At 41.2% G+C, this 72,089-nt stretch overlaps 2 protein-coding genes, 1 long non-coding RNA gene and 2 pseudogenes across 3 annotated transcripts in view; 3 read left to right on the plus strand and 2 right to left on the minus strand.

The window, feature by feature from the left end:
- Positions 1 to 3,372, plus strand: part of LOC115669849 (wall-associated receptor kinase 3-like) — a 3,569-nt gene extending 197 nt beyond the window's left edge. Inside the window, exons 1-3 of the mRNA XM_030590991.2 lie at positions 1 to 809; positions 978 to 1,127; positions 2,071 to 3,372. The exon at positions 1 to 809 is cut by the window's left edge and continues 197 nt beyond it. Of these exons, the coding sequence (XP_030446851.1) occupies positions 1 to 809; positions 978 to 1,127; positions 2,071 to 3,260 (2,149 nt within the window). The 3' untranslated portion in view covers positions 3,261 to 3,372. The remainder of the gene's footprint in view (positions 810 to 977; positions 1,128 to 2,070) is intronic.
- Positions 3,373 to 4,453: 1,081 nt separating this feature from the next.
- Positions 4,454 to 8,200, plus strand: LOC115669952 (wall-associated receptor kinase-like 1; annotated as a pseudogene).
- A 14,205-nt stretch (positions 8,201 to 22,405) lies between these two features.
- Positions 22,406 to 36,323, minus strand: LOC130140779 (wall-associated receptor kinase 3-like; annotated as a pseudogene).
- Positions 36,324 to 38,569: 2,246 nt separating this feature from the next.
- LOC115662128 (uncharacterized) lies at positions 38,570 to 41,485 on the plus strand. Its single transcript, XR_008818775.1, has 4 exons — positions 38,570 to 39,094; positions 39,363 to 39,612; positions 40,163 to 40,439; positions 41,178 to 41,485. It is a non-coding gene; the product is annotated as an uncharacterized LOC115662128 (long non-coding RNA).
- A 27,907-nt stretch (positions 41,486 to 69,392) lies between these two features.
- LOC115669846 (wall-associated receptor kinase 2-like) overlaps positions 69,393 to 72,089 on the minus strand; it is a 7,009-nt gene continuing 4,312 nt past the window's right edge. Inside the window, exon 3 of the mRNA XM_030590989.2 lies at positions 69,393 to 70,718. Coding sequence (XP_030446849.1) covers positions 69,559 to 70,718 — 1,160 coding nt within the window. The 3' untranslated portion in view covers positions 69,393 to 69,558. The remainder of the gene's footprint in view (positions 70,719 to 72,089) is intronic.

The following is a 72,089-nucleotide window of genomic DNA, read 5'->3' on the forward strand; positions in this document are numbered from 1 at the left end:
GAAGGACAACTGCGTCCGAAGGTGCGGCAGCATGAACGTGCCTTTCCCATTCGGGCTCGACGAAAGTTGCGCGCGGAACTCCAAACTTGTCCTCGACTGCACAACGGGGAACTTGCACAACGGCAACATCGCGTTGTCCGACATATCCCTGGAGAATGGGACAGTGACCATTAGCCTCCACAGAGCTTTAGACTGCTATAACGAGAGTGAGGTTCGGCTTGACGACTCTGACCCTCGTCGAGGGATCAGCCTGGGCGACGACGGGCACTATACATTTTCAGACGACCGGAACAAGCTCACTGTCTTCGGTTGCAACACCTTGGCTCTTATCTCAGACACCCACGCGACTTTCGAGAGTGGATGCTTCTCCTATTGCCCCGAGGACGTCAATTTCACGAACGAGAGCGCTTGTTCTGGGGTCGGGTGCTGTCAGACGTCGATCCCCAAGAGCCTCAGGAGCCTCAAAATATCCATGTCCCGAGTGACGAAATACGCCTCTATTCAGGACTTCCGCTCTTGCGGATCAGCATTCATAGTGGACCAGGAGTCGTTTAATGTCTCCAATTACAAGCTTCCTGTCCCGGCCGATATGCACAAAGACTTTTTATCAAGGGTTGTCGTGGATTGGGTAGTTGAACGGAATTTGACCTGCGAGGAAGCGCAATCCAACCGATCGAGCTATGCCTGCGGCGCCAATAGTCACTGCTCTTACTTCCCGCGCGGGCAGGGTTATCGTTGCTTCTGTGAGGCTGGGTACGAAGGGAATCCCTATGCCTTCCCAGTGTACCCACAGTTCCGAGGATGTCAAGGTATTCTTCTGTTCTCTTTGCGAGCCAAAAATTATTTTGTTTGGATTTGGCCATAATTTCGTCATCCAACCTCCTCAAGCCAGTTTTTCATTGAGTTAAGATGTTTCAAGACAATCAATACGTAATTTTTAAAAAACACATAAACACCGTTGATTCTACTTGATATAGACATCGATGAGTGCAAGGATCCACGACAGCATCCATGTCACGGGAATTGCAAAAATACGCCTGGGAACTACACGTGTGACTGCCCATTTGGCATGACTGGTGACGGCAAAATTGGTTGCCAAACTTCTCGTCTTGTTATAATTACTTCAGGTAATTTTACATCCCTTGCGATGGTCGCTCAATAATCTAAGCTATTCTTGCTTTAGACTACGAAGTGGCTTGTGTTATGATGTTCTGAAATTATATCCGATTCTACTTTGCAATTGAGAGGTCATTGGTCACCATTCGATGACCATCGGATTAAAAAAAAGGCAAGTCTCCCCTGTTGATTGCAAAGGCCATAAAATTTTGTTTCTTAGTATAATTTGTATAGGAATTACAAATACTTGTGAGGAGTTACGATTGATTACAATCCGATAATCTGTTGCTGGTAGTCGGGTACCACAGAACTGCCCCTCATCTGAGGATTTTTTTTCCTTTTCTGTATTCACCGAGAGATCCACGCGGCCACACTTTCTTTCTTTTGGTCGTATATTCACTGCACACACCAAACTTCTTTTTTCTTTTACTTCAAAAACACCCCAATCCCTTTTGGCTAAAAGGCTAGAAGGTCCAACCTCTACCTAAAAATTGTAAGTTTACCCACATGACAAATATCAGTAACCGTGAAACGTGATTTGAACAAAAAATCACAAGGTCGTCGACCCTGAAAAGTGACCGCTGGAGAGAGAGAGAGAGAGGTTTGTGTTTGTGGGCGCTTCGATGACCGCAGTGGCACTCATCATGATTGTGGCTTCGACGGGCATTTGATTGGCCAATGGTTAACGTGGAGTTGGGCTACAAGAAATTTGATTGGTGTGTACGCGCACGCGCTCGTGCGTATGTGGTTTTGCGGAAAATGCGAGTCTATTTCACCAAAGTTGGGGCATTTTTGTGGTGTAGCTTAATCTGGATCCTCCATTTGGTTAAGAGGGTCAAGTTAAGATTAAAATTTAGTTCTTAAATTTAGAAGGTCCGAATTCATTTTGTATAAAGTAAATCAATTTTTTTGGGAGAGAGACTAATCCATTCATTCCTCAATTTTGTGTGGCAGTCATTGTAGCGGTAACATCATGCATACTTGTTAGTGGCCTAGTCTTGTTTATATGCAAGAGGAAAGCCAAAGAGAGATACTTTAGGCAAAATGGAGGAGAGATCTTGAAGCACCAGAGAGTGAAAATCTTCACCGAGGCAGAGTTGGCTAAAGCCACCAACAACTACGATGCCAGCAACAAGCTCGGTGAGGGTGGTTTTGCTTCAGTTTACAGAGGAAAAATCGACGGCGATGTTTTAGTCGCGGTCAAGAAGCCTAGAGATGTCCCTGTCAAGAAGCCGAAAGACATGAACAAGGATGGCTTTCTGAGCACTCACGATGAATTCCTGCACGAAATCGGCATTATTTCACAAGTGAATCACAAGAACTTGGTCAAGCTTCTGGGCATATGTTTGGAGACAAAAGTGCCATTGTTGGTCTATGAATTTATTCCCAATGGGACTCTCTATCACCATATTCATGACAAGAGATCAACGTTTTTGCGATCGTGGAAGAATCGTCTCAGGATTGCCTCGGAAGCCGCCTTGGCCCTCGAGTACTTGCATTCCTTGGCAGATCCGCCAGTCATTCACAGCGATGTCAAGTCTTTGAATATACTTTTGGATAAGAAGTACTCCGTAAAAGTATCCGATTTTGGAGCCTCAGTTTTGATTTCACCTGGAAAGACTCATATAGCTGAAAGAATACAAGGCACAATAGGTTATCTTGACCCCGAGTATCTCAGCACTGGTGAATTAACCACAAAGAGCGATGTTTATAGCTTCGGGGTCGTCCTTGTGGAGCTCCTCACCGGAGAGACGCCAACTCAGCGAGCAAAATCTGGGGAAAAAATCAACATCATCCGATCTTTTATCTCTGCTGTGGAGAACCGGACACTCCTCCATATGATAAATTTTGAGGCATCCAATGAAGGTGAAGTGCGGGAGATTGAGGTGATTGGTTTGCTCATTAGAAGGTGCTTGAACTATAATGGTGTGAATAGGCCAACAATGAGGGAAGTTGCCGAGCAACTGGCTAGGATCAACAAGAACTTGTGGGGCGATCAACGGAATGACGAAGAGACTCAAAGTTTACTCGACGAGACGAGATGTGATTCTCTCTGGACTTCAATTAGTGAAATGAACAAACCGGAGTCAACCGATCTTTTAGTATTTGACATCGAAGCAGCCACTACTAGTTCCAGCATTTGATTCATGGTTTCTAGTGCGGGGCTATGTACAAGAAACAAGTCCAATGTTCGTATGTTTGTCCTTGATCTTTTGATTAAGGTTCTGTTTTTTCCTACAGCTGATTAATTTTCGATTTTGAAGTTTTAATAAGGGATGATTCTAGGGGATTATACGTGATTGTACTCGCTTCAGTTCTAGCTATACTTCACAAAGCTCCGAATGAGTACCCAACTACGGAATGATTGCTCCGTAAAATCTCTTTTCGAACAATTCCATTGGATATTACTTTTAAGAATTGAAGTTTTGACACAGACCTTCTTTCCCAAATAAAGCACGAAGGGAATTTCCTACTATTTGTCAAGCATCGGACTTTTTTTACTTTTTTGTCTCTATAGCGAAACAGTGCCGCTTCATTGAAAGCAAGAGCTTCGGGAGTGCGAGAATGACAAACTCTACTCACAAAATAAAATATCCGCTTTTGAGAAATTCCATCTCGACCAATTGCATGATAACGTCACAACTTTTGGAGGTCGTTTGATTCCATGACAAGAAATTCAAGGAGATTCTCACTTTATATGTAATATAATCTCATTCCTTGGAAAGATATCTTCAACTATATAAATTGCAAAAAGTTTTGGTCATAATAATAAGGGTTAACACCACGAAAAATCCAAAATTGATACATTTATGACAATTTTACCCCGAACTTTTTTTTACCAAAAAATCTCCAAACTGGTATACCTGTGATAATTTTACCCCATATTGGTACACTTGTGACAATTTTACCCGAACTTATCACAAAAAACCCCAAACTGGTACACCTATGACAAATTTACCCCAAATTATTTTTTTTTACTATAAAAAACCTCAAACTTGTATACCTGTGACCATTTTACCCCGAATTAATTTTTAATATTATTTATTTATTTTTTTGAATTATTTATTTATTTATTTTCTTTTCTTTTCCTTCATCTTCAACCTTTAGCCGGTCGCCGAACCAGCGACCAACCAGAGACAGAAGCCGGTGAGGTCGGCCCCATCGGCCTCTGGCGAGGCTCGACCTCGTCGTTGCAAGGCGAGGCCGACCTCGCCAGTTGCCAGCAAGTTCGAGCCTCGCCAAATCTGGCGAGGGGTCGACCCCGCCGACCGTTGGCGAGGCTTGACTTCGTCGGCGTTGGGCGAGACCGACTTCACCGACGAAGATCTTGCGGTGAATGGGGTCCGATTTTCGCCGATTTGATGAGCACGGAGAGCAGAGAAGGTCATTCGCGGAGGCTTCCTTGAGGATGGCGATGAGCTGGTCTTTGGTGAATGGCTCGAGGAGTTGCTTGATGGTTTCTCGCTTCGACGCCTCGTCTTCGTCCTCAGAGGATTCTGACTTCGACGCTTCTTCGTCTTCTTGCTCTTCGGAGGACGATTCGCTCCCTTCTTCTTCTTCTTCTTCTTCTTCTTCTTCTTCTTCCTTCAGAGGAGGTGGTTGGGGGTTGGGTTCTACGGTTTTCCTCATCTTTGCCATGAAATTCCACAAATCGGCTTAATGGGTCTTAGGGTTTTGCTCCGGCCGAGGAGACGCCGAACTGAGTTCTTCGTGTACTTCCGAATAGCGAGAGCAGAAGTGGGACTGCGAGACACGAGCAAAGGAGGAAGTCAAGCGTGAAGCAACGCTGGCAAGGCCGACCTCGCCCAATGCTAGCGAGGTTAAGCCTCGTCAGCGGCTGGGGCCGACCTTGCCGGCTTCCACCTCTGGCTGGCCGCCAGACCGGCAACCGGCTAGAGGTTGAAGATGAAGGAAAAAAAAAACAGAAAAGAAAAGAAAAGAAAAAAGAAAAAAATTCGAAAAAATAAAAAAATAATAATATTAAAAAATTATTTCAGGGTAAAATTATCACAAGTGTATTAGTTTGAGATATTTAGTGGTAAAAAAAATAGTTCGGGGTAAATTTATCACAAGTGTACAAATTTGGAGTTTTTTTTTGTAAATTTGAGGTAAATTTGTCACAAGTGTATCGGTTTGGAGTTTTTTGTGGTAAAAAAAAAAGTTCGAGGTAAAATTGTCACAAGCGTACCGATTTGGGATTTTTTGTGATAAAAAAAAGTTCGAGGTAAAATTATAACAGGTGTACCAATTTGGGGTTTTTCGTGGTATTAATTTTAATAATAAAGATTTCTTCTCACCTGCGGCAGTGGAGATGGATGTCAGTGGCGACAGTGGCCGAGGGCGGCAGGTGGCGATGACCAGTGGTGGCGGTAATATTGATTGAGTTAAGTTTTTGATAATCTTGTGGTGTCACAAATGTGGAATGGCAATCTAAATACTAACTATTGCTAGGTAATCCAATTCCACACTTTTCGAGAAACCTATTCCATATGGAATCTAATTCCACTTCTTTTTTCTTTTTTGCTAGAAAAGGATGAGAAAGGGTGATCAACATTGATAACCCCGTTGGGATTTAACATATGATATTCACATATGTAACGGAATGTTCGTTTTGAGAACTATTGATAATTTTGAACAAGCCCGTCACCGCCGTCTACCACAGTACTAGTGGGAGTAAACCTTACTCTGTTAGGTTGCGATTGACTAATCAAAGAAAAGTAAAATATTAAAAAAAATTAAAGAATAGCAATTCCGAAAAGTGTTTTCACTTTCTTAAATTTAGAGATTCACTTTTTTAATTTTCTGCATGAATATTTTCCTTGACTGAAAAATGCTTTTGATTGACTAATTATTTTTAGAGAACCAAATGGGTGAAAGTTAAGAAAACTAATTCCGAGAAAACACTCTCTCTTAAACAAATGCACCATAAAAGAGAAAAGAAAAGATATAGAGAAAGAAGGATGGAGAATGGGTAGGTCACGTTGCCTGGAAAATGGTGATGAGAGACGAAGGTCGTAAGCGGTGACTCACGCAACAAATGTTGCTCATCTTTTCGCCAACCGCGAGTTCAATCCAATCGGATAAAACTCTCCAATTTGCAACATTGGCTTAGCGTTCAAGTAAATTTACCCGACTTTTTATTAGCTGGTATCTGGGTCACATGCGTTGCGCATGGTTTGGTGATATTAACAATTTCATACAAAAACGGTAATATGGACGGCAACCATGCTTTTAACTTTTGGATTATCGTTAAGTTTACGGGTAATCTCGTATTGAATAAATAATCTCCATGGTAACAAAAAAGAAATACTTTAATAACTACAAAGTAACTAACAGTTATTATAACTTAGACATTGAAGGGTATAACTTACAAATACACAGAATGACATACATAAAACGTCTGCTCGGCAAATAAAAAGGTCATGAAAACATAGATTTGTCTTTGGAGTCAGTGTCGACAAAAAATGGAAGGAATAAAAGCATTTGGTATGCGTCCGCCTTCCTTATAAAACTCCTTGCGCCACTATTCTTCACATCTCGCAACTATCATCGTTGCCTATGTCGATTCTTTGTGATTACTTTAGAGGATACCTGTGGAGAGGGTTCTTTGACAATTACAACAAGTTTGAAACACTTCAAATATTAGAGGCACTTAAAAGTATTGGAAACACTGCTAAAAAATTTGACAGCAGGCGACGGGAAAAAGCCGTCCAAAAAGCCCAAAAGCCCGTTGCTAATCAATTAGCGAAGGCATGGTGCCCATCAACCGTTGTCGACTGTACACTCGCCGCCAAAAACAATTGGGGACAACGGTTTACAGAGGAAGAATTGACGGCGACGTTTCAGTAGCGGTCACATCCCTACCAAGAAGCTGAAATACATTAACAATAACGGGTCTCTAGCACTCACAATGAATTCCGGCACAAATCAGCATTATTTCACAGGTGAATCACAAGAACTTGGTCCAGGTCCTGGGCATATTGCTTGGAGACAAAAGTGCCATTGTTGGTCTATGAATTCATCCGAAATGGGACTCTCCATCACCGCATTAATGACAAGAGATCCACGGTCTTACGATCGTTGAAGAATCGCCTCAAAAGCTGCCTTGGCCCTCGAGTACTTGCATTCAATGGCTGACTCGCCAATCATTCACAGCGATGTCAAGACCCCGAATATACTTTTGGATGATAAATACTCCGCGAAAATATTTGATTTCGATGCCTCGGTGTTGATTTCGCTCGAACAGATTCACATAGCCGAAAGAGTACAAGGCACCATAGGTTACCTTGACCCTGAGTATCTCAGCACCGGTGAATTAACCATGAAGAGCAACGTTTACAGCTTTGGGTTGTCTTGGTGGAGCTCCTCACCGGAGAGACACCAATCTAGCGGACAAAATCTGGGGAAACTATCAACATTGTCCAATCTTTCATCTCTGCCGTGGGGAACCAGACACTCGTCCATATAATAAATACCGAGGTGTCCAATGAAGGTGAAATGCGGGAGATCAAGGCGGTTGGTTTGCTCACTAGAAGGTGCTTAAACTATAATGGTGTGAATAGGCCAACAATGAGGGAAGTGGCCGAGCAACTTGCTAGGATCAGCAAGAACTTGTGGCCCGATCAACACAATGATGAAGAGACTCAAAGTTTACTCGACAATATGAGATCTAATTCTCTATGGACTTCAATTAGTGAAACAAACAAATCGGGCTTGACCTACCGGTCCGTACTTGACATTGAAGCAGCCACTACTAGTTCCGGCGTCTGATTAGTGGTTTCTAGTGCGTGACTATATACAAGAAACAAGTTCAATGGTCGTATCCTTTTATCCTAATCTTTTGATAGAGGCTTTGTTTTTCTTACAGCTGATTGATTATCGATTTGGAAGTCCTATAAGAGGATGACTCAATTTAAATTAAGTACGGGGAATTATACATGATTGTACTCACTTGTGTTCTAGGAATAGTTAGCAAAGCTCTGACGAATGCCCAATTTATCTAATAAATGAATAACCGTGGAAAGATTGCTGTGTTGAATATCTATTCGAACAATTCTATTGGAAATTACTTTTTGGAAATGCAGTTTCGGTTTCTTTCCCAAATAAAGCAAGAAGGCAATTTCCTACCTTTTGGCATTGCGTTGCACTTTTTTTTGTCACTATAGCGAGAAGTGCCGCTTCATAGAAAAGCAAGAGCTGCAAGAGTGCATGAATGACAAACTCTACTCAACGAAATAAGATATCCCGGTTAGTTTGGCTCCGTGACCTAGCTATGAGGAAGAACACCAGAGCTTTTAAGAATTGTACGATATATGTGTAAGAAAACAGTGTCTTCAAGACTGAATGAAATGCCATTGATGGTGATAAGCTCATAGGAGTTTTGTTTCGTATTTGGTTACGTTGTTTGTTGAAGCATTCTCGGGAAGCGACAAAAGATTCAGGAATTTGTTGCAACCCTTTCATTTTCGAGGGGAAAAGATCCATGAGATAGAAATTGCCGCTTCCCTTTTCTTTCCGTAATATTTCATTCCCCATAAAAAAAACTTCATATCTAGACATAGGGTAAAAGTTTCTGCAGTAAATAGAGACCCATCCGTCGGTTCTCATGCCTAGCTTGGGCTTCGTAACTAGCAGAATAGTAAAATCAACTATCTCTTTCTTGGATTTGTCGTCCATAGAGGTCACAATCTCTAGCGAGTCGCTCGTAAGGGAGGGATGGCAATTTAACCTTCCCTAGCAAGTACCGACAGTGCCCCACCCCACCCTTCATTTTTAGCTGCTTTAAATATCAACATTAGGGTTTTATACCATATGTTTTACATGTAAAGGGTATTTTTTTAATCATTTGATTGTTTGGATAGTACTCAAACAATCAATTTTTTTTTGTAAATTTTCAATGTTTAGAATAACTATACAATATTAAATTTAATGAATTTTTTGAACTATAGTTAAGTTTAACATAAATGTTAGGCTATACAACAGAATGTGAAATCAGCTTGCCCCATTCAAGTGGGGATAAGACCTATAAACTTGCCTCGCGTGGAGCACGGGTCTGATATAAGATCTCCTTAACTATCATCGATAGCAAGGGTGGGGATGTCACTCTTGCTCCCAACCCACCTCATCCCACACCACATCATACCACACTATTACCAATCTTATCGGAAGAAAGTCACCGATTTTGTGCAATTGGACATTTTTAGAATCTCCATTCCCAAAATCTGCTTAGTTATTCTAAAAAAATATGAAAATTGAAAGTAGAACTTTGATTATTATCTACGACGTATATAAAAGCGTCTAGCAAATTTATTGCTTTTGTTTATAACCTCAATTAAGGAAATTTTTGTAATTTCATGTGATAACAAGATAGAAGTGCTCATGGCTCCCACTCATGTAGGCTCTGTTTATATACCTTTTGTGGGGTCATCTTTACAATTTACATTCCCTCTTTTCCCGTCTGAATTTGTTCATGACACGTGGAGCCTACTTGTATGCAACTTGTGGAACCCATGCCTCCCCTCTCCCTCGGAAAAAAGATAAAAGAAGAGATAAACAAGTAACGCTTTTTCCTGCTACCAAAAACAAAAGTAACGCCTTTTCCTTGATTAGAATGAAAACAATATAATTTAGTGTAAGAAATTAAAACCCATTCTTAAAACCTCAACAACAAAATACTACAAAATATCTGAAAAGACATAATAAAAAAATAGATTTTAATCTAGGAGATACATAGTAGACTTATGTAACATAAACTTACAAAACAATAGTCGTTAGATTCATGATGCTCTTAGTAAAATCATTCACAAGTATTGCCATTATGATTATGATTATGATTATGATTATGGAGTTGTACCACCATGTCTAATGTAAAACACGTGACACACAACAGCCTGATAGTAATTTGCATTAGGAAGTAGACTAGATACGTAATATGTATTTGGCTCTTTCATCCCCACATTTTGGAGAGTCTTTGTCTGCAACTAGATATCGCTTAGGTGAAGTTACGCTTTGGATTAGGAGGCAATGAGTCGATGGGAAGGGTGTATACTCGAATCATTGAAATTACAAAGGTAGAGATCTCAAATGTTGGAACGAACAGTATTTTGCTCATAATCAATTAAAGATTGTTGCAACCTAATCCTCGAGGCCCATCTCGGGGAAATAGATTTAGAGGTATTTTATGGAACCCTCCCTCAGTCCATATCTCGTGTGACATTGGTTGTTTAAATCTATGTGTTCGATAGGAGTCACCACTAGTCATGATTAAGGGTCGGCTAGAAACCCTAATCGAGATGCGAGAGTGTCATCTCGAAAACATATGCAACCAAAGATTCTTAAGGATCGGGGATTTGATTACACTAACTTTTCAACTAATGCCATTTCGGTACCTAAAATTTATTATTTGCTAACCAACATGTCACGACAGTCTTTTACCAATCGAGAATTTTGAATTTTCATCCTAAACATTCTAAAAGGGGAAAACAACAATTAATGAATTTAAAGTGCGCAATCAAATGAAATCAAAATGAATGTACACAAACAACGACCTAGCATCGTTTCTAAAAAAAACAATAAAAAATCTGATAAAGCCCTAAAGGCTTATTCAATTTTGGGATCAAATTTTATTCAAACCTAAAGTATTTATTAAAATCCCTAAGCCAAGAGAATTCTACATTTTTTAGCTTTTCTCACATTTTTTATTTTTCTGAATTTTCTGATTTATTTATTTATTAAATTTCGGGAAAAAGGACTTCGGTCCGGGTCAGAGAACCCGGTCCGACTCACTGGTCTGACCCAGACCCAGATGATCCGGGTTGGGTCAACTCGGGCAATCTCTTGGGCTCAATATGAATAAGGCCCAAACTATTAAATTTCAGTTTTTTATCCATCGAGGCCCAATTCGAATTCAGCCCATTCACTTGGCTTGACCTACGGCCCATTACACCTCTGTTCCACTCAAATCAGAATGTGACCGGTCTCCATTATATTCGACTCTTTTTATTTCTTTCTTTTTTATTCCTTTTTTTATGGTCTTCTTTCCCGATGGTTTTCTTTCTTACCTTTCTCACTGAAGCTTCGCCGAGGGCTCACCTTTCTCACGCCTTTACTGAGGTTCGCCAAAAATCTCAAACCGGCACTTCAATCACCACCAAAATATTCTCCGACGCTAAGCCACCGCCGGCGAATCACCACCGGCCACTAATTGGCCGACGATTTCTACGTTGTCGGACTAACTCTGGCGAGAAATTCTCAAACTCAAAAATTACGCAAACTGAAACTCAATCGCACATAGAAAACATAAATGCAAACCAAATCGTGAGAGATGGACTAACTCAAGCGGCCTCTAACCGCGAGCATCGCTCCAGCAAAAGTGGAATGGATCTCCGTCGAAGGTTCCATCAATGGCCGACTCGGACAAAGGACGAATATGCCACAAAAATCAAAGAAACGATAGAGAAAAACACAAAGTCAGACATAGTTCGACGATTATTAGAACAAAATACAAGTCGATTCTAAGTTTAATTACAAACCTAGATTCAACCATCTCTTTGGCATTTCATCAAACATGTAATATGCAGGTTAAAATAAAAGCTTCCGATTCTGATTTTAGTCCATTCTCGGTCTAGATACCGTATATTAGACTGCAAATCAGCATTACTAATCATGAAATAGCCTTGGATTCACGCGATAAAGCCACAAATCAATCGGCTGAACTCGCTATCCTCAACTTCGGTAAGGCAAGAGAAAACAACCTAGGGAAGAAGGAGACTCACCTGATTCATGAGGTGAGTTGAAATCGCAGAAAATTAGTGTCGATGAAGATCAATAATATTGCAGAAAATCGCCGTTCTTCTTTCTTCACGATAATGAACAACTCTCGCCGATATTTCCTCTGTTTGGCCGTGAAGACGTAGCGACCAGCAATATGAAAGTCGAAATAAAAGTTTCAGGGAACTCAACTTTGACAGGCAACCCGAGTCCTCCGGCGACGGTGAACAGAAGAATAGGGGAAGAGATTTGCCTCGTCGTCTAAAGACGCCGGAACGCTCTCCTCAAAACCCTTTTTCTCCTCCTTCTCAACTCTCTTCGGTGAGCTCTCTCTCTCTCTCTCTCTAACTCCTTCCCCTAGCCTAGAACCGATTCTCTCTCGGTTTGTTATCGCCTCGCTCGCGGAATTCTTTTTTCTGTTCTTCCCCAACGATCAGCCAGCTCATCAGGTTCTAGAACATCTTCTAGCTTGGATTTGCTCCCGTCACCTCTGGCGAGCTTCACGAACGCTATTCATCATCGTTGCTCACAGACGTGAGCGTCACCACCGCTCTGCTCACAGACGTGAGCGTGCTAGATAAGAAAGGCAACAGGCTGGGCTGGCATAGCTGTAATGGGCCTTCAAGGAAATGATTGGGCCAGAGACATAAGAAAAGAAAAAGAAAAGAGAAGAAGAGGGCCGAATTCGGCCCAAGAAAGGAAAGAAAGGAGGGCCAGACGGGCAGCGGGCCGAACGCGTGAATTGGGCCCAATTGGGCTCGATTGAACCAGAATTTTTGTTTATTTATTTATTTAATTTTTTTTTGGATTCTTTTTATTTTTTGGATTTGTTTTATTTTTTGAAAATAAGGTGTCAACAAAGATGTCTCATGATCTAAAATGCTAATTTTTACCACTTTGACGGTATTTGATATTTCGTAAAGAACAAAAAGCATATTGTCTTGCGATATTAGAAAAAGCACATATCTATTTTAATAACCTATGTTTAGACGTAATGTAGCATTGCATCATATACTAAATAATGCACATAACTCTTTCTTTAAAAAAAGTTCACTTATCATCGCATCTAGAAGTCTATAATTACCGTAGTACCAGTTTCCTTAATTGTTTACATTAGCGCTTTATGCTTTTATTCACTAATTTGTCAAAAGAATGCAATGTAATAAGAACTGTAAGTCTATTTTACAACTTAGTTACAATGAACATAGAACCGAAAGATCCTTACCAAAAAAAAAAAAACATAGAACCGAAAGATTAACAGAAAGGTCAACTCTAATATTTTAAGAAAGTGCTATAAATTAGTATACTATATTAACGTATTTTTAACTAATTATATTTGTAAAAAGGATGTTCGTGCATGGCAGTAGGATCCTCATACTAGCCTTGGGTAAAAATTTGATAAAATATCAGCTGATAATTGAGAGGACTAAGAAACTTTTCTGGGTCAACCTTCCTTCTAATCCTCAATGGACAGGAACTCCGTCAATGGACAGGAACTTCTGCAGACTGCATCTTCCCATGAGTAATGGTAGGGAAATGGACAAATCTCATGTCTACGTACCAAACAAAACTGGCAAGGACTACTTTGTCGCTTCTTATGGGAAATGGCATTTTTCTTAATAGATGCGGGACGAAGACAGGTTTGTGAAGTACGACTTCTTTTGTTGAAACGTCCAAACAACGACGACTTGTCAAGTCTTCCCTCCAGGTCACTATGGAGCCAATGCTCTCACTTGACACTATTGGATCTGAAATTTCAACCCGCCCAACATTACCTGTATTTGCGACCTAGATTGTCAAATACTAAGGGGTCTTATACCGTTTGCGGATCTTGTATTGTAAAATTCCAAAAACCTATCTTGAGATTGACTCAATGGTAAGGGCGTTCCCATGCTTTCGGCTAAAAAGTCAATGATTGTGCATTCAATTCTTGCCTTAGGGAACTCAACTTTAAGCAGGTAATCAAGGCGGTAGGTTGTTGTGCCGATTCTCCTCCACAACCTGCTAATTATGGTCGTGTCCCTAGATTACAAAATCTGGCAAGAACTACTATGTAACTTCTTCTACAAGGACTACTTTAATATATTTAGAAAGTGATGTAAATTACTATATTATATTATCGCAGTTTTAACTAAGCATATCAGTAAAAAGGATGATCGTGCTTGGCAGTTGGGTCCTCAAACTAGCCTTGGGTAAAAATTTGATAAAATATCAGCTGATATTTGATAGGACTAAGAAACTTTCCTTGGTCAACCTTCCTTCTAATCCCAGACTGCATCTTTCCATGGGTAGTGCAAAGAAAGCTACGAATCTTGTGTCTACAGACCAACACAAACTGGCGAGGACTACTTTGTCACTTCTTCTCCGAAATGTCTATTTCCTTAATGAATTTTCTACGGTACGGTGCGGGACGAAGACTTGCTCGTGATCGTGAACTCCGCCTTCCTTTGTTGAAACGTTCAAACGACGACGACTTGTGAAGTCCTTCTCTGACGACTTGTCAAATCATCCCCTCCTGATGCTATGGAGCCAGACTTTGTCATTGTTGGATCTGAACTTCCTCCACGCGCAACATTACCCATATTCACAACCCAGATTGTTAGAATACTAACAGGTCTTATGCAACTAGTCTAGCATGAGATTTCTAATGATGAGCAAAATTAATATAAAACTATCCTAGCATGATGCACAATTTCACGAACCTAACATATCAGATGCAAGTGATGACATGGCATACATGATGACATGACAAATTATGATGGCATAGCAACATGACATGCAAGCATGATGCAATTAATCTATATGACATGCACATGATACTTTTTTTTTATTTTTCATTGAAATTCAAAATTATAAAATAATGAAAATTTATTATCTAGTGCAAGATATTATCCAATTCATTTTAGGAATTAAACTACGCCAAATCCTAATTTTAATTGGAATGTTATCGTAACTAGATAAACCCTTATCCTAACATGCAATCTATTTAGAAAAATTTACCTTGATCCTCTATCTAATCTTTTTGGGATTTCTTAACAAAGAATCAAAGCATCCAATCACCAAGATATCATCCATATCCATTTAAATTTGGAAAATAAATTGACAAAGCATATCCCAAGCATGAGGATCGAATTGGCCAATTTTCGTGCAAATGCGAATCGTATCTCGGGCATGAGATAATTTAATTTTCCATACAATCGCGAATCGTATCTCGGGCAGAAGATCAGATTGATGATTTTCCATGCGATCGCGAGTCGTATTTCGGGCATGAAATCAAACTGGCGATGATATGCACGTTGTGAAATTAGGAAAATATCCCAATTCACGGGTTTCGAAAATATTTTTGGATATGAGAATATCGACACGGCATCTAATTGAGATCACAATAAACTCAAATTAGCCAACTTAATATATCGAAATTGAATCGGATAATATATTACCTAATTCGATGTTTCCGAATTTGAACGATGGGACGGCTCGGATTGCGGTGGCCGACTTAATGGTGACGGGTCTCGTCAGGGGCTGGTTAACCCGTGGGGATGAGTTTCAAGCAATCTGCAAAACAAAGACAAAGAAAAGAGCACCGGTCCGGCGTGACTGAGCTTGGCCCGAATCACCCGGAGAAGTTCTACTGCTACTCCCCCGCTAACACTGAAATTGCTGGTACTGGGCCTTCGAGAAACCTGCAAAGGGAATAGATAAAACAGCAAAAAGCTCCGTTGATATTGAGTGTTGCTTCACTGCAGCTGCAACGGCAAAGCTGTGATTTGGCGTGGTGGGATGATGGGCGACGCGGCAATGAATTCTGGTCTTGCTGGAATTGCTTGAAGGCTCGCCTGGTCTGAAGCGTGGACGGCTGTTGAGCGCCACAACGAGGCTTCGTGAAGGCTGCTAGGTAATCACCAGACGACGGGTGAATTTTTTGGACTGATCTAGACTTCACGCCAAGGCGACAGGACTCGATGGTCTCGCCGGGAAAATCTTTTGGACTCTTTCTTTTTGTCTTTTTCTTTTTGTGGTGAAAGTGTGTTCTCTCCCTTGAAGATGTAGAATTGACCGAGAGAGAAAAGAGAGATCCCCCTCTTTTGTCTTTTCTTGGTCTGCTTCTCTAACGTTTTTTTTTTACCTCTCCCTCTCTGTGGCCGTAATCTCTGTTTTGTCGTGAATTATGAATTGTGTCCTCTTCAAACGTGACTGGGTGTCCCTTTATATAGTATTAGGTTTAGATTAAAATTCCTAATTTTAAATTCTAAGATATACAACTTTTATTATCTCTTAGAATCATGATAATATCAAATCAAATCGAACAATTATCTTCCAAGATTTGAATAATAATCAAGATTAATTGTTCAATTATCCAATCGGAAAATTTCGGCTCTTATAATACTCATGAGCTAGGCCGAATTTTCTTACACCATGGGCTTAGTCCAATTAACATAAATTAAGCTCAGGACCCATCACGCCACTCCATTACCTACAATGCAATGATATGAAAATGCTCCTAACATCTATATGCAATTTAAGTGATATTTTTGTTTAGGGATCGGAATCGATCCCTAATTTTTCTATCCAATAAATACATAAATGGGTTGCCAAAATTTAGGTGACAAATTTACCCCAAATTAATTTTTTGACAACTAAGAACCTCAAACTGGTAAACTTGTGACAAATTTACCCTAAACTAATTTTTTGACCACAAAAAACCCCAAGCTGGTACATTTGTGACAAATTTACCCTCCGTTAAATTAGATTAGTACAAAAAAAAAATCGCAAACTAGTGCACCTGTGACAAACGGAGGGTAAAACCCCAAACTGGTACATCCGTTAATTGCCACATGTCATTTAACTAAGATATTTGATAGTAAAATTTAACGGAAACTAACGGAGGGTAAATTTATCATAGGTGTACCAGTTTGGGGTTTTTGGTGATCAAAAAATTAGTTTGAGGTAAATTGGTTACATGTGTATCGGTTTGGGGTTTTTCGTGATATTAACCTTTATTTGGCGTGACAGTGTAACTATTGGGTCTTACACAATTTTTAATCAAGCCCGTGATTTTTTTTTTGATTGGGTCCTTTAAGTATATGTTTTGTTTATTTGTATCGGTCCATCTATTTAAAAAATTTACGAAAGTGCTGCCAATATGGCACAGTTGCAGTTAATTTGTGACATTCCGAAATTTCCACCAATTGGAATTTATTGAATAATTGAGTTTTATGAGATGTGCTCGCGGTAAATTCTCGCCCGGAACTGATCATTCCTGGGGATGCTAACCATTAGGGAAAGGCTATTAGGGGGAATTAAATTCGCGCGGCTAAAGGAAATTCGATCGTGAATGGATTTCGACCATTAAATCGCGTAAGTGATATTTTGAGCCACTATTGGCCGATCCAAGGATAGTTAGGGGTCAGTTCGCCGCTGTCCTAGTAGTAAATCGCGGGTGATTCCGTTGGACTACGAAACGACTTGACGAATGATTCCGAAATTATACCGAACGATCGTACCCCTCGGATCAAGTGATTGATCTTCGCGATTTTTATGACAACCGAGATCGTCACGCACCGAACGGACTTGCACGTGACTCGATTCAGTATCAGTCATGAGTCGGTTCTGCGAATTTCCCCAGCAAGCCGCCCGTTAGCTCGAGAAATGCTTGAGTTGCGTTTAATAGAATTTAATTATTGAAATTTTACCCAGATTGGACACTGGAAAATTAGGAAGTCACGACGGAACGCCAGGACGACGTTGCACGTGACACGTGTGAATTTTTGGTGCGCTCAAATCCTTTGGAAAAATTTGATTTGGGCAAGAAACGGAAAATTGGACCATTTTACCCTTGAGAATCACAAAAGGGTTAGTTTTGAGGGCAAGGGGTATTTTGGTCATTTTGTGGTTTGGTCCAAGTACACTATTTAAGTCAAAATTGGTCTTCCTTCCCCATTCTGTCTCTCCCCTTTTTGCCGTGAAGAACACCCCTTCCCCTTTTATTTTTTTTCTCCTTGGCTGTGAGTTCTTCCTTGGCCATTCTCTCCACCGCCGGCGCCGCCGTTCGCCGCCACCACACCGGACCACCCTCAAGCCACCGTCCACGCCGCCGTACGCCACCATCACCCCCTCCCGCCGTCCCTCTCTCTCTATTTCCCTCTCTCTCTCTCTTGGCCGTGAGGCCCTTGGCCACGCTCAAGCCATGCCATCGCCGTCCAAGCCGATCGCCGCCACCCGGAAGTTGTACGTTGTCGCCGTCGTCCCCGATTAAGTGCCGCCGCTTTTCGTTCTAGCCGAGAAAGCCTAGAACGCGGTAAGTCGTCCTCTAATCCCGATTTAGGAAATTGGGTATCGCCGGATAATTGAATTTTTGGGGTTGAAATCGGAGTTGTTTGGGCAAGAAACGTTGGGGTTTTAGGTTGGGAATGTGTGGCGGGCCTTGAGGATTAGTTTGGGAATTTTTGGAGAACAATTTGAGGTGAAATTGAAACTGTGAATCACTGTTCTATGCTGCGAATCACTGTTCACGAACTGTGATTTACTGTTCACGAGGCTGTGATGCTCGGTTCGGGACGCAAGTTGGATTTTTAGAACCGGTATTTAATGGCGAGGAAGTCCCATGAAGGACCGGAATCAATTTGGCGTCGTTTGGTGGGAGAAAAATAGAAATTTATGTGTTTTACGTGTGTTTTAATTATAATTGAGTTGTGGTGGTAGAATTGTGTGTGCATCTGTGCAATGGGCTGGTGTAAATATGTTTGATTCGTGCACGTTTGGGTTCAATTGAAATGATTGTTCAATTGACCATGTGATATGCTGAGTTAGCCAACGCAGGTAAGTCGCGCCTAAACCTAATTTAGGACTTCGGGTATCGATGGATAAATTCGAACAAAATCAGTATGGAATTAGGTGCGGAATCACATGGATAGGGGGTGAAAATTTTATGGCGGGCCTTAGGAATTAATTCGGGTAATATTTATTGGAAATTCAGAAAATTAGGGGCTGCAAAATACTGTTCATATGCCTCGAATCACTGTTCACTGGCTGTGGATTACTGTTCACCGAGCTGTGATGGTCCGATTGGGACGCAAGTTGAATTTTTGGAACCTAGATATTATGGCGAGAAAGTCCCGTGAAGGATCGGAATTAATCCGACGCCGTTTGGTTGGAGAAAAATGGGAATTATCGTATTGGATGCATATTTAAATTGTGGTAATTAAGTTGAGTATGCTGTGGTGTGCTGTTGGGTATGAGAATGATACCGTTGAGTCCGGCTCGGAGTTTTATGTAAGTGTCGGGAAGAGTCGGTGGTGTGATTTTGTGGTTTGAGTGCAGAAATTACTGTTCACGAGCTGTGGGAGTACTGTGCACTGTGCTGTGGTGAGTCGTTTGATGCGTGTTCGGTACCGTTAGGTCTGTCTTGGAATTTTATGAAAATCCCGTGAAGGGCTGAAAATGATTTGAAAACATTTGAACAAAGAAAAATGTTGTTTTATGCGAAAATGTGCTTTTGTGTGAAAATGGTGATGTGGTGAAGTTTGGGGTGCAAGTGTGCACGGAATTTGAGCCAATGGCATGAGAAAGTGAATTGGGGATCGGACCGAGGCGTGTGATGCTCGGGGCGCGATCGAGGGGCCTGAGGCGTGAACGAGTACGCGGGCCGGATGTGGTGAGTGGTCGCAGTGTACCTGAGGCGTGTACGTTTACGCGGGTCACTGGCGAAGAATGAGAAAGAGGAAATGAGAATGGACGGAATAATGGGATAAGAGTGGTATATGCGCGTGTTTACATCTGACAGGATTGAGTTTGAATGATGTTGTGCGCATGTTTGAGCCTGGCAATATTATTTGTTGTGCCTGCAATGTGATGTTTCAGCGTGTGGTGATATTGAGTGTTTGAATTTAATTGGCGCTCATGGTGCATTGCATTGCATAACATGGACACGCATTGTGTATGCCGAGAGTGAGGTATGTGATGAAATTGTGTGAGAATGCGTGTCTGCCATGAGCATGTGATCACCTAAAATGCCCTGAAGCGTTATACGCTGGGTTCAGATAATAATAAGTCGTGTGATCACCGAAGGACTTTCGGGTGACCTTCGGGTCGATACCGTCCTCATGCACTTTGAAGCAGGACGATGCCCGGTACGTCCGGAAGGCGACCATCCTCATGCACTTTGAAGCAGGCTCTGGTTCGCAAGGAGAACAGTGTTGCGCCTCATGCACTTTGAAGCAGGCTAGAGACACTGGGCCAGATCGGTTGCTGCGCCTCATGCACTTTGAAGCAGGCTAGACGCACCGGGCCGTGAAAAATTGATGACTCGAGTCGTAATAATAAGTAATTGGGCAAGTGTGCCAGTGTGGGCCAGTGGGCCAAAGAAATGTGCATGACATGTCAATGACATTTGCATGCATAAACATGCATTGAATAGCATGCGAGTGTGTGAGACTCGGTGTATGAGCATGTAATTGGCGTATGTGTGATAATGTGTGCCACGTATGTCCTGTGATTATTACATATTGAACTGTCTAACCTGTAGGGTCAGAGAATTGTGTGATTATGGTTGTGTTATGATTTATAATGTTTGTTTCCGGTCAGGAGATTGCATGCTAGCCTAGCCTAGGTTGGGTTTAGGGGTGAACTTACTGAGAAGTGTTCTCACGGTTGTTTCAACCAACAATTTCAGAACTCCGACAGGACCCATGAATCTTCCGCCACCGCCACCAGAACATTTTGGAGTCCTCAGTGGATGGGACGGTATAAGGGGACTCAGACTCAGAGGATAAGGAATCAGACTCAGAATGGGTTTTTGGCGAGCACCATTTTTGGAGTAGTAGTAAACCCAAGTCTTCATCCTTGGAGTATTGGTTTTTGAGAAAGGCGATGTGCATGTACATGTATGGGACAGTTTATAAATGTAAATATTATGATATAAGAAGGAAATGAAAAAGATAGGTATATTCTCCCTGATTTTTCTCCCCAGTTTTAATTATCCGGGTTTAATTGTTGATATCCGCTGTGGTAGTAAATCTCTGATGGTAAATTTGAGGTCAGCGATATTCCTGGGACGTCGCTTGAATTGACCAGAGGCGGTGTCGCGTACCGTAGGGGTTCGGGGCGTGACATAATTGCTATTCTAGCACCACGTGTGGTATTAGATGTGGCTATCAAAAACCTTAAACAATATGAAAAATTAAATATTTTTGAATCCTAGGAATGAGCAAAATGTGAGGGGTTTGCCACATGTGGAAGGCGTTTCCATCATCCATCAAGGGCATTATTCTGACTTCAGTTTCAATATAATACGAGGCATTGTGGTGACTTAGTATGTAAGGAAGCCATAGAAATAGAGCAAAGATGATTTACACGAAGGTAAACTGCAAGAAATACTTCTGTTTTCAATCTTTTGATAAGAGATGATTTTTTTGGAATACTTTGAAAATAATGCCAGGCTCAAATTACACCTGCAAATCAATTAAAAGTATAATTTGAGACTACTACTTTACACTGTCGTTTGAGATATTACATAGGACCGCGGTCAATGGCTAAACTTTAGTGTAAGCCATTAATTTGTAAAATTTAGGCAGAAAGTACGAAAAAGTACTACTTATTTCTATCGCCTTTAATATAGGCAAAATATTCCTTGCCACCTAGTGTTTTTCATCGCGGTTTATTAGTACCAAACTTACAATACAATTTAAGATCTTTCATCCTAAAAACAAAAACAGTTTGTTCTACAATAAAGTTATTATCAAGTAAATTCCCCGATACTTCTTTCTTGATCTTGTGATCCTCTCAAATAGGTTTGGGTAAGAACTTTCTAGTTCCTGATGGACTAATATAGTGCTTTTCATCCCTTTATCATATTTATAAGTAATCATATCAAGGTTGGAAGATGTGGTATTTTCCGAGTTTTGAATCGGTTTGTTTTTCCCACTTTCACTCCGATTTAACATCTAAACTGAATTTTTTTTGGTCGAAACATCTAAACTGATTAAATGAACAAGAAATATAGAGAAAGTGAAGCAAATCAAGATTTTATTTTTGTTTTCCCATCATATCAAATTAAGATCCTATTACAAGAAAAAGGAAGAAAGAGTGCAAGTAGATACTTTTTTCTGGCCTATTATAATCCTCTTGGCCAACAATTCTTTTATCTTTTTCACGGAAATGAAAATTATATTAAGATTAATTGCAATATAATTAGGTAAAAGTAAAAGACCGAAAGTGAATGGAGATTTTTACTTGCCATAAAAGTGAACTGGGATTACAATAATAGAAAAAAAATGATAAAAAGGAGTGAGTAGAGTATTTTTCTGACCTATTATTATATGTAAGGAAAAAATAGACAACGAAGAAAAGATAATGGGAAAGAGAGATTATGATAATGTCCAAATGGCCATACGTCAGCCTTCTATAAATCTACCTCAGTGCACAGCTCTACATATATAATATTAGATTGTGACACTCAAACTTACACAAATGCTTGCACAACTATTAAGTCCAAAACAAATGGCAAGCATTACATATATTCAGAATACACAATCATCCCTAGAAGTCCTTACGGACAATTAATAGACATGTTACTACAGTAATAAAGTATCAGATGCTGGAACCTGCTGAATTCATTTCCAGATCAGAAAAGAGAGCCCGTCGTCCCATGTTGGCTCATCTCGGAAGTAATTGAAGTCGCATGGGAGTAGAGGTTTTCTTCGTGCACCTCGCCTTCAGTCTCTTCATTGTTTTCTTCAACTGTTGAGCTGTTGAGCTCGCGGTTAATCCTGGCGAGTTGCTCAGCCACTTCCCTTATTGCCAGCCTCCTCGCACCACTTCACTGCAATTTCAGCAACCATTCCTACTCTCTCCATTTCATCTTTAGTAGCGCCCTCGAAGTTTATGACATCGGAGAGTGTCTTATCCTTCACAGAAGAGATGAAATAATGGATGATATTGATTGACTCTCCAGACTTAGTAATAAAATTTGTAGGCTTCTTTCCCGTGAGCAACTCCATGAGGACAGCTCCAAAGATGTATACATCACTATTAAATGTTAGCATACCAGTGGTTAAATATTCTGGATCGATGTACCCTAATGTGCCTTGTATTTCATTGGCTAAAACATGACTAAACTCTGGTGATATAAGTACCGAAGTTCCAAAATCAGATACTTTTACCGAGTAGTTTTGATCCAGAAGTATATTCACCGACTTGATGTCGCCATGAATGATTGGGGGTTCTGCGCAGGAATGCATATACTCGAGTGCAAGAGCAGCTTCGACGGCTATTCTGAGCCGGTTATTCCATGATCTAAAGATGGTTGATACATTCTGATGGATGTGTTGAAAAAGCGTACCATTCGAAATGTATTCATAAACTAGCAATGGTATTCTAGTCTCCAAACATACACCATGGAGCTTCACCACATTTTTGTGGTTTATTTGCATCACAATTTCAAGTTCATGCTGGAAATCCTTCCTTATCAAAGACTTGTGCACATCTTTAGGCTTCTTGACCGCGACTATGGTGTCCCCAGCTATTCTACCTCTATAGACGGAACCGAAACCGCTCTCGCCGAGCTTATTGCTATCATCATAGTTGTTTGTTGCTTTGGCCAGCTCGGCCTCCATAAAGATTTGAACTCTTTGGTGTTTCAAGAGCTCTCCTCTATTTCGGTTGAAGTTTCTTTTTACGATTCTCCTCCTCCGCCACTTGCAAAAGACTAAAGCACCAACAGCTGTGAAGAAGCAGAGAATAATCGCTGCCAAATAATATATGTAACTAGATTAGTGATTCAAGCATGTAATCCTTATACGGTCCACATAGTACTTAAAAGAAATTAATTTCAAATGCACAACCCATTTAATCCTTTTTTACATAATCTGCATCTATTACCATTAATTTGGATGATTGGTCAAACCTTTCAAAATATAACTACCATTTAATGGTGATAGAAATTGTTTCTCTAACAAAATAATTATACATATTATATATCATGTAACAATCCTTATGACAGTCCTTATTTAAAATCTGACGAGCGTCATTATAAACCGAATAAGTAATCAATTGAACTCAATTCAAATACATAATACCAGCGTCTTCTATTACTCCTCCCAAAGTCTTTCCTTGACTATAATGAAGAAGGTTTGTAATAAAACAAAAAAGAACGAGGAAGCATTCACCTCCCATTGTTATAGCTGTTTCCCTTCACAAATGGTATGAAAACTCGGTGAAATCTTTTAATCACTTATGCACGAACAAAGATATTGCCCAAATTTGTATTTGCCAATTAAAAACATGATTGAAGGATTTATACATTGAGGGTAAATGACACAAATGGTTCTCGAACTTTGGCCAAATGTGCAATGAGATCTCTGAACTTTTAATTTGTTCAATGTGATGCCTTAACTGTAGGCTAATGGGTAATGTCGTCCCTGAACTTTTAATTTGTTTAATGTGGTCCATGAACTTTTGGTACATGTTCAATTTAGTCCCTGAACTATATGAAAATGTTCAATATTGTCGCTAAGTTTAGGGACCACATTAAATAAATTAAAAGTTCAGAATAACATTTCACATTAGAATAAATTTCAGGGATCTAGTTGAATAAATTTAAAGTTCATAAACCACATTGCACATTGGATCAAAGTTCAAAAAGTATTTGTGTCATTATCTCATAGAGATGAAAGAAATTGTAATCATTTTTTATCTACACATTAATTATTTCTCTCTATACCAAAATGCACTAGTAGAGAAGATCAAGTGAGACAGGTATGCTATCCCCAAACTATATGCCTCTCTTCGCCATTCAAGGGGATTGCCTGTTAGTCTTAAGACTTGCTTCTCTAACTAAACATTTAGGTTTTAGTTTTTCTAGATTTAAGTTTCAGTTTTTCAAATCCACAAGTTCCATATTGTGACAGGTTCCATATTGTGACAAGTGAAGAGCATACTCAACTAGATCACCTTACCGAACCAACAATAAAATCTTAATAAAAAAAAATCATTCTAGGAGAAGCTAAAGAAAATTTAGATGGTTATGAAATAAGTAGAAAACAATTGTACCACATTGCTTTGTCTATAAAGGACTTTCCAAACTTGCATCTTCTTATTTGACCACAAAAAAAAAAACTTGCATCTTCTTTAAAAGCAAGACTTGCAAGGACAAGCGACCGTTCTTATGATATTATTGTTATTATTATTAGTCCATATTTCTATAAAATTATCAGATTAAAGTAAAAGAAAAATATTTTTTTTCTGAAAAGTGTACACTTGGCAGCGCTTATGCTAGCCTTATTAGCCAGTCTCGACTGTTGTCCTAAAAAGCCCGCTGTCCCAGGCTTTTAGGTATGAAGCCATTCCTTTTTTGTAGCTTATTATCCAAACTTTGACATTTAATTATATATATGATTAACTTCAAGAACTTTAAATTTGTAAGATAGATGAGAAAATATATTTTTATACCCCGGAAAAACTAATTTACATCCACCGCCAATTCTCAATTAAACCATGGATTATTATACCGCATTCTGCCAGCCTAATCTTAAGTTGCACAAGCAATGTAAAGTGGGATCTGTCATGTGTCCAACAGCTACACTTCTGTTTATTCTAAAAAACTTTGTCCGTCTGTTTCTACTATTTTACTTTTTTTTTTCTTTATTTTTTCTTTTCTGTTTTTCTCTTCCAATCTCTTTCAATAGATAATCAATTGAAGATCTTGTGAACCATTCACGGGATATTACCTAAAGGGAACAATTTTCACCCAAATCTAAACTCAACCAAGACATGCAAGTCTGAATAATAATTACTGTAAAGGGATTTGGCAAAAAAATAAATATAGTAAGCCCCAATTGTTGAAGGTGAGTTGAGTTTCTTGAATTATGGTAACCCAACTGAGCTTCATCAATCTTGAAGGCCATCCTTATGCGCAAGTTCACCAACCAATGGCGTTTGCCTTTCGTGTCGATCTAGTGCTTAAGGGCCATTATTACTTCAGCAACTCACAAGAGAAGATAGCAATTCTCGAAATTTATATCATTATTAGGGCTTTTCTCCTCTTGAAATCAGAAGCTCTAGTTGTTAGTTTTGGCCCAGGATTTGTAGGTTTGGTCGGGATAGGAATTTTCACTAAGAGACGCGGTGTCCTCCCACGAATGTGGTTTCAGAGGGTGCGCTTCAGAAAAAAAGACGAACAAGGAGGTACAAGAAAAACAGCTTAATTCCCTAAAAAATTCTCAAACTTTAGGTCTAGTCTCAATTTTGCCCCGAATTTTTTTTTGTCTTGGAAAAAACCCCAAACTTGAGGTTCTGTACCAAATTTGCTCCGAACTTTTCTTTGTCTAAAAAAAAACCCCGACTTTAGGTCTAGTCCCAAATCTACTCTGAATTTTTTTTTGTCTAAGGAAAAAAAATCACCAATTTTTACTCTAATCCCAAATTTGCCCCATTAGCCCTTTGTCCAAAATCGTCATTAGTTGTCCCTAATTTTCATATCCTGAAACGGTTTCATTTTGGAGATAATTTTCCATGTCATCTTGTTGACGTGGATTGGTTATCAATGTGGAAATGCCACTTCAAATTGTGACTGGACCATGAGGGTAGATTTGAGAATAGATTGAAAGTTAGTGATTTATTTTAAACAAAACAAAATTTGGGACGGATTTGAGACTGGATCTAAAGTTTGAGATTTTTTCTGAAATAAAAAAAAGTTCGAGCGAATTTGGAATTGGACCTAAAGTTTAATGTTTTTTTTTAGACGAAAAAATGTTTGGGGCGGATTTTGGACTGGACCTAAAATTTGAGATTTTTTCTGAGACATAAAAAGTTCGGGATAAATTTAAAACTAGACCTAAAGTTGAGGGTTTTTTAGGGAATTGGGTCCAAGAAAAACAAAGGAAAGATGTAATCCGCGTTAGCCATGGACCGAATAGGGACACGTGGCAGCTTGTGGCTCATTGCTTGTGTTACAGGGGATCACAACGACTATGTGCGATATAATAATCCATAAAACATATGTCAAACCCACTCCAAAATCAACAATGATTTGATAGAATATGAACCATCCAGTGAATGATGAGGGGATATATATGGAATTACCTGAAACAACTATGACACAAGGAGAAATATGGCAAGTAGTTCCAAATAGGCAATGGCATGCGTAGTTCCCGAGCGTATTCTTGCACTTTCCATGACATGGGTATATTTTTGGATGCTTGCACTCATCAATGTCTACATTATGCAGAAGAGAAACTGAACCGTTATCTTGTGTAATGACCCGGTCCGACGAGGGCGGGGAGTGATCGCCGGGGCCAGAGGGCTTGGACAAGGAGCGGCTCCTGGCAGGCTTCTAGGATGGCATGGGGGGCATGTCTCTTGTCCCACATCGCTTAGGGGGAGTCTTGGGCTAGTTTATAAGGCTTGGGTTCTCTATTCCGTGTAACGCGTTTCACATGAGCTTCCGCTGCGTGCTGAGAACAAAGCCTTGAGGGGTGTGTGATCCCCAAAGAGGACAATATTGGACTGGGATGGGTTGGGGCCCTACCCCAGACAACGCGTTTTAAAGCCGTGAGGGTCAGTAGGCCCAAAGCGGACAATATTACACAGTGTAGACCCCGGGTCCTTACAAATGATATCAGAGCCGACTCTCGACCGCGTGTGGGGCCACAGCGAGGACGCTGTGCTCGAAGGAGGGGAGAATGTAACGACCCGGTCCGACGAGGGCGGGAAGTGATCGCCGAGGCCAGAGGGCTTGGACAAGGAGCGGCTCCCGGCAGGCTTCTAGGATGGCATGGGGGGCATGTCTCTTGTCCCACATCGCTTAGGAGGGAGTCCTGGGCTAGTTTATAAGGCTTGGGTTCTCTATTCCGTGTAACGCGTTTCACATGAGCTTCCGCTGCGTGCTGAGAACAAAGTCTTGAGGGGTGTGTGATCCCCAAAGAGGACAATAATGGACTGGGATGGGTTGGGGCCTTACCCCAGACAACGCGTTTTAAAGCCGTGAGGGTCAGTGGGCCCAAAGCGGATAATATTACACAGTGTAGACCCCGGGTCCTTACATCTTGTGTAATGGAAAAAATAAATTGAACAAGTCTGTGCATGGATTATTAGATAGATAATGCTATCCCATTAAGCTTTCGATTACCGTGACACGTGTCCACTCTCTCTCAAGTTATCTTTTCTTTCTCTACTCTAAGTCTCTCTCCACGTCGAATCCGAGCTCAACAATGGCATTGTTCTTTGCCATTGACTGAGATCGACGCTGCCTCGAACTCCATATACGGACCCGTTGAGGGCACATGAGCTAAGAAAGGATCCAGCATACATAACTCGCGGAAATTGAGCTTTTGCAATAATGCATGGACCCTACGTTGCAAGAGCCAAGCGAGGGGTCCTATATAGTCATTGGGGACGACGACTGAGCTTAGGAAGGAGGAGGATGATCTTTACATGCAGACACAAAATTATAAATTGAGCTATTATTCTCCGAGTGAGGTGGATGTGCTAATATGCATGTCTATCACTAAATACGATGGACTCATTAGATTTAACCCTTTAGATGCATTATAGTACGCGTACCACGTTCAATATGTTTGTATATGGGAGAGGAGGCACAAAGGTTTCAGAGAGAAGGCAAAATTGTCACTGTAACATGAGAGTAGAATAGCCAGAAATGTTGACGACGATGTTTGCAGGGTGATGGCAATGGCCTCAACTTATTCTATTAGGCAAAAAGTTTGAACCTCATGGGAAGTTTTTGCCGAACCCAGATTTACTCGACCAGGTCTAGCATAGTCATTGATCATGCAGGTTCCGCGTGGACTCCACGGGATCAATTCTGGAGATGGCTATAAATTGAGACAAAATTCCCCAACTTTATATAAGCCTCCCATTAAAATTATATCATGTGATAGGACGCATCAAATAAGTGAGAAAAACGTACTTTCTTTGTCTTCCCCCTCTCACCTTCCACTCAACCCAACGTCCCCTCCACCACCGCTTTGGCCCAGCCATGTTGCAAACGTTGCAGTCATTGTGACCATCGCATCGCCATCCCTGCCACTGTCGAGATTGGTGTTCAGATGAGTTAAGGTCACGACCCCACCGCCATGCACCATTGCCTTGTCTCTCTTGATGAAAGGCCGGTGCAATTTTGTCTTCTCCGTTCATGCAAGCGAATTTATTCCCATTCATTGAGGATAAGATGGTATCAAGGACTTCTTACTGCCGAGATGAGGTACAATTTGTTGGGATTTGTCACCAAAATCCCATAGAATTGAATGCGAAGTGTGTGGGTGAAAGTTGTCCCACGTAGGGTAGAAGAGATGGGAGATGGGTTCGAATAGTTGAAGCCATGAAATGGGTTTAGGCCTGAGTGCACTTGCACTTTTTGTGGAAGAGAGAGGACCTACGTCAAGCTAGGTCGGTCCACCCCCCGCGCGCGCGCCGCCGCCGCCGTCCGTCCGTCCGGCTCGGCTCGGTTCCGGGTCCACTCTCTATCGGTTTTTTATTTTTTATTTTTTATTTTTCGAACAGACAAGTTGTTTAGAAATTATTTATTTATTTATTTTTTGGACAAACAAACATGTCTCGGCTCGTGACTGTTCACGTAGAACCGAACGAAATTGTTCGGTTGGTGACTCTTCAGTTTCATCCACCCCCCGCGCGCGCGCCGCCGCCGCCGTCCGTCCGTCCGGCTCGGCTCGGTTCCGGGTCCACTCTCTATCGGTTTTTTATTTTTTATTTTTCGAATGCATGTTGTTTAGAAATTATTTATTTATTTATTTTTTGACAAACAAACATGTTCTGTTCGTGAGGTTCGGTTCGCCCGAACGAAAACCGAAACCCTTTCAGCGCTCTGCTCACGAACCAAACCGGTTCAAGGCTCGGCTCGTGACTGTTCACGTAGAACCGAACGAAATTGTTCGGTTGGTGACTCTTCAGTTTCATCCTTCTATATCCGAAATTCCTTGGTGACTATTCATTATAAATATATATGACGAATTGAACATTTCGGAAGACTCTTGGCATTTTCATCTTTTCACGGCATTCTGCTGCACTCTCATTCTTCATCGTTGTCATCTTTTGTGCGATTATTCTGCGAACTTGCGTTCGAAGATTTCCTTTGAAGAAGTACCGCTTCATAGGAAAGGCGATCCGTTCTATCCTGGGAGGCAATTGTTCAACGACCTTTGGGTACCGGTAGAGGGGACAAATTGTCTTAAGGACACAACGTGAATTCGTTGGGCTCGGATCAATCGTCAAATTCGGATCACTCATTTCAGGTTTGTCAAACAACTTTACTTTATATGCACATACAAACACGTGTATAGTGAACAACAATCTTAAGACAATTTGCTTATTATCGTGTTTGTTCAGTTACATTCTCAATCATTTCTGTCTTCGTGTCAGAAATGGCTACAACATCGACGACGCCTATTGCGTCTGTTCCAACTCATGGAGAGAAGCCGGAAAAGTTCAATGGGGCTGATTTTAAGAGATGGCAACAGAAGATGTTGTTCTACCTCACTACATTGAACTTGGCAAGGTTCCTCACGGAGGATGCTCCGAAGTTGGATGAAGGAGAGACAAACAAGGAAAAGGTTGCTGCTATAGATGCATGGAAACATTCTGATTTTCTGTGTCGCAACTACGTCCTCAATGGTCTAGACAATTCCCTCTACAACGTTTATAGTCCGCTAAAAACGGCTAAGGAGTTGTGGGAAAGTTTGGACAAGAAATACAAAACGGAAGATGCTGGATTGAAGAAATTCATCGTCGGCAAATTTCTGGACTTCAAGATGGTAGATTCTAAAACCGTCTTAAGTCAAGTTCAAGAACTTCAAGTGATCACGCATGACATTCATGCTGAAGGTATGATGATTAGTGAATCATTTCAAGTGGCTGCTTTCATTGAAAAGTTACCGCCGTCTTGGAAAGATTTCAAGAATTATCTCAAACACAAGAGAAAGGAATTATCACTTGAAGATTTAATTGTTCGATTGAGGATAGAGGAAGACAATAGGAATTCCGAGAAGAAAGTTGGCAGCAATTTGGCGGTCTCAAGAGCCAATGTTGTTGAAGAAGGATCAAAACCCAACAAGAAGAGGAAAATGCCTAGCAAGTCTGGAGAGGGATTCACCCAAGGCCTGAAGAAGTTCGTTGGCAAGTGCTTCAACCGTGGCAAGTCCGGACATCGAGCCAAAGATCGCAGAGCCAAGAAAAGACAGAAAACTCAAAGCTAATGTGGTGGAACAAATTTCCAATGGTGTTGATGATATCAATCTAACTGCTATGATATCCGAGTGCAACATGGTGGGAAACCCCAAAGAATGGTGGATTGATACTGGAGCAACTCGTCATATTTGCGCCAATAAATCAATGTTCTCATCTTACATGCCTATGGAAGGTGATGAAAAACTCTATATGGGTAATTCATCAACCTCTAAGGTTGAAGGTGTCGGAAAGATTGCTCTAAAGATGACCTCTGGGAAAGTTGTGACTCTAAACAATGTGCTACATGTGCCAGACATACGCAAGAATTTAGTGTCCGGATCTCTTCTCAGCAAGAATGGTTTCAAGTTGGTGTTTGTGTCTGATAAGTTTGTACTCTCTAAGAATGAGATGTATATAGGAAAGGGTTACCTTAGTGATGGTCTTTTCAAGTTGAATGTAATGACTGTTCTACCCAATGATGTTATGAATAAAGTTGTTTCCGCTTATGTGCTTGAGTCTCCTAATTTATGGCATGCTAGATTAGGACACGTTAACTATAAGTCGATAAAGAAGTTAATGAACATGGGTTTATTGCCAAAATTCGATTGTTCAAGTGAGAAATGCCAAGTGTGTGTTGAATCTAAATTTTCTAAGCCTCCGTTTTATTCTATAGACAATAGAGTCTCAGAACCTTTAGATTTAATACACACAGATATATGTGATATGAAATCAATACTGTCAAGAGGTGGTAATAAGTATTTTATCACATTTATAGATGATTGCTCGAGGTATTGTTATGTTTATTTGCTTAGTAGCAAAGATGAGGCTGTGAATGCTTTTAGAATTTATAAGTCCGAAGTTGAAACTCAGTTGAATAAGAAAGTTAAAATGATAAGAAGTGACAGAGGAGGTGAATATGAATTTCCTTTTGAGGAAATTTGTGCTGAGTTTGGTATCGTTCACCAAATGACTCCTCCTTATACGCCGCAATCTAATGGAGTGGCGGAAAGGAAAAACCGGTCTTTAAAGGAAACAATGAATGCATTGTTGAATAATTCCGGTTTACCACAGAATTTGTGGGGGGAAGCTGTTTTGACGGCGAATTTTATTTTAAATAGAGTACCCCACAGAAAGACACAACAAACTCCTTATGAGAAATGGAAAGGCAGAATGCCTAACTTGAATTATCTCAAAGTGTGGGGGTGTTTGGCTAAAGTTGCGGTTCCTAAGCCTAAAAAGGTTAAGATAGGACCAAAGACTGTTGACTGTGTCTTTATTGGATATGCTCAGAATAGCAATGCATATCGTTTTCTTGTTCACAAGTCAGAGATCCCAGATATACATGTTAATACGATTATTGAATCAAGGGACGTTTCGTTCTTTGAAAATATATTTCCGTATAACATAGTATATGAGTCAATTGATAATAACAAGAGGCCTCGAGATACTATATCTAGAAGTGATCCAATGGAGGATGAACCTAGACGTAGTAAAAGACAAAGGACTTCCACGTCTTTTGGACCTGATTTCTTAACGTATCTGTTAGAGAATGAGCCTCGGACATTCAAAGAAGCTGTGACTTCGCCAGAAGCCCCGTTCTGGAAAGAAGCTATCAATAGTGAAGTTGAATCCATCTTGTCAAACCATACATGGGAATTGGTTGACCTTCCTCCTGGGAATAAACCACTACAATGTAAGTGGATTTTCAAGAGGAAAATGAAAGCGGATGGTACTATTGATAAATATAAGGCTAGGCTTGTAGTAAAAGGATACAAGCAACGAGAAGGTCTTGATTATTTTGATACTTATTCACCTGTTACTAGAATTACATCTATAAGGATGCTAATTGCCATAGCAGCGGTGTATAAGCTTGAAATCCATCAAATGGATGTTAAGACGGCCTTCTTAAACGGGGATTTGGAAGAAGAAATATATTTGGAACAACCCGAAGGGTTCATTGTTCCAAGTCAAGAGAAGAAAGTATGTCGGCTTATCAAGTCACTCTATAGATTGAAACAAGCACCGAAACAATGGCATGCTAAATTCGACCAAGTCATGTTGTCGAATGGTTTCAAGATCAATGAGTGTGATAAATGTGTATATGTTAAGAACACTCATAATGGTTTTGCCATTTTGTGCTTATATGTAGACGACATGCTTATAATGGGCAGCGATAGTGAGGTTGTTAAGGCGACCAAACGCATGCTCACAAGTAAATTTGATATGAAAGATATGGGGGTTGCAAATGTTATTTTAGGAGTTAAAATCCATAAAACATATGGAGGATTAGCTCTATCACAATCCCATTATATCGAGACGATTCTTGGAAAGTACAAGAATTTAGATATTGTACCAGTAAAGACTCCGATAGATGTTAATTTACATCTTTCAAAGAATACTGGTGAAAGTAAGGCTCAAAATGAGTATGCTAGTATACTAGGCAGTTTAATGTATGTCATGAATGGTACTAGGCCGGACATAGCTTGTGCTGTGAGCAAGCTAAGTCGATTTACAGTTAGTCCAAATGAAAATCATTGGAAAGCTATGAAACGTTTATTGGGCTACTTAAAGCATACTCAAGATTATGCTTTGCATTACACATAATATCCAGCGGTACTTGAAGGATACTGTGATGCAAATTGGATAACCGGCACTAAAGACACAAAATCGACAAGTGGATATGTATTCACACTTGGGGGAGCGGCAGTGTCTTGGAAATCATCCAAACAAACTTGTATTGTTAGATCCACTATGGAATCAGAATTTATTGCTTTGGATAAAGCCGGTGAAGAAGCAGAGTGGCTTCAAATTTCTTGGAAGATATTCCTAATTGGCCTAAACCAAAGGCCCGCTATTTGTATACATTGTGACAGTCAAGCGGCAATAGGAAGGGCAAGGAATGTCATGTATAACGGTAAGTCTCGACACATACGTCGAAGACATGACACAGTAAGACAACTTCTTTCTAGTGGAATTATCACCGTTGACTATGTGAAGTCAAAAGATAATATTGCGGATCCATTGACAAAAGGCCTAACTAGAGAGATGGTTGCAAAAACATCAAGGGGAATGGGTTTAAGGCCTATAAACAAGTCATCATAGCGGAAACCCTACCTAGTTGATTGGAGATCCCAAGATCTAGGTTCAAAGGGACAACTAAGTTATGAAGACAAGGAGATCGTCAAATTTTTACTCATTCCCGGATGAAGACAGTACTAATATGTGAAAGGTTAAGCAAAGGCTTTTAATGATTCTGAATTGAATATGTGATATACTATATGTTCAGAAATCACCTATGTGAGTGTGAAGTGAGGGCCGCTTCTGTGAGAATTGAAAAGTCCGAATTCTCTAAAACACTCATGAGACCAGGCGGTGTTCATGGCCAAAACGAACACAACAGTGAGAACCAATTTTGTTCGAGAAACAGTTGTGTGATTTCTATTGTCTAGGCTTACACCAAAGGTCGACAGTTCAAAGACATCAAGTCTACTGATTGACTGAGTAAGTCCGATAGGTTTCACTAAGGAAAGTTCAAGGTCTCAGACTACTTATCCTGATGCAACGTTTTCTCATGGAATAATCGCACATTGCATCTCATGCATACACGAAGAGTCGTGATATCTGAACTTCTCATTCATGTGGGGGATTGTTGGGATTTGTCACCAAAATCCCATAGAATTGAATGCGAAGTGTGTGGGTGAAAGTGTCCCACATAGGGTAGAAGAGAGATGGGAGATGGGTTCAAATAGTTGAGCCTCACAAATGGGTTTGGGCCCCAAGGGGTACCCCACTTTTGTGGAAGAGAGAGGACCTACGTCAAGCTAGGTCGGTCCGCGCGCCGCCGCCGTCCGTCCGGCCGGCCGGCTCGGTTCGGTTCCGGGTCCACTCTCTATCGGTTTTTTATTTTTTATTTTTCGAACAGACAAGTTGTTTAGAAATTATTTATTTATTTATTTTTTGGACAAACAAACATGTCTGTTCGTGAGGTTCGGTTCGCCCGAACGAAAACCGAAGCCCTTTCGCGCGCCTGTTCACGAACCAAACCGGTTCAAGGCTCGGCTCGTGACTGTTCACGTAGAACCGAACGAAATTGTTCGGTTGGTGACTCTTCAGTTTCATCCTTCTATATCCGAAATTCCTTGGTGACTATTCATTATAAATATATATGACGAATTGAACATTTCGGAAGACTCTTGGCATTTTCATCTTTTCACGGCATTCTGCTGCACTCTCATTCTTCATCGTTGTCATCTTTTGTGCGATTATTCTGCGAACTTACGTTCGAAGATTTCCTTTGAAGAAGTACCGCTTCATAGGAAAGGCGATCCGTTCTATCCTGGGAGGCAATTGTTCAACGACCTTTGGGTACCGGTAGAGGGGACAAATTGTCTTAAGGACACAACGTGAATTCGTTGGGCTCGGATCAATCGTCAAATTCGGATCACTCATTTCAGGTTTGTCAAACAACTTTACTTTATATGCACATACAAACACGTGTATAGTGAACAACACAATTCAGACTCATGAAGAGAGAGAGAGAGAGAGAGAGAGAGAGAGAGAGAGAGAGAGAGAGAGAGAGAGAGAGAGAGGAAAGGGTAGTGCAGATCAAGCGGCAAATGGGTAAACTAGGTGGAATCAATACATAGATACAATACTTCTCTATCCCGCTCTTGGATGGGGATTAATTCATAAGTTATCCACATAATTCATTCGAGTGCAATTATGCATGAGGAGTCATATATGTTAATTACCTGTACAACCTTGGATTGGATCATAGGGATTCCCCTCGTACCCATCCTTGCAAACGCAGCGGTAACCCCCTACATTCCCAAAGTCGTCGCATTCCGTGTTTTTGCCTTTGCCTGCACAGGCAAAGCTCGACTGGTTCGACCTGGCCTTGTCGCAAGTCTTGTTCTCTGCGACCATCCATTCCAGATAAGCGGTCACGTTATTGAACGTGGTGTTGTTGAGCATCGGAATACTCCTCCTGTAGGCAAGCAGCAGTTGAGTATCGTTATGTTCTTCCGGGAGGCTGACGGCCATGGCCGACTCGTCAACAAAGATTTCGTGTATCGTAACATTTCCCAACAGTAGTTGGTGAGCGTTGGTGCAATTGAGCAAAAAATCTCTGGATCTCGCATGACTGATTTCGAGCCTGAACGGATAAAGGTACTTCCACGTCCCCACAACACGGGGGTGAGCAGGGCTTCTTCCGAGCGCCACCTTGTCGCAACCACCAGGCCACAGCCAACGTTAGAAGCCAATGCACTACCTTCATTTCCACTATATTTGTCCGTTTCGGGACCTTTGTGCTTCTGCCCTTGTGCACAGAGTGGGAGCCAAGTGCGACCAACCCATTATATACACATCGACAAATTGGTGAAATTAAGTACAATAATGGAGGGCGGAAGGGCAACTTTTGTCAATATAACAAATTAGAGGGACCCAATTGCATATATCAAGAAATGAGAATGAAAAAAAGAAAAAACGATCAAGAAATGAGAATGAAAAAAAGAAAAACGATATACAAAGGTTCCACGCATAAAGGTTAATGCGCCGTCAGCCCTTGTCGTAGTGAAAAGCATGGTCGCAGTGTCTGAAATGAATACATGATTGTGATGTTGAGGCCAATTAGCAAACTTTGCTCTATCTTGCATGTAAGAAGAAACCCAGTATACATAGTAATGAGAAATTCTAAATGCATGAAGAACTCCCAGTAAAACTTTTTTAGTAAGTAATATGACAAGTTTCAATTGAGCATTCAAACAAGTGAGGTCTATTCTTTGAATGTCTGGCTTGTTAGAAGCCAACAAAAAGTTGCCACATTAGTTGCTATAAAATTTTAGAGCGCCGCTAGCAAAATGGTGGCCTTTATGTTTTAACATGCTGGTCACATATATCAACCACAAGTTCCACTATAGGAGAATGGCCAACCGGCTTGAAAGGTTAATCAAACTCAAGGCAACACTAAGATGGCCCCATAATTGTGATAAGATTTAAACATTTTATTATAGTTATGTTTAAGTCGGTCTTACAATATCGAACTTGGAATTTGGTGCTATTTAGAGAGTACATCTACTAACATATAAAGAGGAACCCAAACACTACAAAAAAAAAAAAAAGTATTTAGCCATGGAAAATTAGTGACGAAAGCAAATTCGTCGCTAATTTGTAACGGAAATAGCGATGAAAAGTAATTCGTCGCTAATTAGCAACAATTGTTGCTAATTTTGCAACGAATATATGTTCGTCGCTAATTATAATTAGCGACAAACTTTAATCGTCGCTAATTGAGCGACAAACTTTATTCGTCGCTAACTTAGCGACGTTCCTTATTTGTTGCTAAATTGGTCACTAATTGGTGATAAACACTATTCATTGCAAAAATTTTTATTAGCTGAATTGTTAATGTAAAAGGTCGTAGCTAATTTTGTCGCTAATTTGCGACGGAAGTAGCGATGAAAAGAATTCGTCGCAAAATTAGCTACGAAATTTAGGTTCGTCGCAAAATTTTTTATTTGCTGAATTGTTAATGTAAAAAGTTGTCCCTAATTTCGTCGCTAATTTGCGACGGAAATAGCGATGAAAAAGAATTCGTTGCAAAATTTTTTTATTTTCTAAATTATTAATGTAAAAGGTCGTCGCTAATTTCGTCGCTAATTAATGAAAGAGAATTCGTCGCAAAATTAGCAACGAATTACATTCATCGGAAATTTTTTTTTATTTTCTGAATTGTTAATGTAAAAGGTCGTCGCTAATTAACGACGAAAGAAAATTCGTCGCTAATTTGCGACGAAAATTATTTCCGTCGCAAAATTCTATCACAAAAATAAAAATTTAGTCACAAAAAATTAGTGATAAAGGTATATTCATCGTTAATTTGCGACGGAAAAAAAAGTTTCCTTGCAAAATTAGCGACGAACTTTGGTCGCAAAAGTTTTTCATCTGCCCGCCCTCACCCCGAATCTCTCTCTCTCTCTCTGCTGATTCCTCAGATCCCCCCGGCTCGCTGTTCTCCCTCTCTCTCTCTCCCTTCTTTCGTTTCTCCGCTCCTAAACCTCCGATCAGATCCACCCCACCCCTGCTTCCGCTTCTCCTTCTCCTTCTCCTTCTTCACCCCCGCGCTTCCTCCCGCGACTCCTCCTCGCCCATGGCCTCCGGAGCCCTAGAGGCCGCGGAGCCCCAAGGGGCGGCGGCTCCTCCCCCCGTCGAGGGCAAGGAGGAATGGAAACGCAGAAGAACAGGTTCATCGAGGACTGGAGCACCGCGCGCGAGAACCTGGAGCACAACTTCCGGTGGACTCGCCGGAACCTCGCCCTCGTCGGCATCTTCGGCGTCGCCCTCCCCCTACTCGTCTACAAGGGCATCGTCTGCGAATTCGTACGTTACTCCTCCTCCCCCTCCCCCGATTGATTGGCGTGGCCTTTCGGATCCGTTACTTTCCTCTTGTTTTTATTTGGGGATTGTGAGCAGCTGCTGGTGGGGGGAGCAGCGTCGGCTGTTAGTGGCGGTGGGTTTGCAGGAATGGACGGTAAATGGACGAGCGGCGAGCTGAAGGAGACGGCGGGCAGCGTCGGCCGACCCGCGAGCAGTGGCTGGACGGGCGGCCACACCGCGAGCAGCGGCCGGGGGGAGCGGCCGACCACGCCACGAGCAGTGGCAGGGGGAGCGGTGGGCGGCCACGCCGCGAGCAGAGGCGGGGGGGGGGGGGGGGGTGAGGGGGGCGGATGGACGACGAGCAGTGACGGCAGCCACGCCACAAGGAGCGGCGCCTAGGGTTGGGACTCCATGGCTGGCGGCTACGGTTGGGAGAAGAACCGGTCTGCAATGCGAACCAGCTTTGCTAAAGATCCAGTTGTTAAAGCTAAAGTGAGGCCCTGAAGTGGCTGCTCGCGATCATCGCCCAGGGCTGCAACGTCTCCAACTTCTTCCCCCAGGTCGTCAAGAACGTCGCGTCCCAGTCCCTCGAAGTGAAGAAGCTCGTCTACTTGTACTTGCTGCATTACGCTGAAAAGTATGTGAATCGGATCGACTGATGTGCTCGAATTGAAAATGATCCTCGATTCCGATTGTTTTCGAGCTTTGAAGGGGCGTGCGTGATTGCTTTTGGGTAGAATTCTGTAAGGCATTGCTCGTTTCTCGCTAAGTTTGTGCTAATCGTGTTAAAGAAGTGGGATAATGTCACCCGTACTTGAATTTTTAATCACCTTGATGTGGATGATTGGATTTAGATGTTGGTGCTCAGCTGATCGTTCGCGTTTACTCTTTCTTGAAGCTTGTAGGCGTCCAAATGAAGCATTGCTTTCGATCAATTGTTTCCAAAGGGACTTGGGGGGCACTAATCCTTTGGTGAGGGTCTGGGCACTCTGTACAATGGCTGGAATTCGTCTTCATATAGTCGCGCCCCTCGTTCTTGTGGCCGTAAACAAGTGCGCGAGACATCCATCTGTTTATGTCAGAAAGTGTGCTGCTAACGCTGTTCCCAAGTTGTTCGACTTGCGCATTGAGGAAAATACTTCTGCAATCGAAGAGGTGGTTGTTTTCGCTTTTCAGTTTTCTGCAATTACTGTTTTCCATTGCTTTTTGTCTCGGCAAAATGCTTGGTGAGGTGTATATGATTTTTTGTTAGGGTAGGAGAAAGAACTCGACAGGTATGTGCACCTCGACTCTTCTTGTCCGTGCCATAAATTCTGAAAATTATTAAATAAGATTGAGGATGTGGTTCATCAAAATTGATTTCCCATTTTTCTCATTCATTTTATTTACTGCTTTTTTTTGTTGGGTTGGGGGGAGGGGGTGTTTCTCGTCCTTTTAATCAGCTCATTGCTAGATTAAATGCAAGCATGTACTTGGTATCTGGTTTACCAAGACTGTTTCCAGTCACATGGTGAAAGATAGCCTTCTATGCTTTCAGTTGCCATGTGGGAAGCTTATTTCTGTTTGTTGTCTATGTTATGCACCGTGATTTAGTTCCACTGCCTTGTCTTTCTAACATGTGATCCACATTTTGTATCATTAAAGAAATCATAGAACTACTCTCATTAAACAAAGAACAATGAGAATTGGCCAATACAATATGCAGGTCGTACATTGAAGGACCGGATGAATATCTATCACGTGCAACTTACATTAATATGGATTCACCGAAGTTAACTTCTGCAAGATATACATCTGGGAAAATTAATGATGATATTAAGATCTTACTTCAATGTACATCACCACTGCTATGGAGTTATAATAGTGCAGTGGTAGTTGCTGCTGCTACTGTACACTGGATTATGGCGCCAATGGAGGATGTCAAAAGGATAGTTAAGCCGCTTTTGTTTGTCTTGCGATCCTCTAATGCCTCAAGATACGTGGTGAGCCATTTTCTCGGGCACTCACATTGATGTATGTATGGAGGGCAGGAGGGTGGATGTGTCTGCATGTGTACACGTATACTAACTTGGTTGGCATCTCTATTTATTTGGTGAATTATCTGGTTGTGCCGTTGATATGGTATTAAGGTAATTTGTTTCACTACCACTATTGACCTGACATCCTGTTTATTTTTCTGTCCCAACCTATATGGTGAAGCAAAATGAGAATCACTTGACAATTCCCCAACTCCCTAGCTTAATACATGGTCTTTGAGGAGATTGTCTGACACTGCTTTCTCTTTTTTTGATGCTTAACAATATGAAGGTTGTTCTTGTGTTTGCGTTCTTGAACGTAAGTGAATGAGACTTAGGTCATGAATGTGACAGACATATGCAAGGTGAACATATTACTTGCTGATTCAATAGGAACAAAATTAAATGGTTATCGTGCAACATGAATGAGGATGAAGAATATAGTTAAAAGTAATATAATAAGGTACGCGCTAAATAAAGACAAGATAATCCGCAGAAGGCACCTGTTCTTATGTTACTTACTTTTTGAGATTGTGAATGTATCCTAGGTAGGTAGGCAAGTTAGTGGATTGTTTCAGCTAAACCTAGTATTTGCTATTATATGTGTCATTTGAAGCTCATTTGAGAGAATAGTTGATGATTCTCTGCGGTCCTTTTATGCAACATGGAGTTTTGCTGACAAAGTTTGTTTATGTGTGGATGCAGAGCTGATAAATGTTGGGCAGAAGCAAGATGCTCTGCAAGAACTTCACGATCTTATTACCTTGAAGAGATCCCGTGCATGGCAAAATACCCTTGAGAGGATTATGTTCAAGTACATTGAGCTATGCGTTGATATGCGGAGGGGGAGATTTGCCAAGGATGGTCTGATTGAGTATCGCATTGTATGTCAACAAGTGAATGTCACCTCTTTGGAGGAGGTGATGAAGCACTCCATGCAAATCTTACAGGAGAAAGCAGAGCAGGCGCAAGATTGAAAGTATCTTTTCATATATATTGGGGATAAGCTTTGCTTTAGCATCTGTTACGCCTCGAACCCCCGTCGAGCCCGCGACATTCCGCCTCCGGTCGAACAGTTGCGACGTCCCAGATTATCGCCGACCTCAACTAAACATCAGAGATTTAATCGCGCAAACAAAAACCATAAAACACCCAGACAAACTTAAACTGGGGAGAATTGGGAGAATATACATTTCCATTTCTTGTTCAACTTGTTCCACCATATATACAATAAAACAAACCTCTGACTACCAGTGCACACTTTACTGAAACTACCAAAATCAAAAAGGAGTCGATGACCTGACGTTCAACCTCAAAAATGGTTCTCATCCAAGGCAAGCTTTCCCACTTCTACAAACACGGTCGTCGTGTGTCTTATCCAGGTCATCCCGTCACCCATCGGAAACTCAGCTACCTCATACTCCGTATGCACTGGTACTCCAAAACGTACTGGTGGCGGTGGTGGAGGGTTTATCGCTCAGGTCGGGGTTCTGAAAATTGTTGATTTACACAACCATGAGATTATATCTCAGTAAGTACACTCCTAAACCCAACCTAGGCTATCACGTACCTCCAGACAATTACGCAATCACACACATTCACGTACATCAAGTAATCACAAAGCAGGCACATCAATTAATATGGTCAGGCTCAATCATGCGCACACCCGCACTCAATCACAACTACATCAGATGCAAATACGCGCATGTACCATTCTCATTCCACTGTTCCTTCCATCCTCATTCCTCTTTCATATTCCTTGCTAGTGACCCGCGTTGAAGTACACGCCTCGGGCACACTGCGATCATTCACCACATCCGGCCCGCGTACCTGTTCACACCTTAGGCCCCAATCGCGACCTGAGCATCACACGCCCCAGGCCCGATTCCAACTCAGCCCGCGCCAAATGCGACAGGCCTACATGATTGGAACCCGAGCTTATGATGCCTCGATCCAATCCCGGTCTCACTCGAGCTGATCGTGCCTTGGACCGATTCTCATACTTGCTTTTTCAAGCCTCAGCCTGTGCCAAATGCAACAGACCTACGTGATCGCTGCCTGAGTTTACGATACTCGACTCGATCCCATTCTCGTACTATCACACATTCGCATACTTTCCTACAATCACTTGTCACACCACAACTTCTCCTTACTCATGCACATACTCGATATGCATTTATCACACGCAACTGGCCCAACACACGCGATCCGTGTACGCGTCGAGTCACACGCAGATAGAGTTCACTCAACAATTCACATGGCCAATATCAACAATTAATTCAATCTGGCCCACGCGTGCACCAAACAGACATATGTCCACTATATAAACACACAAATAAGCACTCAATTAAATCAACCCCATCCAGAATAATTCAAACATGCCTAAAACACGTAAATTGCCAATTTTCTCCAACCAAATGGCGTCGGATTAATTCCGATCCTTCACGACACTTTTTGGCCATTAAATAATGGTTCTAAAAATCCAACTTGCGTCCCGAACAAATCATCACAGCCCGTGAACAGTAATTCGCAGCTCGTGAACAGTAACTCAGCTTGTGAACAGTAAATCACAACTTGTAATTCACCTCAAATTGTCCTCCAAAAATTCCAAAAATAATCCTCAAGGCCCGCCACAACATTCCAATCATAAACCCCAATATTTCACACCCGCATATTGTCAATTTCGCCACAAATCAAATTATCCGTCAATACCCAATATCCTAAATCGGGATTAAAGTGTGACTTACTAAGTTCTAGACTTAATCGGCTAGAACGGGAAGCGGCAGCACTCTACGGCGACGGCGTACGGCTCACAACGACGTCCGGCTTGAGCGGCGGCGGCGTAGGGCTTGCTTGGCCGTGGGTCTTGCCTCCACGGTGAGAAAGAGAGGGAGAGAGAGAAAAACGGTGGCTGGTGGTGGTGGCTTGGGGCTGATACGGTGGCTAGGCGGTGGCTTGAGGGCGGTCCGGCTTGCGGCGACGAGCGGCGGTGCCGGCGGTGGAGGAGGAACGACCAAAGGGAAGTCACGGTGGAGGAAGGGCTGTCCACGGCAATTTGGGAAAGAAGAAGAATGAAGGGAGAGAGAAAGATGACATCTTGACTCAAATAGTAACCTTGGACCAAATGTGGAAATGTCCAAATTACCCTTTCCTCACAATTTTAATCCAACGGTCCCGATTCGATCTTATCTTGATCCGACGGCCGAGATCGATTCTTGCACAAAAATATCCAAGGGCATACTTGTAATTTCCCAAAAATCCAAGGGTAAAATTGTCCAATCAAAATTTTAGGGCAAAATTACCAAAATGCCCTTTTACCCTTAAAGCTTGCCCTTTAATAAATCCTAGGGGTATTTTGGTAACTTCCTCCGTTTCTTGTCCAAATCGAATTTTTCCGAAGGATTTGAGCGCACCAAAAATTCGCACGTGTCACGTGCAACATCGTCCTAACGTTCCGGCGTGACTTCCTAATTTTCCGGTGTCCAATTTGGGCAAAAATTCAATAATTAAATTCTATTAAACGCAACTCGAGCATTTCTCGAGCTAAGGGGCGGCTTGCTGGGGAAATTCGCAAAATCGACTCATGATTGATACTAAATCGAGTCACGTGCAAGTCCGTTCGGTGCGTGACGACCTCGGTCATCATTAAAATCGCGAAGATCAATCACTTGATCCGAGGGGTACGATCGTTCGGTATAATTTCAGAATCATTCATCAAGTCGTTTCGTGGTTCAACGGAATCACCCGCGATCCACTACTAGAACAGTGGCGAACTGACCCCTAATTATCCTTGGATCGGCCAATAGTGGCTCAAAATATCACTTCCGCGATTTAATGATCGAAATCCATTCACGATCGAATTTCCTTTAGTCGCGCGAATTTAATTCCCCTATTAGCCTTTCCCTAATAGTTAGCATTCCCATGAATGATCAATTCCGGGCGAAAAATTACTACAAGCACATTTCATAAAACTCAGTTATTTCATAATTTCCAATTGGCGGAAATTTCGGAATGTCACAATCTTCCCCTCTTATAAAATTTCGTCCTCGAAATTTACAATCTTACCACTACTAAGAATTTACAATTCCTTACTGTTGCTCAAACAATTGGGGGTATTGACGTTGCATCATTTCTTCGCTTTCCCAAGTTACGCCTTCAGTCCCGTGGTGCTCCCAGATAACCTTTACCATCGGGATTGACTTGTTCCTCAGAACCCGTTCCTTCCGATCTTCAATCATGATCGGTCTCTCGACGTACGATACTTTATCATCCATTTCTATTTCTTCGTAATTCAACACATGCGTCGGATTCGGTTCGTACTTCCTCAACATCGATACGTGGAAGACATTATGCACCTGTGACATGTTTGGCGGTAACGCAAGGCGATACACCAAATCTCCAATCCTTTCTAGCACTTCGAAGGGTCCCACATACCTCGGACTCAACTTCCCCTTCTTACCAAATCGGGACAATCCTCGCATGGGCAACACTTTTAGAAATACGTGATCCCCTACTTGGAATTCCAGAGGTCTTCGCCTTCGGTCCGCATAACTTTTCTGACGGCTCTGCGCTGTCCTCAACCTTTCACGAATGATCTTAACTGCTTCAATCGACTACTCAATCAACTCCGGCCCTGCTATAGCTCTTTCTCCCACTTCGTCCCAACACACGGGTGTTCTACAAGCACGACCGTAAAGCGCTTCGAAAGGCGCCATTCCTATGCTCTGCTGGAAGCTGTTATTGTAAGCAAACTCCACTAAGGGCAGTTGCTCTTTCCATTTACCTTGAAAATCCAGCACACATGCCCTGAGCATATCCTCTAGCGTCTGAATCGTCCTCTTAGACTGGCCATCTATCTGAGGATGATAAGTTGTACTGAACTGCAACTTGGATCTTAACGCCGTCTGCAGACTTTTCCAAAAATTGACGGTAAACCTAGGATCATGATATGATGTTATAGACACTGGTACCCCATGCAGGTGAACTATCTGTTGCATGTACAACTCTGCATACCATTCTAATGCGAAATCCTTTCGCACTGCCAAAAAGTGTGCCGACTTGGTTAGTCTGTCGACAATCACCAAATAGTGTCATGGCCTCTTTGACTTCTCGGCAATCCCGACACAAAATCCATAGTTATATGTTCCCATTTCCACTCTGGGATTTCCAAAGGTCGCAACAATCCTCCAGGCTTGCAATGTTGCGCTTTCACCTGCTGACACGTCAGACACTTAGCCACGTGCTTAGCTATATCCGACTTCATACCATTCCACCAATAAAATTGTCTCAAATTTCTGTACATTTTAGTATTGCCTGGGTGGATACTGTACTGACTAAGATGCGCTTCTGACAAAATTTCTTCCTTAACTCCCGCATCGTCTGGCACGCATAACCTCCCACGAAATTTCAATACACCGTCCTCGGATACCTGAAAATCCGGTTTTCTTTTAATGGCGTCCATCCCCATAACCTTTTGTATCTCTGGGTCCGTAGACTGCAAAACTTTAACTTTAGCTTGGATTTCCGGCTCAATCCTTAACGTCGCTAATAGGCTCGAGACTCGACTTACTTCCAACTTGAACTCGAAATCTCGCACATTCTCCAACAGGATCCACTCCTTGACCATTAAATGCGCGATGCTTGATTTCCGGCTCAACGCATCCGCTACTCGGTTTGCTTTTCCAGGGTGATATAGAATATCACAATCATAATCTTTTAACAATTCCATCCAACGTCGCTGCCTCATATTCAACTCTTTCTGCGAAAATAAATACTTGAGGCTCTGATGGTCAGTATAGATCTGAAATCTCTCTCCGCATAAATAATGTTGCCAAATCTTCAAGGCGAACACTATTGCGGCTAATTCAAAGTCATGCGTCGGATAATTCAATTCATGTGGCCTCAACTGCCTGGATGCATAGGCTACCACTCACCCATGTTGCATCAACACACACCCTAATCCCTTCAACGACGCATCACTGTATATCTCATACCCTCCAAGTCCTGATGGAATCGTCAACACTGGTGCCGTTGTCAACCTCCGCTTCAACTCCTGAAAACTTCCTTCACACTGATCTGTCCATTCAAATCTATTCTCCTTCTTCAATAATTGAGTCAACGGCATTGCTATTGCCGAAAATCCTTCCACAAAGCGACGGTAATATCCAGCAAGACCTAGAAAACTCCGAACTTCTGTTACCGTTGTCGGTCTAGGCCACTTTGTCACAGCCTCAATCTTCGATGGATCCACATAAATTCCTTCTCCGGAAATTACATGACCGAGAAACGCTACTCGACTAAGCCAAAATTCGCACTTGCTAAACTTAGCGTACAGTGCGTTCTTCCTCAAAGTCTGCAACACTCTATGTAGATGAAATTCGTGCTCCTCCCGGCTTTTCGAGTACACCAGTATATCGTCGATAAAGACAATCACAAACTGATCTAAGAATTCCTTAAACACCCGATTCATTAAATCCATAAAGGCAGCATGGAGGTTCGTTAATCCGAATGGCATCACCGTAAATTCATAATGTCCGTATCTCGTTCTAAATGCCGTCTTCGGTAAATCCTCCTTCCTAATTCTCAATTGATGATACTCCGTTCTCAAATCATTTTTTGAGAATACCGAAGCCCTTTGTAACTGATCAAACAAATCATCAATCCTCGGCAAGGGGTACTTATTTTTTATTGTCATCTGATTCAGCTGCCTGTAATCAATACACAATCTCAATTATCCATCTTTCTTCCTTACAAATAAAACTAGCGCTCCCCACGGAGACGCACTGGGACGGATAAACCCCTTATCTAACAACTCTTGCATCTGCACCTTTAATTCCTTTAACTCCGATAGCGATATTCTATAAGGTGCCTTCGAGATTGGCTCAGTTCAAGGTGCCAACTCGATTACAAACTCTACTTTCCTTTCCGACGGTAATCCCGGTAATTCTTGAGGAAACACATTGGGATATTCACACACTACCGCTATATCCTCAAGTCTCGGCTCTTCAGCCGTCGAATCCATTACTGCAGCTAGAAATCTTTGACATCCTTCATTCAACAATTTTGCCATTTCCACCGAGGATATCAACGGAATCGAGGGTCCTCCTTGACTTCCTACAAATTTAAATTCCGGATGTCCAACAGGATTAAATTGGATCACCTTGCTATTGCATTACAGCCCTCTGCTTAGACAACCAATCCATTCCTACTATCACGTCAAAATCATACATGTCTAGAACCGCCAAATCAATCAATTCCTCCCTATTCCTAATCACAATCTTACAGTTTGGACAACCCAGAGATATCAACATCTTTTCATTCAAAGGAGTCGTCACGTATAGCACAACATCAAGCAATTGCGGTTCTATTCCAAGCAACTCAACAAACTGTTTCGATATAAAGGAATGTGACGCTCCATGATCAAATAAAGCATACGCAGCATGGTTGCATAGAGAAATCGTACCTGTGACAACCCCTGGTGCGTTCTCAGCCTCTCGTCTGGCCATCACATACACTCGTCCTTGAGCTGGAGGCCTATTCTGATTCAGATTCGCTATCTGGGCCACTCCCATCTGATTCTCATTCTGAGGTGGCGGCAAAGCAAGCGGTCTATTCTGCTTGGAATTGGGGCAATTCTTTATATGATGCCCAAATCCTCCACATCCAAAATAAGCTCCACCCCTGGTTGGACAAGGCTCATTTCCATGTCGACCTCCACAAATCCTACACGGACCATTCCCAATCCGGATTGGCTTTTCAATATTCCTTTTAACTGGTGGAGTAAAACGCCTATTATCCACCATCGGCCTCTTTCCCGGATTACGATTATTCCAACCCTGGACAAACTTTGATCCAGATGCGGCGGCTCTATCCATCTGATCCCGCTCAAGAATCTGGGCCCTATCAAATATCTGCTCATACATTCCCAGATTTACTAGTAATAACTGGCTACGGATGTCAGCTCTCAATCGATCCAAAAATCTCCGCGCCTTATCCTCAGGATGTTCCACCATTCTCGGCGCGAACTTAGATAATCTCGCGAATTCCGCCTCATACTGATCTACTGTCATCTGGCCCTGGCGGAGTCTCATAAATTCCACGAGTTTTCTTTCTCTAGCACTAGCTGAAAAGTATTTCTCATAAAAACTCTTAGTAAAAACAGCCCAAGTTTTGACAGTACCTTAAGGAAAAATCCTATCCCTTGTGGCTTTCCACCAATCATTCGCATTATCCTGCAGCTGATAGACTGCTAAAGTCACCCTCTCGTGATCATTACACTCCAGCACCTTAAAAGCCTTCTCCAGTTCCTCTACCCACCGAGGTGCAGCCTCAGGATCTCCTTTCCCAGAAAACTTAGGTAGTTTCAACTTAATAAACTGCTCTACCAACTGGTGCATAGGTCTATTAGCAACCACTTGCCCCTAACCTTGGTTCTCGTTATTATCAGCAACAGCAACAGCCTCGGCAGCTTAGGCAATCGGAGCAGCTCGCTCCTGAGTCTGCCGTTCTATTATATCACCAATCCGTTCCAACGTTCTCGTTCATGCCTTCCATTCTCGGGTCCACAACAGTCTAACTTCTATTCCGGGGTTTTCTTTGCTACTCCAAGATTAACTCCTAAATTTTCCATCGCTCCAAAGACCCATTCCAAGATCCTCTACGGCTCTAGCTCGAACGCGTCCTCTACCCCTGGATCCTCTACCTGCGCCCCTTCTTGGGACTCTTCCTACTCCTCTTCCTTCGCTGCTCATCGTCACGATTCTACCACTCTACTACCTGCTGTAATTCCATTCAGGAATTAACAGTCTAAACTAACTAGCTCAATCCAATTCTAAGCAGCGAATTAATACATCCGTTTACTCAACAAGCAATTCCCCACTACAAATCATGAAATCACCATCATCAGAGTCTAAACACTTACCTCAAGTCCAGACGCGCCTGCAATTCAATTACCACACACAATTGACTTACACAAACAATCACAACAACCAATCTGGAGGCACGTGTAGCTCACTCTACCCTACACCCCACTAAGATCTCCCCAATTACTACCTCAAGGTTTCCACTCCTTATCACTCCAAGTTTCGACCAATTCTAGATCGAGCTGACCTTGCTCTGATACCAATTCAAACGGGGATGTCACGCCCCGAACCCCCGTCGAGCCCGCGACATCCCGCCTCCGGTCGAACAGTTGCGACGTCCCAGGTTATCGCTGACCTCAACTAAACATCATAGATTTAATCGCGCAAACGGAAACCATAAAACACCCGGACAAACTTAAACTAGGGAGAATTGGGAGAATATACATTTTCATTTCTTTTAAACGCAACTCGAGCGTTTCTCGAGCTAACGGGCGGCTTGCTGGGGAAATTCACAAAATCGACTCATGACTGATACTAAATCGAGTCACGTGCAAGTCCGTTCGGCGCGTGACGACCTTGATTGTCATTAAAATCGCGAAGATCAATCACTTGATCCGAGGGGTACGATCGTTCGGTATAATTTCATAATCATTCGTCAAGTCGTTTCGTGGTCCAACGGAATCACCTGCGATCCACTACTAGGACAGTGGCGAACTGACCCTTAACTATTCTTGGATCGGCCAACAGTGGCTCAAAATATCACTTCCGCGATTTAATGGTCGAAATCCATTCACGATCGAATTTCCTTTAGTCGCGCGAATTTAATTCCCCTATTAGCCTTTTCCTAATGGTTAGCATTCCCAGGAATGATCAGTTCCGGGCGAGAACTTACTACAAGCACATTTCATAAAACTCAGTTATTTCATAATTTCCAATTGGCGGAAATTTCGGAATGTCACAGCATCTTTTGTGCTATAAGTGCAGTTGGCCCAATATGTTCATGAGGTTGCTTAAGCAGGTGCTTTAAAGTGCTCAAGATTATTTTTTCTCATTATGTGTACTATAAAGAAAAATATTTATGTCTTCTTGTGGAAAATGTAGATGAATGTATTTCATTTTCATATTATTATAATATTTTGATGTTATTAAGTGCTTAATCAATGTTAAATATAAATTCTAGAAATTAATTTTGCTTTTAATTAGATTTAACATCGAAAAATATAAGAAATGATTTTATCATACAATCACAAATTATAAAAGTTCGTTGCAAAAATAAAATTCCGTCGCTAATTTCGTCCCTAAATAATACTCGTCGCAGAGTTCGTCGCTAAAGAATTAATAAAAACTCGTCGCTAAATTCTTGAACAATTTTTGTGACAAAAGTCAAAATTTTTCGTGGTAAATTAGCGACGAATTTTGCCACGAATAAGTTCGTCGCAAATTAGAGACGAATAAGTTCATGGCAAATTAGCGACGAATTTTGCCATGAATAATTAGCGATGAATTTTGCCACAAATAATTAGGGACAAATTTTGCCACGAATAAATTTCGTCGCAATTTAGCGACGAAAGTTGAAATTTTTCGTCGCTAAATTTTGCGATGCTGAATTGGCAACAAAAATTTTTCGTTTCAGACGAATTTTGCCAAATTTTTCATGGCAAAATTCGTTGCTAAAACCTTATTTTTTTGTAGTGAAAGGAATCTAATGTAAATATGAAGGCAGACTAGAGTGCATTTGTATCTGGGGAGGAACTGCTTCGAGATGACTATGTAAGTGCAAGGTTTCAAATACCCATCAAGAAATTAAGCAGGGTTGGGCATATCTGAATTTGCATACCCCCTCTTTTTAATAAGCTGCGATGCGAGAAGTACCGAGTTTTCTCTGACCTAGTGGTTCAGGAGAATACATGGACATAGGAACCAGTTAAAATCTCGCTGTATTGTGGCATGAAAGTTATTTGGTAATGAGTTGAGAGGAAAGATGTTGGGCGAATTACAACGGCAAAAGGACACTATAAGTGCCATAACTTGTGTACGGCGCTCACTTTGGTGCCATAACTTTTTTTCGGATCACTTTGATGCCAAGTCGGAGGAAAAACGATCACTTAAGTGTCATAACTTTTTTTTGGATCACTTTAGTGCTAAAATTTTTGAAAAAATGAATATTTAAGTGCTAAAATTTTTGAAAAATGATCACTTAAGTGCCAATCTCCGGCGAGACTCCGGCTAGCCACGTCAGCTTCAGAAATTAATAAAAAAAATGCCACGTCAGATTTCCGGCGAAAAATTGTGTACGGCACCGGAGTTGGCACTTAAGTGATCGTTTTTCAAAAATTTTAGCACTTAAGTGATCGTTTTTAAAAAAATTTAGCACTAAAGTGATCCAAAAAAAAGTTATGGCACTAAAGTGAGCGCCGTACACAAGTTATGGCACTTGTAGTGTTCTTTTGCCGAATTACAACAGAATATACGTGGTGAGCCGGAGAAGATGCACTTTGCCGTGGGAAGAAACTAATGCCAAAATCGAGGGAGAATGTCTGCAAAACAGGGATGAGCTAGAAAATTCTTTATCATACAGGGAGTACTCATGTGGTAAGTTATATGTTTGTTACTATTATTCTGTTCCTTTTTGGGTTTCTGATTTCTGCTTACTTCAACTCATGGGTGCTAAACGAGCGATACCGACTCTGGACGAGTAACTGAGTTTGTTTTAACTGTAAAGTTGATCACGACTCCTTAGGGCGGTTGAGATGATTGTATTAATTTATTAGTTGAAAAATATTTGTTAGGGTATATATCTTGCAATATGGTTTATTTCCTCTTGGCTTGTTTGGTCATCAAATCTTGATGGCTCCCGGCTTCGTTTTGGTGCTTGGTTTGGATGATTGGTGCTTCTGTATCTTTGCTTATTCATTTACAGTTGAGAACAAGACATAAAATAGTCGTTGGGACTTTGCACAGCATGTATCTACATTCAATAATCGTACTTCATCTTATAGTTGGAAAATTGCCTCTGTTCAAGCATCCTGAGGCAACAAACTTTGGAGTCATTTTTTTTATTGAGAAATGTTCGACAGTGTTTGAAGATTAGATGTGATTAGGGCTGCGTGGGATGATGGAGATTCTGGGATGTCCTTATTCATTTTATAGATTGGTCGCATACTAACACGGTGCAAAAAAGTTGATAGGGATGTTTGGGTGTTGTGGATTCTAATCGGACCTCGCGTTCGAGTTTTAAAGGATTGTGTCACACCAAGACATTTGGGTGGTGCACAGATAGAAACATTACGCCTAATTGCTTCGTGATTAGTTCCAGAGATGCTAGATTGTCCGTGTAAAATGGCTAGTCATGCACCGAATTCATGGGCATGTCTTAAGCTTTTCGAATTGACAATGTGAAGTTATCAATTTTCGTTTCAACTTAGCTCTATGAGACTGATTTTGAGGGGAATATTCAACTTTGCTTTACAGTTGTTTTGGGCTACGAGGAAAAGGTGGTCATTGTTGAGCATGAAATGTTTCTTGCATCTTTTCTCAACTACTTGTATCAAACTCACCAAACAGGATGAGCATCTATCCCAACTACTTTTGAGCATCAAATCTACCAAACAGGACGAGCATTTACTCAAAAGAGATCTGTGAATATATATTTAATCGACGTAGGCAATGACTATATACGAAAATCACCGTCACCATTTAGGTATAGAGTACCCGAATTTATGTGAGACCATCTTTCCCGACACCCCGCATTTTATCATGATGCTAGTTGGTTCTTACGCACTTATGTCCCAAAATTAGACATAAGGATGATAATCCATTGATGTAAGAATTTGATTAAGAAAATAATATGATGTGTTCATGTTGGGTATTGAATACGATCCACTTAAAAGGTGCGCACTTGCCACATTATTCTACATATCGTTGTGGTCGATGGGTGAGTCGTCTACCATTGCTCTTTCTAAGAATTTATAAAAAGAAAAATAGATTAATTTACCTGGAAGTGAGATGTGGTGGGAAGGTGCCTTTACTGGCATCTTCCGAGAGTAGTATTGGACAAATTCATGACAAAATGGACGATTACAACGTCTAGGCAAGTAACAAAATATCGAATTGATGGGTTCTGCTCGAGCTTCGCAGCATTATTGTGGAGAATATAGAATTAGATCATGCACACAAACATAAACACATACATGGGTAAAGCTCCAACGAAATTGAGTCATGTGGCATGCTCACGTACGACTTTTATCAAGTAGTTTACTTTTAATGGTCATTTGATCAAATGTTTATTCTCGGCATATCTTTAATCCCAGCAAATCTCTAATTCTTATATATGTATTTTAGTAGTGAAATTCTAATTGATGTAAAAGGAATAATAGACTTTTGTGTATTTTCGTAATGAATTTAAAAATAATTGGTTATGTAATCTATATTATATGTTTAAAAATAATTGTTTATGAGAAGGTTTTGAAAGAGTTTAGGAATGTGGGAATACCCATCTTATATTTTGATTCTAACTTAAAAAATAAATGCAACTAAAAGGTCAGTTGAAAATTACCATCACCATAAAAAAAATATAACATGCTTTTCAAGTATATGACATGATAGATTTAACCGTCATAGGAGGTAAAAAAGCATACGTTTAGAGGATCTATTATATGATTACGTGTGTGCCAACAATAAGTACATAAAATATAATTAGTGATGACTGGTAGTTACTATTGAAGAGTTGTACGGATACGAATTATAACAAAACTTCTGTCATACTTCATAAGTAAATGATAGTAACAAATCGATAAAAATCATATAACATGATAGTCCATATTACACGATTCATGGAAAAATTATATAATATATGATGTCGCGACCGAACTCTCGAGCCTTTTTTGAACAACATGCAAAAAGAAGGGAGGGCTCGCCTGGTACGTGCTAAGTTTAGGTTTGGGACTTAACTCGGGCTCTCCCAAGCCCATACCATATCGCGACTTATGGTTTAAATATTTAACATGCAAGTGGTTTATACCAAGGAGTCGCTACCAATCGATTTGGGGTGGGTCGATTAGAAACCCAAATAAAGTGATGGAAGAATCACCCTATTCCTGCGAACCAGAGATTAACTGAGTTCGGGGACTTGGTTACACTAGTTGGATAATTAATGCCCTTTCGGTACTTTTTTACCCTGTTCATTTTTGAAAAAATTTGTCAAGCAATTTGGATTGATTTTAGGACATTTCTCCTAACATGTGAGGTGATCAAACGAGTGCATAATTATAAACGATCAGCAGTCAGGATAGATATGCAGCCGAAGGTTCTAATCATAACTAAGTCAGATGACATTCAAAAACACAATGGTTCATGAAATTGTATTAAAAACATGCATAATAATACAACGGTAATAAAAATAACATGCAAAATACTACCGCGCAATCCCAGGCTTGACTAATTTAAACAAGACAAAAACTTGCATAATAATACCACAATAAATTAAAACAACAAATATATTACATAATTAAAAAAAATTGAAATTTTTTTTAAAAAAAATAAACAAATAAATACGAAAAAGAATAAAAGAAGAAAAAAATTAAAAATTTTAAAAAAAAATTTTAAAAATAAAATAATAAAATAATATTATAATAACTGGGGTCGGGTCGGGTTGGTCAGGTTTGACCCGGGTCAACGGACTTGACCCAATTCGTTGACCGGGTCGGATTTTCGGATCCGACCCGAGTCAAAGGTTCAACTCGTGTCATTGACCCAGGTCTGGACCGGATCGGGTCGGTTGCATCCCGGTCCAGTGGAAAAAGACAAAAAAGGGCCAATTCGACCGGGTCGAACCGGCCCAGATAGCCTAACCCGGTCTGCAAGCCGATCTGAGCCAGTCTGCAGACCGGACCAAGCCGGTTCTCACGTGCCACAGGCACGCGAGAACGCCGGCCGGCGAGATCCGGCGTCTCGCCGGCCGACCCATACCAAATCAGGCTTGATTTTGGCCTTGAGAGACCCTTACAAGGCTCCCTTAACCACCCCACTTGCCGTCCGACCACGCACTCGCCGGCCGGCGAGCAAAATCAAACCTGTTTCATTGGGGCATTTTGTCAAACAGTCGATGCGCGCAACAGAAACTGAGGTGTTTCGACCTCCTCCGGCGATCTGGTTGACTCAAGCAGCTTCAGTTCACCCTTGACGGTGACTAGGGACCGGGACCAGAGACGGTATTGGCCGGGATTCGCGCGAAACGGCCGGCGCGAATCCCGGCCAACCCGTGTCCGCGAACAAGGGAAAACAGAGGAGGCTCTCGACCGGGGGGCTCACCAGTCGTCGGCGCATCTGGATGGTTTCCGGCTAGTCTGAGGGCATCGACAACCACTGCTGGTTCGCCTTTGGCTCTGGCGTGACCTTGGTTCTCTCTCTCTCTCTCTCTCTCTCTCTCTCTCTCTCTCTCTCTCTCTCTATTCTTTTTTTGAAAATGGCCGACCTCAGGCCTCTCCTCTCTCTTCGGCTTTTATAGCCAGCGAACACGTTCACCTGCTCCTCACGTATGCTGACGACGGCCTGCACCGGCCTATCTGGCCCGCGACTTTCGTGGCCATTTAGGCCGGTGCAAAGCAGGGGGGGCCGGTTCGGAGCAGGGAGGAAGAGAGGAAGAAGGGGGAGAGGAGAGCCCGGGAAATCGGGGAGGACGGAACTGGCAATTAATGCCAGTCCCGTCGGCGTGCCTCTTCGGCCTTCCTCTGGCCAGATAGCGACTGGGCGAGGCTGCTCCACCGCTCGCCGTTCTGCATCAGCAGCAGGGCAGAACAGGGGAAGGAGAGCGACGGGGGAGAAGGAAGGAGGAGAAGAGCTGGGCCAGGTCAGGCCCAGCCGCGCGAGGGGAAGAAAAAGGAAAGAAAAACAGGCTGGGCCGCCGGGGGGGGGGGGGGGGGAAGAGGAAAAAAAGGAAAAAAAAATGGGCTGGGCCCATGCGAGGAAAAAAAGGAAAAGGAAAAAGGGCCGGGTTGGCCCGGCCCCGACTCGGCCCGACTCGTTCTTTTTTTTTTTGATGAAATTTTTTAATTTTTTTTTTAACATTCTAATAGACCATATTAATATAAAATGTACCTAATTTCTATATGTAATGTATTAAATAGAAATATTTTTTTTGTTTTAGGAACTAAAAAATTAATTTCTAAATTTTGTGCAATTAATTTTGGGCAAATTAAAAATAGGTGTCAACAGCTGCCCCTCTTTGAAGGTGAGCTCGCAGAGATTGAGCTTGCAGAGGTTACGTTCAAAGATAGAATGACTCCTAAATTTGGCTTATGCATGCTCAATGAATGATATTTTTGGCGAGACCGTGAGTCTCATTTTTTATGAGATAAGATGATGCGTGCTAAAGTAAATAGAAACATACATGGGGCTACTTACCTTGCCAAAGGGTAGAGTAATTCCAGATAGTTGGTATCATGTATCGAGGACTCGAAACTATCTTCGGTCGCCTCAACTGAATTTCTTTCGTCTAGGACTCGAACCTATCTTCGATCGCCTTGACGAGAGAAATTATTTGTCTAGGACCCGAACCTTTCTTTGGTCGCCTTGACTGGGGAAATCGCTTGCCTAGGATCCGAACCTATCTTCGATCGCCTTGACTGGATTTCATTTGTCCAGGGCCCGAACCTTTCTTCGGTCGCCTTGAACAGGGAAATCATCTGTCTAAGACCCGAACTTATCTTCGGTCGCCTTGACTGGATTTCATTTGTCCCGGACCCGAACCTACCTTCAATTGCCGTGACTGGGGAAATCTCTTGCCTAGGACCCGAACCTATCTTCGGTCGCTTTGACTGGATTTCATTTGTCTCGGACCTAAACCTTTCTTCAGTTACCTCGACTGGGGAAATCGCTTGCACAGGACCCGAACCTATCTTCGGTTGCCTTGACTGGATTTCATTATTTGTTTAGGACCCGAACCTTTCTTCGGTTGCCTTGGCCGACTGGATTTTGTTTGTCAAAGTACCTGGGGGTCTTCGCCCGAGGATTTGACGGTTTGCCTAGTGGATCCTCGCCAACAGGTCTTGAAAAGACTCAAACAATGAGCACCTCGGGATCCTCGCCCGAGGATTTAATGGTTTGCCTGGTGGGTCCTCGCCAGCAGGTCTTGAAAAGACTCAAACAATGAGCACCTGGGGGTCCTCCCCCGAGGATTTGTTGTGAATAGAAGGGGTGAGTCCCGTGCTCAGGAGGGGTACCATAACAATCGTAGGTAAATGGTGAACAAAGGGGTCAATCCAATGTTCAAAGGGTACCATAATAATCGTAGGTGCATGGATTTTTGGAAACAGACATGGGTAGAAAATACTTACCTGGGCACGTTCCTGCCTCTTAAGGGCATGTCTCCTGTCAGACAAGTTTTTCTTCGTGCAAACGCATACGCATTCATTGGAGAAATAGACAACTGAGGTTATTCTTGAATATTGTATGAAATATCTTGACCAGCTAGTCAAGATGCTTTTCTTTTTTCAAAGGAACACCTAGTTTACCTTCTAGGTAGTTTGAAAAGAATCCTGATGAAATACCTAGGATTTCTTACCCGGAGATTTGATGCATCATCTGCTAAATAACCGACCTTTTTCGAGGCATCTCCCTTGGGATGATAATGAAGGCTTCTCCAGCGCCCGGATTTTTGTATTCTATCACTAGGGATTAAAACTCTGAGCTGTCAAAGACGATTAGCACAAACATGCATGCATTCATCAAGGATAGACAAGTTGGGCTATTCCAGAATGTTAGTTTGAAAGTTCATGCATGATGATTTTGCCATGTTTGCATCACCAAACATCCACCGAGGGTCAATCAAGACAATTTTTACTCGCTAGGCGAACTTCTCGAGATGCTGAACGAGGGACCTTCAGTCAGAAAGAACTTCCCACTCGCTCTCATTAAAAAGGGTTGTTTGTCCCATCCATTAATGCGAGAACATCGAAACACTCAATCTGACCATTAACAGATCCACAAGGGTCTGAGTTTTCTCACAAGCGGTACAACACTGCCAATCTGAGAGGTCTTCTTCAGGGTCGTAATGCAGACTTAGTCAATGGCTTAACAAAGGTGACTGTCCAAGTCAAGGCCATGAAAGAAAATGTTCTGTAATCATCTCTAGGTTTACAAATCAAGAACCCTGCAAAACAAGATAAAAATAGTGTTGCTCGCACTTCCTCGAGCGTTGTTTATAAACATTTGAAATCCCACATTAATTCAAGTGCCACAGTCAGAAGAGACTTCATGAGGGATATAACGTGGGCTTAGTTTACAGGTTGAGGAACGAAATGATCGTTAGGCTAAAAAAATGTGTGTAAGGGTGAGAATTAGTGATCATCTTGGCATTATCACCAGTCTTCTTTTCCACCATCGGGATTCTTTTGGAAGAGTCCCTGAGTAATCCTATGTTTTAGCATCTTTGACAACTTTTTCTTGAGGAGCTTCTATGTCAAGCATTTTCCTGGATACCATTCTACCTCTGTTCTAAGTGCTTTATCAAGAATAGGTTCATTTTCATCTATCATGTAGCAGATCTTTGTCAAGACAGAGTTCTTAAGTAGGAATTTGTATCAAAGAAGAATCCAAGTTTAAACCCTTTGGGGTTACCTATTCTTCACCATTAATAACTTTGAGGTATTTGAGAGCACTTTATCATGCTCAGAGATCTCCTCAGCTAAAACTTCATTATTTTTCATAGCAGTTACCCAGAAATTAGGAACTCCTTTCTCTTCATCTTTTTCATCGTTTTTCTTCTTCTCCTTTTCTTTTTCTTTGTTTTTTATTCATGGGTATTGGCCTTGCTTTTACCAGGCACACTGCTTTTTCATACCCCTAGTTTTCAGCATTTTTTTTTTTTGCTGTTCTTTTGGTGTTGTCAGGACTAGCCTAAACAAAATTGAACAGAACAATGTTATTAGGCTCTTGGAGTCTTCATCTTGATTCAATGCTTTGGACCCTGATGCTCAAACTGTGGTGACTTTTGCCTTGCCTCGGTGTGGGGGATAATCATCAACTGGGTACGTACGAAATGAAATTGCCGGCTCAATTAGGCTAGCAAGGGATATAAATGTATGGGATAGAAAAAGAATTGCTCTTCGTCATCCTAGGGCACTTAAATTATCGTGAGAGTTCATCTGTAATAAAAACACTCAAAGATTAATGTAAATGAAAGCAAGAAAATTTCTATTCGTCTTTTCCTCTTGTGCGAGCTGTTGCAGTTGATGGTCATAGAAAATTTTAGATGTTACAAACTCCTTATTCTTCTTGTCTTGCTCAGTGAAAACATCACTATTATCAATAAGATATTGGTATTTTGGACAGGCTTTAGTTTACTGCTTCTCTCTTGACAAAGCCCTCTTAGCCTCAACTGTCCGGCCGTCGATGGTGTATTTGTCTTGGAGGACTCTGTCGAGGACCGCCGGGCCCGTGAAGACGAGGAGGCCGAAGCCACGGGAGCGGTGATCAAAAAGGGGGAAATGCTTTTCCTGCTCCCTCTGAATTTGAATCCTCCCTGTGATGCCGATTTGCCTCAAGCTGCCCCAATGTGGGTGGTTCTTGACAGGGGTAATTTAAAAGGAACCTCCGAGTGTATCAGCTCAAAAATGGTTAAGCAAAAGATTAATGATAGTGTATGAGGGAGAGAAATGAACTACCTCTCGTCATTTTGGCTACCGTATCTTATGCAAGAAATCCCTTTACCTCGTAGAAATGAAACTCTTTCACTCATCTTGCAAGAGTTTGGTACGTGAGAATGTGTATAGATTAAGGATTACCTCTCATCATCCTGACACACCTCGTTCAATACATCATAGCAGTTCGACATCATTCGTCGAATCGTCAAAATTTTCACAGGAATTGGTGAATTAAACAGGTAAAATTACCATGCAAGAGTCCTTTCCATGTAATGCACTCGAGGAAAAAAATAGTATCCATTTTCTTTAATTATTTATTCCTTATTGTTTCTTTCTACTCTTGTGAGAAGAGTTTTTTTTAGGGAAAGAGATACTTACCTATATTGTGACAGTGAGGCATACCTGCAAGGTAATAAGAAAGATCGTGTTAATGAATGGGCTTTTTAAGGGATAGGAATTGGAAACGATACAACATTACCCTTCGTGATTCCTTTCATTGGAGATTAAACCGACAATTCCTTGAATTTTCTCGGATGTTGATAATTCCTTTCTGACGAGAACAGGAGTTTATGTTAGAAATGAGAGGATTGAAGGTAAACTGAGAACGATACAAATTACCCTTCTTCCATTTTGCCTTCAAAGCTAGCAGAGTCTTTTCTCCTCTTTACTTTGTTCAGCCTTCTCTGTCTCAGTCTGCTCCTCCATGCTCTTGGTCTCGAAGCTCGAATGAAATCATCTATAATTAGGGGTGCTTCCGGATAGAGGATTCTATTGTCAGCACGTGCTGTGTCAAAGCGGTTCCAGCATATTGAGGAGTTTCTCGTGAATCATATGATTCCTAACATGCATAGGGCATATGCAATTGCTTGCATGGGGATTTTCGCAGCAAAGCTAATCTCTACTTTAAAGGTCTTTGACGGACATGGGCGTGACTACCATCAAGACTTCTGTGGTTTTCAAGCTCGGCCTTGACGTTATTTTGTCATGTGCGAAGCCTTTTCCAGTTAGACTTGTTACCATGAGTGTTCTTTAGTCAATTTTGTCTTATATAAAAGGAAAAGATATGTCATTTCTATGCTAAAGTGGATGAACTTTAGGAACGAAATACACCCTTTTTGATGGACTGGGAAATCGTATGCCCTCTAGTCTACTCTTCCAATTAAGCACTTCATTTGCGCTATATCGGACTCGAGAGGTCCCAATATTGGTGCTCTATCCGGCTCGCTAGCATGTCAGAGTCTAGCATGTTCCCCATTTCATTATGTTTCATTGAAGGTTGGATGATCTTCGCTTGGACTGCCCCTATCAGATAAGTTGATCTGCTAGCATCATCAGGGTCCGATGTACTCTTCAGTTTGTGTCATTTCCAAATGTCTCCTTTGTAATAACAAATCAAAAAGGAGTATGCTCTGAGACACGAAGTGAGCGAGTTAGAAAAACAAACAGGGCTATGAGTATGCACGTTTTTCCGTCACTGTTCTTTTTTTTTTTTTTTGCCCTCTGGAAAAATGATAAAACATTTGTTTTATTTTCAAAAACTTCAAAACAAGGGAGCATGAGGAAACCCCGGCCTCATAACACTTTCCTTTACATGGCTGGATATCATTAACGGGCCGATTTGGGATACTTCCTCAGGCCCTCAAAACAAAATATTTGTAATTATTTTGAATAATTCAGGCGAATTACATTTGTTGGAATGGAAGTTGCAATACTAAATTCCAAGCATAATTAAAAATTTAGAAAACTGGGAATCTTAGAAAACAGCTGAGACTTTAGAAAGCAAGAAAAGCTTCCACACAGGAGTATTCAAACTATTAAATATGCCTCTATTCTAAGGAAGGAAAATTGAGTCTTCAGTTTACTCAATGACGAGATCTGCGCCTCCTGCTTGATTGGGTGGTGCGTTGCACAATGAAAACATCTTTGCATCCAACAATTTCTGGACTTTATTTTTCAAGACAACACAGTTATTGACGGAATGTCCCGTTTCACCCAAATGATAGTCACATGCCTCGGAGGGATCGTAGTTGGGGAAACGCTCAGGATTTTCACGCTTTGGTTCTTTAGCAATCAACCATTTTTTCCAGGAGAATAGGCAAGATCTGAGACATAGGCAAAGGGAGTAGCGTGAACTGCTTATTATTTCGCCTTTGGGGTGGCTTGCGGCCTGAGGCCAGTTGTTGTCCACTGCTCATCTGAATCATTGGGGAAGGACGAACGGTTTGGGTTGTATGCAACATCCACATTTGTCAGGGGTTATTTCTCTTTCTTCATGCCGAGTTTCTTGGAAATGGGGTCTGTGAACCACCCCTCACGTAATCCAGTTTCAATTCGTTCATCTACAGGAACAAGACGATTAAGGGATTCAGCAGTGGTACCAATCAGGCGGTGTCTGTATTCATACGAAAGAGACTTTATGAACAACTTTACTTATTCATGATCAGTGAGTTGTGGGGTAACTTGGGTGGCCAAGTTTCTCCATCTGGTGGCATACTCTTTGAAGGACTCACTCTTCTTCTTTTCAGTACGTTCCAAATCATCATGAGTAAAGGTGATGTCGAGGTTGAATTGATACTGCTTGAGGAATGCATCAGCGGCATCATTCCAAGACTTAAAAGTATCCACATCTTTTGACATATACCATGTCAAAGCGGCCCGTCAAACTTGCTTGAAAGGTCTGAATCATGAGGGATTCATTATCAACGTACTGGGTCATCCGCACATGATACATGTGCAAATGATGTCTGGGGCATGAGGTGCCATCATACTTCTCAAATTCTAGCATCTTAAACTTTTCTGGTACTTTGACCCGTTTGTATATAGACAGGTCAAGTGGAACAGCATGTTGCGGGCCTTATAGCTGTTTCAACATCTCCTCGACTTTTGCAAGGCGTTTGTCATGCTCTGTCATTGGTACAGCTTCAGGTTCAGGCTTCTTGACAGCAAGGGGAAGCGGATCGTTCTCTAGCGGAGGCATTTTGCTGTCGCTAGCAGAGGCTTTGTCTTTTCCAGTGGATGGTGGTGGTAACACCACTTCAACTGCTACAGGCATGGGCGTGAGCTTGCCTTGAATGGATTCCACCTGCTTCGTGAGATTTTGGATCGCGTTTAGGACCATCTTCATCTCGTCCTCCATGTTATTGAGACGGACGTTTTCTTCGGTCATTTTTTTGTAACTACTTGGGAAAATGTTGAAATGAATGAGTATAATGCTTAAGAAAGAATCATTTTATGACCTAGTCATAATATTATTACATATTTTCTTCATTTACAAAGAAAAAAATGATAAAAAAAGGTTTTTATTTATATATTCATTACATGCGGCGTCCCCGGGATTCGAACCCTGGTCGCCTCGGACCGATATGTCTCATCCCTGGATACCACTGGGCCGATGGCCGCAGTGGTGTCTTTAAGGGGCAAAAAATTTTATTTAAAGCATAAAAAGCGGCTCGAGTTATATTAACATCAGTACAATCCATAAACACTTTTACAGATGAAAACTAAAACCCCTAAATATAAATACTAGAAAAATATAAAAGACAGGGGTTTTTAACCAAAAGGTGCCCTTCCCGGATGCTCATTCTATAAACGATGGGAAAGCTACAGTCTCTCGGAGGTGCTTATTTTCACGGACAAGTTCCGCAATAAGCGTATCGCTCGTCTCGTCGGTCCCACCATGCCAGAAACTCTTTCTTAGGAGCAGGGACAGATTGGATATCAGCCCTTCTCATCGTATATAGAATGCAATCAACGGGTGGCCTAACAGTAACAAATCAATTGAATAAGTAGGCCGTGTAAAAATGAGAAGGGATAGAACATATACCTTTCATTGAATCATGATAATCACAACAACATGCACATGAGGAGTGATGTTCGATTTCTATCTAGACTGGCTCAGCAAAATAAAATTAAAAGGGTGCCTGACCATCGCAGTCTCGCGTTGGTGTCAAGTCCTCTTAACCTCGGCCAAATCGAAAGGAATATCTTATAGTCACGCGAATAGCGGCTAAAGATATTTCTTTACGATTTTTAGAAATAAATTTTTGGGAAAAGAAAGGCAACCTCTACATCGCGGTCTCGCGTTCGAGGTCGTATTTTTCTTAACACCATCCTAAAATACCCTATTGCGGCCCAGGCCCGGCAGCGTGATTGTGTGTGTAATAGTGTAATGCTAAATCATTAGAGTATGCACAACAATTTACAAACAATCAATTCGAACCTGCAAGAACAAATAACACCTTAATGTCAGGCTCATACCTGGAGTCCTTGCTGCCAAACAAAAATCATTTTTAATAAGATAAAAAATTTGGCTTAAGTCCACTTTAAAAAAAATGCAAGTCCCCAACGGAGTCACCAGTCTGTCGCGACCGAACTCTCGAGCCTTTTTTGAACAACATGCAAAAAGAAGGGAGGGCTCGCCTGGTACGTGCTAAATCTAGGTTTGGGACTTAACTCGGGCTCTCACAAGCCCATACCATATCGCGACTTAGGGTTTAAATATTTAACATACAAGTGGTTTATACCAAGAAGTCGCCACTAATCGATTTGGGGTGGGTCGATTAAAAACCCAAATAAAGTGATGGGAGAATCACCCTATTCCTGCGAACCAGTTATTAACTGAGTTTGGAGAGTTGATTATACTAGTTGGATAACTAATGCCCTTTCGGTACCTTTTTACCCCGTTCATTTCTGAAAAAATTTATCAAGCAATTTGGATTGATTTTAGGACATTTCTCATAACATGTGAGGTGATCAAACGAGTGCATAATCATAAACGATCAGCAATCAGGATAGATATGCAGCCTAAGGTTCTAATCATAACTAAGTCAAATGACATTCAAAAACACAATGGTTCATGGAATTGTATTAAAAACATGCATAATAATACAACGGTAATAAAAATAACATGCAAAATACTACCGCGCAATCCCAGGCTTGTCTAATTTAAACAAGACAAAAACTTGCATAATAATACCACAATAAATTAAAACAACAAATATATCACATAATTAAAAAAAATGAAATTTTTTTTAAAAAAATAATAAATAAATAAATAAATATGAAAAAGAAGAAAAGAAGAAGAAAAAAAATTTTAAAATTTTAAAAAAAAAATTAAAAATAAGTAAATAAATAAATACGGAAGAAAAAGAAAAAAGAAATTTTTTTAATTTTAATTTTTTTTAATTTTTTTATTTTTTTAAATAATATAATAAAATATTATAATATTATAATAGCCGGGTCGGGTCGGGTCGGGTCGGGTCGGGTCGGTCAGGTTCGACCCGGGTCAACGGACCTGACCCAATTTGTTGACCGGGTTAGATTTCCGGATCCGACCCAGGTCAAAGGGTCAACCCGGGTCTGGACCGGATCGGGCCCAGTTGGGTTCCGGTCAGGTGGAAAAAGACAAAAAAGGGCTGGTTCGACCAGGTCGAATCGGCCCAGATAGCCTAACCCGGTCTGCAAGCCGGTCTGTAGACCGGACCAAGCCGGTTCTCACGTGCCACAGGCATGCGAGAACGCCGGCCGGCGAGATCCCGCGTCTCGCCGGCCGACCCATACCAAATCATGCCTCATTTTAGCCTTGAGAGACCCCTACAAGGCTCCCTCAGCCACTCCACTTGCCGTCCGACCACGCACTCGCCAGCCGGCGAGCAAAATCAAACCTGTTTCATTAGGGCATTTCGTCGAATAGTCGGTGCGCGCAACAGAAACTGAGGTGTTTCGACCTTCTCCGGCGATCCGGTCGACTCAAGCGGCTTCAGTTCACCTCCGACGGTGACTGGAGACTGGGACCAGAGACGGTATTGGCCGGGATTCGCGCGAAACGGCCGGCGCGAATTCCAGCCAAACCGTGTCCACGAACAAGGGAAAACAGAGGAGGCTCTCGGCCGGGGGGCTCACCGGTCGTCGACGCGTCTGGATGATTTTCGGCTGGTCTGAGGGCGTCGACAACCACTGCTAGTTCGCCTTTGGCTCTGGCGTGACCTTGGTTCTCTCTCTCTCTCTCTCTCTCTCTCTCTCTCTCTCTCTCTCTCTCTCTCTCTCTCTCTCTCTCTCTCTGTTCTTTTTTTGAAAATGGCCGACCTCGGGCCTCTCCTCTCTCTTTGGCTTTTATAGCCGGCGAACACGTTCACCTGCTCCTCACGTATGCTGACGACGGCCTGCACCGGCCTATCTGGCCCGCGACTTTCGTGGCCATTTAGGCCGGTGCAGAGCAGGGAGGGCCGGTTCAGAGTAAGGAGGAAGAGAGGAAGAAGGGGGAGAGGAAAGCTTGGGAAATCGGGGAGGACGGGACTGGCAATGCCAGTCCCGTCAGCGTGCCTCTTCGGCCTTCCTCTGGCCAGATAGCAACTGGGCGAGGCTGCTCCGCCGCTCGCCGTTCTGCGTCAGCAGCAGGGCAGAACAGGGGAAGGAGAGCGACGGGGGAGAAGGAAGAAGGAGAAAAGCTGGGCCAGGCCAGGCCCAGCCGCGCGAGGGGAAGAAAAAGGAAAGAAAAACAAGCTGGGCCGCGCGCCGGGGGGGGGGGGGGGGTGGGGGGAAGAGGAAAAAAAGGAAAAAAAAAAAGGGCTGGGCCCATGCGGGGAAAAAAAGGAAAAGGAAAAAGGGCCGGGTTGGCCCGGCCCCGACCCGGCCCGACTCGTTCTTTTTTTTTTATGATGAAATTTTTAAAATTTTTTTTTAACATTCTAATAGACCCTATTAATATAAAATGTACCTAATTTCTATATGCAATGTATTAAATAGAAATATTTTTTTTGTTTTAGGAACTAAAAAATTAATTCCTAAATTTTGTGCAATTAATTTTGGGCAAATTAAAAATTGGTGTCAACATATGATAGACCATATTTGACTATTAAATGATAGAGGATTATTAAAATTTACGTCATATTCACAAATAATTGAAAATCAACAAAAATAAACTTTGGCATATTTAAAACCATCTTTACATGAAGTATATACAAAAAAAAATATTTTCAATATATTACACAATTTTCCCTATTTCATTGATAAATATGACAATGCATAATTAATGATGACTCATATGATTAAATGCATAGTTAGAGATAACTCTGATGAGATAAGTTTTAATTGCACTTTTTTTATTTGTACAAGTATTGATAGAAAACTTGTCCATTATCACAGAAAACAGATAGCACATATATTACAAATAAATGAATTTTAGAAAAGCATAACAAAAAAAAATTATCAATGATTTCGAAAAGGTTCTAAAAAGAAAAATATTTGCCAAGATATTGCTTCTCCCAGGGAAGATGAGATAAATAACTAAGATTTCATGTTGTTAATTTTTCACCGCGGGTTGCCCAAGAAATATTAGATAAATGGGTACGTATTTGTACTCATTGAAGAAAAAATGAGGCAATTTCGATGAACTTTGCAAAATGATCAATGCTATAATGCTCAAATTTTAATGTATGCAATTATTAACTTAGATTACCAATAAATGGAGAATAGATGCATAAAGTTGGTAATAAATAATTGTGGTTCCGCCATGTGGGATGGGATGCGTCCAAATGAACAATGATATGGCAACATCTACCAATAATGATGCACCGTGTGTATTGTTTAGCCATATTGAATGCTGATGCAGATGATATTTATTAATTTACAGTTAAAATAAAATTGCCAATATGTTCATGTGGGGAGATTTTAGCATGTGCTATTAATTTAAAAAAATGATTTCAAGTAAAATTGATTCCACATTGACAGCTGAAGATATTAGCATGTGCCAATTCATTTTGTGACTGATTACATTGATGTTTCCACATTGATGTGTCCTTTTAAAATCCAATTTTTCTTTAAAAGCTTAATAATTTGGTGAGTTTGTTCTTATTCCTTTCCAAGCTACACTTTCATGTTTTCCTTTAAATTTCAAGAGGCAAAGCTTCAATATTTTTCAATGGAAGGGAAGGCTATTCCTTATTTTAGCGAATTTCTTTTTTTTTTTTTGCGAGTTCACAAAATTTAACGAAGGTAATTTCTTCTCTTCTTATATTCTCATGTTTCATGATTACATGCATACTAAAAAAGTTTTTCCCATCAGCATGACATAAAAAATTTCTTGGCCATTCAATTGTGCTTTTTTCAAATTCTAAGAAGTCAGTATTAAAGGACAAAACCGGTCAAAACTTATAATTATCAGGAACCTTATTTTTGTAATAAGTATTTTTTTTGGTTGGCTTGGTGTATTCCTGGACTTTGTAACTCCTCTACGAGAAGTTGGGTGAAGCCTTAGTGGACTCGCCTGAAGAAACCCCATAAACTCATAAAGTCCTCCCTTATCCTGAGGAGGGAAGTTTCGAACTCCTCACCTCGCCATTCCCATATGGAAATGGTGGCTACTGAGGCAAACCCCTAGTGAGTTGTAATAAGTATTTTCAATTAAATATCTTGTTTGGTGTCACATGTAACTGAAATAGAATCGATTGTACCTTTTTGTTTTACCCTTAATTATTTCTGGATGGCCCCTCTTTCGACGAACTTCAATGCAAATTTCATCACCTATTGTTGCCTCCAAAATCAATTGTCAATTAATCAGCATGTCACCAAGAACCATTTCACAATTAATTTCCTCTCTTGAATGTCTTCTTCTCCATTTAAATAAGGTTATGTGCATTTACTTTTGTTTTTGTCTTTCATTTATGGTGATTATGCTAATTTTATCTTCCTTCTATTAATTTGACTGTTAGTTACGCGTTCTTATTTAAATTAGCAATTGTTATTCTTTTTCTTTGTCACTCTTCACTAAACGCTGGAGGTTTTGCACTCCATTTATAAAATAAAAGCCAAAATAAGTTATTCCCACTTATCTATTCTCTTAAATTTATGTTAATTTTGAATTTGAGTCTTTACTTTTCTTCAAGGTAGTATTTGTTTTTCATACTATTCATTAATAGTTCTAATTTCACATTTAGTAATGCCATGTTTAGGAGATTGGGGAAAACGGAGGTGATGAAAATTTGAATGGAAAGGCTTGAATATTTTAACTTTTTTGCGAGACAAAAAAGAGGAGAGAAAATTTGAAATTGTACGTATTTTTGTCCGATTTTGTTCACCTAAGGCCTCCCAAATAGAGCCCTAGCGTTTGATCTGTAGAACGAAGAAGCTTTCATTAAAAAAGAAAACGAGAGAGAATCCAAATTTTGGACAGAGGGGTTGCCGGATCAAATTTCACGTTTTATCTTTTTTCTTGATATTCAAAGCTCGCGATAAAGTTATTATCAAGTAAATTCCCTGATGCTTCATTCTTGGATAAGTACTTTTTTGTTCTTATTCAAGGTATATTGTAAAGTCTGACAAAAAAAAAAGATATATTGTAAAGAGATTATGAAAAAGAAGAAAAGACAAACGGGCAGAGAGAATATGATAATGTCGAAGGCCATATGTTAGCCTCCTATAAGTTTACTTCAATGCACGGCTTTATTAGCAACATGCTTCCACAAATATATAAGTCCAAAGCAAACGGAGACATAACACAGATTCACAAATGTTCAAACCCTAGAAGTCCTTATGGACAATTGATAGACATGTCACTATGGTGATAAAGGATCAGATTCAGGCACACGCTTAATCCATTCCCAGACAGGAAAGACAGCTTGACATGCACTGTTCGCACTCGTCGCCAGGAGCCGAAGTCTCGCGGGGGTAGGGTTTTTCTGCATCCCAAATCTCTTCAATGTTTTCTTCAACTTCTTCAGCTGCTGAGCCCCGGTGGATAACGGCCAGTCGCCAAGCCACTTCCCTCATTGCCGGCCTGTTCGTGCGTCTTTGGTCCAAGCACTCCACTGCAATCTTAGCAACCTTTTCTACCCTCTCCATCTCATCGTCACTAGCGCCCTTGAAGTCTATGACATCGGAGAGTTCGTTGCCCTTCACGGAAGAGATGAAATGGTGGATCATATTGATCGACCCTCCGGACTTAGTATCAAAAAGTTCCTTTCCCGTGAGCAACTCCACAAGGATAACTCCAAAGCTGTATACATCACTCTCAGTTGTTAGGATACGAGTGATTAGATATTCCGGATCGATGTAGCCCAACGAGTCTTGCTTTTGAGTGGCTACGATATATTTGTGCTTTGGTGAGATGAGTACCGAAGTTCCAACATCAGACACTTTTGCCGAGTAGCTTTGATCTAAATCGTTTTGATCCAGAAGTATGTTTGCCGACTTGATGTTGCCATGAACGATAGGGGGTTTTATGCTGGAATGCATATAACTGAGTGCAAGAGCAGCTTCAGCGGCTATTTTGAAGCGATCTTCCCACGATTTTAAGATGGTCGACTCATCTTGATGGATGTGTTCGAAGAGGGTGCCATTCGGAATGTATTCATAAACCAACAATGGTATTCTGGTCTCTAAGCATATGCCTTTGAGCTTCACCACATTTTTGTGGCTTCTTTTCATCAGAAATTCAAGTTCACGCTGGAAATCCCTCTTTATTCGAGACTTGTGCGCATCTTTAGGCTTCCTGACCACGACTATGTCGTCCCCCGCTATGTTCCCTCTATGGACGGAACCGAAATCGTCATCTCTGAGCTTATTGCTATCATCATAGTTGTTGGTTGCTTCTACCAACTTTGCCTCCGGAAAGATTTGAGCCCCCTGTTGTTCCAAGATCTCCAAGATCTCTCCTCCATTTCGTCTGAAGTTGATCTTTCTGAGTTTCCATCTCATCGTGAGCGAGACTGAAGCAGTAACAGTTAAGCCAAAGACGGACACAGCCATTGCTGCCAAAGAAAACATGTTACCAGATTATTGAATCAAGCACGTAATCCTTATACGATCCGCATACTTCATTAAAAGAAATCAATTTCAAATGGACAAACCCATTTAACTGCTTTTTACATAATCCCCATATCTATCACTATCGATTTGGAGGGTTAGCAATATAACAAGTAATCAATTGGATCAATTCTTACCAAAGTCTTCTATCACTCCTCCAAATGTCTTTCTTGATTATAATGAAGACGGTTTGTAATAAAACAAAAGAGAATAAGAAAGCATTCACCTCACATTGTTTTAGCTCTTTTCATTTACAAATGGTATGAAAACTCAATGGAACTAATTATGCACTTTATAATTATTATTATTAAAAAAAATTTCGTCCATCTTATTGGAGGAAACTCTAACTGATGAGGTTACGAAGAGATATATAAATATACACACACCCAAAATTCGCATATGGATAATACGTAACATTTATAACCCACCAATCAAAAACATGATTGAGAGAGGTTTCTCTTAACCAGATATGAAAAATATTTATTTTTTACAAATTTATTATTTTTCTAAGACTAGTTTTAATTAGGGATGGGCATGGGCCCCGGGGCTAGAGGGGGCGGCATTGCCATAGCATTAATTTTTTCCTCAAAAAGAACTAATCCACTAATTAGATGACCATTTGGCATTTTTCTTATTTTTATCATTTTTATTAGAAAGAAAGGCCTCGTGGGTGGATCCTAATAAAAAGAGAGTGTCATCATGGCTTGCTTTTGTGGGGTCCAAAAAAGTTCCAACCTTTACGCGTTAGTTAACGTGATGAAGTGCCTGGAAAACAATTGTACCGCATTGCTTGCCACTTTCCGACCTTGCATCGTCTATAAAAAAGAAAAAATGTCAAAAAAGTCCTAAATTTTTTGTATTTGTGTCAATTTAATCCTAAATTTTTTTTGGTACCAATTCAGTCCTAAACCTTTTGCATTTGTGCTAATTGAGTCCTAAACCTTTTTTTAGTGCAAATTCAGTCCTAAACCTTTTGTATTGGTACCAATTCAGTCCTAAATCTTTTGTATTTGTGCCAATTGAGCCATAAACCTTTTTTTTATGCCAATTTAGTCCTAAAATTTTTGCATTGGTGCCAATTCAGTCCTAAACCGTTTGTATTTGTGCCAATTCAGTCCTTCCAGTTAATTTAGCTCAAAAAGGTTTAGGACTGAATTGGCACAAATGCAAAAAATTTAGGATTGAATTGGCACCAATACAAAAGGTTTAGGACTCAATTGGCGCCAAAAAAAAGTTTCGGGCTCAATTGGCGCCAATGCAAAAGGTTTAGAACTGAATTGGCACCGATGTGAAAGGTTTAGGACTGAATTGACACT

Source organism: Syzygium oleosum, unplaced genomic scaffold (genome assembly GCF_021117445.2).
Source record: "Syzygium oleosum isolate NSW1041296 unplaced genomic scaffold, Sole_v2.1 Sole_v2.22, whole genome shotgun sequence".
Lineage (NCBI taxonomy): Eukaryota > Viridiplantae > Streptophyta > Magnoliopsida > Myrtales > Myrtaceae > Syzygium > Syzygium oleosum.